Source organism: Seriola dumerili, unplaced genomic scaffold (genome assembly GCF_002260705.1).
Source record: "Seriola dumerili isolate Sdu_G_001 unplaced genomic scaffold, Sdu_1.0 BDQW01002273.1, whole genome shotgun sequence".
In the NCBI taxonomy this organism is placed as follows: domain Eukaryota; kingdom Metazoa; phylum Chordata; class Actinopteri; order Carangiformes; family Carangidae; genus Seriola; species Seriola dumerili.
In genome coordinates this window covers 10-72,098 of record NW_019176528.1, presented here as the reverse complement: position 1 = coordinate 72,098, position 72,089 = coordinate 10, and the positions used below count along the sequence as shown (strand labels likewise).

Below are 72,089 nucleotides of genomic sequence, written 5' to 3'. Positions count from 1 at the left end.
ACATGAGTTTTGTATGTTTTAGTGTTTTGTGAAGTTGCTCATCATACAGTTTGCTGCCCTGATCATGGTGAATATATACAGGGCTTAAAGACTGAGACAGGGCAGAGCCGTGTTGATTGCAGGTCTTTGTCCAGTTTACTGTACTCACCTTGCTCACGTGCTTCCCAGATGCGCCTCTTTACACACACACACACACACACACACACACACAACCAGGGAATCCTGCAGATTGTTACTCTATCCCACACATGAGAATCCAATAATCACACCACACCAGGGGGCAGACTCACACGCACAACTGTACTTCCCACGTAGTGAATTTGATGTTAAAAGCCTGGGCAATATGTGCTTCTCAACAGTGTTTGCAGAGGTACAATGAGCTAGTAAGGATGGGCGCTATATATAGCATTATTAGCTGGGTGTGTTTTCAGACAGATTATGCTTTGGACAAGATGACAGGCTTCGTCTCTTACAGCCCATCCAAAACAGAATGTATAGGATTACCTGTCAGAATCTTCCTTTGCAGCATCAGTTGCACGACATACAAGCAATTAAGTCTGCTTCAAAGCAAAAAAAAAGCAAAAAAAAAATCCAGGAGGTAAAACTCTCTCCATTGTGCCTTGTGGTGTAAAAAGCGTAGAGAGTAGCAAGTTAATTATATTGTTCCTTATCAGGTTACAAAGGAGGGCATGGACAGATTTGCTATGAGATTAGCCTATCACTTAATGGTCAGTGGCCCCTGGGGCTATATTTGGACGGTCTGTGGTACACAATGTTTATCAGATACGGGGCTGGTACGTTCAGACCTGATTTATAGTCCTGCGTCAGCGGTTGAGGAACGCTAGAAAAATTTGCATTTGTGATCAAGCAAAGTCATTTTCAGCACAGCCTCGAGACATGGCTCTCTATCACAAACTGATTGAGAATGTAAATTTTGGGTAGCCTGGATAATCAATTATGCACAACCTGCTCGTTTTACAGGTAGTGTTTCGATGGGCCAAGTATTTCACAGAATTCCTTTAAAACAAGTAAACAGGAGAGACATTGTGAAAAATAACAGGATAATAGTGAATGCTAAAACGTAGTTTGGAAGAGCCATCAAGTCAGCAGACCAACTCAGTAATGTCAGTTTCAAAGCAATTTCTATCTGAATGAACTCTCGCAAACATTAGCAACCATAAGCTACTGTTCGTACCAGACCAAGTATAACTGTAGCAGCAAAACTCCTTGGTGTATCGGCTTGAGCAAGTTGAATTCAACTGTTCATTGTTAAGAGGAAGATTTGTTATTATTATGTAACAACTCCATATTTGTACTGCGTTTCACCCTAGCATCTCTTTTCAACTGGAAATACATTAAAATAATGACACAAGACACCTTTTAAATGCCATTACCTTATTACTTAAGCCATCTTTTGCACTGAGTCATTGATTGCAAATCTGTGTAACTTTCATATCAGCAAAACCCAACTGGTGTTTTGAGCTCAGCTGCTCTGGATCATCTCTTGAAAGCCACTAGAAAAGGTGACGGCTTATCTCGATGCTTTTGTCGCTGTGTTCACTTGTGCGTCCCTGAAGTACTGCCCAAACAGACCAAATCCAAACTTTAAATAGGTTCATGCTAAGCTAAAGTTGTCACTCAAAAAAACTGCTGTATGTTACACATTTTACCATTCAAATCAAAGTATTGGTCACAAGCAAATACCCAAGAGACCATACTGGACAGGTTGAATTTCCAAATGCCCAATTATGAGCACAGTCCCTTAATAATCCACATTGTCCCAACAGCCAACACAGGTTTTTCCTGCAAGTTGCTGCACCAATGTGTGAGTGTTACCAAAAGCCTCAAGTATCTGTTTAGCAAAATGCAGATAACTAATTGAGAGAAACAAGCAGTAATGATGCGAAAAGCCCCAGAGGAGCTAACTTAGGAAACAAAAGGATCACCACAAGGATTTTTCTTTACATCCGTCTTTCCTGTCGTTGGTGATTGATCTTCCTCTGGCTGGAAAGCAGTGATTAGGACACTTTCATCAAGTTGTATCTGCCCTTGACGACTCGTTCTCTTCTCTTCTCCCATCATCCCTCCATCGCCCACTTTTTTTTTCACTCATCAATTACAGCGTTGTTTAATGAGCTTGCAAGTACAGCATGTACTCCATCCACCCCTCATCCTTACAGCAGCCTTGGTGCCACGCGCTTTCCCTTGGACACGTCATCTGTACTCTTTGTCCTCTTGTCCCCTGCTGTCTCTCACCCGGCTCAAGCGCTGGACCAATCATACTCATCATCTCTTCCCCTCTGACATTTGTCATCTATTCTCCTTCTGCTCCTCACTTGGTGTGTCTCACTGTGCCTCAGTCTCTTCAAATCTCTGACAGTAACACAATTCTAGTGTTATATCAGTCTACGAAATACACACAGACGAAGTGTTGGTGCATCACTGACCTCGAGTAACCATGAAAAATGGTACTTGCATTTGGTTTTGTTAGTTGGAGGTTGCTGATCAACATTACTATATAATCAACTAGTCTTCAGTACTAAGGCTGTTTCACCACTAACTTCCAGCTAAGTAGTTGTTAGTAAGATCTTAACACTAAGATCTTAGTAACAAATAGAAACATAAGCTCTGTGTAACATCTCTGTTAGAGGTGATTTATGTGTTAATCTCTCTGAGACGGTTTTAATTTTCTCTGGTTTTAAGCTCTCATTGTTGATTTCGTCTGCATCTTTGGCGCTAAGCTCCCACAGCTTTGTTTGTTTTGTGTCTCAAAAAAGGAAACAAACAAACTGAGTTAAGACTTTTCTATATATACATATATATATATATATATATATATATATATATATATAAAAAGTATTGACTCTTTAAGAAAAATACCCGTAGAAGAAGAAGAGGCTTTATGCTGCAGCCTCAGGCTAGAGGACAGAAAGAGTGACAGGTGTGTGGGTTTGAACTTTGAGCCACTGAGGGGGAGGAGGGCGTGACTAACCGTACACTTATTGCACAAAGGTGAAATGTTGCATCGTTTTTTGAGACTGAAAGTGCCGTTCAAAGTATTGAAAACTTTATTATAAGAAACAGAGAACATAGCATGAAAAATGGAAGCAGACAACAGGAATATGTTAGCTTTGGCTTAGTTATTAGTGTTAGCATGGTAACATTTGCTAATTAGCACAGGAATTTTAACAGCTGGTGAATAAGATTACGACTGCAAATACTGATTATAAATCATTAATCTGTCAGTTGACATCTTCAAATTGCTTGTTTTGTTTGACCAACAGTTGAAGATCCAAAGATGGTCAATTTACAAAGATATAAAGCCGAGAAACTCAGCAAATCCTCACATCTGAAAAGCTGCACTGAGCAAATGTTTGGCATCTTTGCTTGATAAATAATTTTTTTTCTTAAATAAATTGTTAATGTTGTCACAGTATATTTTAAAAGTGAATGCGTCAATAATTTTTTTTTTTTAAAAAGCTACTCGTCAAACGATGTTCCTTTTGTGCCCTCCAAATTTGTAAAAAAAAAAAGAAAAAAAAGAAAGCTGCATTTCTCTGCTGCTTTGTGTGGGTCTTATGTGGGAGTGAAGGATGTGACAAAGGTATGGAAACTTGTTTAAATTGAGTGCAGGCATTGAATGATGCAGCAGGTATGATGTTCAGTCTCTATCATCTGATAATAAAATGGATAGGAGATGGTTCTGTTCATTATTTTACCTTGGATGTTTGTTGTTTGTCTTCAGTGCACGTCGTATCATTTATTTGCTGTAAACCTACTTCAGATATGGACGTTAGAAATGTCTTTTTGAAAGCCTATAGCTTATGACAGTTAATAAAGAAGTAAAGCAAAGAATGATTAGTCATTCCTGTATACATCATTGCTGCATAATTAAAAGGAGAGAGAAACACTGGAAGGAATAAATAGAGACAAAACAGAGACAAGAGCACAGAGAGTGAGAAACAGAGTCCATTAGCTGCTATTAATTACCTCTGATTGGTATTCACAGACTAGCTGCTTCTGAGCCTCAGAGAGATCAATTCTGTAGTCTGGACCTCGGTCTAAAAAGACACACACACACACACACACACACACTTGCTCATTCCTTTGGCCTCTCTTGTTTAAACTCTTACTCACACTTCTGCACACACATTCTGCCTCTCTGGTCTATGAAGGACCTTATTTTTGTACAGGACTGTTTACATTCGCTCCAGCGGGTTTAGGCTGTGTCATATTTGAGACCAATGTGAGCTCACTGTAACGCTGAGATGACACATGCACAAGCAGAGTAACATTAGGACGTCATATCTTGTTGTCTGTCCAAACAAATCATCATCATTTACATGTCACGTTGTTGTTTGCTTTAGGTGAAGTGCCCACCAGGCGAGTGATCGCCAATTCGGCATCCAACATGAGGTTTCATACACTGCAAGCTGTCTTGTGTCATTTAAAACGCTTTGTTGCCCCTTTGATATAAGGCTGCTAGATCACCTAATTTAAATTGCCCTTCCTTGGTCTTGACCTTGCCCAGGATGTGCCTAGCTTGATCAAACATGGTTTATATTTTCATAATCGGAGTTCTCTCGTGTACACAAGGGTGAGCTGAAATGCCACTTGAAGATAATCACTGCAGTTAATTTGACAGAAGTGTTGACTTGTGCGCACCTTGACTTAGTTTCCGATGTTGTGTCTTGTCGTCGTTCATGATCCTGCTGCTCATTCAAGCTGAACCAAAAACCGTCTTGCTTGTTTGTCACATCAGTGGCGGTAAACTCCAATGTGAGCATCAGTATGTGTCCGTTGCGCAGCAGGTGAGATCTCTCGAGATGTGTGTTCTAAATTGGTATTGACAGAACAAGACATCAACATTTTTGCTCTTCAAATTGATCTGATCTCCGGGGATAGACTTAAAATTAGGCCACCTCCAATCTAGTGCCACTATAATGATGTCAGTTTTTAAATCTCTTTGACGCAAACGCGCCCACACACATGAGTTCAACATGGGCCAGGAAGTCCAAGGCAATATCTGTGTGACCTTTTACCAGTCCAGCTGCTGATGGGCAGGTGAGTAAAGGTCCAGGATCCTCCTGCTCTGGACCAGAGGATATAAAATGTATGGTGCAGATTAGCGGACTGAAGTTGAGGAAGTTTTGTGCTTAAATTCATAGAAGCAGCAGAGAATAGATGAAGAACATTTCTAAGTGGCCCCTGTAAATAAATTGATAAATGTGAGTTAAGTGTACTTCTTTTTTCCCTCTATTATTGTTCCTTGATGAATCCTATTACTTTTACTAAAGCAACGACCCAGTTGCCCCACAGAAATCAATTCTCATCTCATGAATTCTGCAAAGCACATTTGAACATTTTCAGCATTAGATGCTAATCAATCTCCTGAATGGAGTAAAGAAAACATTAGTCTTACTTAAATGACCTGAGCTGTCAACGCTTGGCCACACAGTTGGATTTAAAACTTGGGACTTGAGAACTGACTGCAGCAGAACTTGACTTCAGAGATTCTTCAGACTGGATTTTATTGTCATGGATGGATTATGAGACAGCGGGCCCTTGGGCACAAACTTGTTAAGGCCCCCTACCCTTTCTCCACTGAAGCAAGACACGCAGACTGAATGAGACACAAAACAAACATTGCCAAGTCATTTGCAGTTGTTTTATGTCGCTCTATAGTTTTGCATATCTTTGTAGATGTAATTGTTTTCTGTCTTGTGCCTGCAGTTGTTTTGTGTCTCTCTGTGGTTGTTTTGTATGTCTTTGCGGTTGTTTTGAGTGTCTTTGTGGTTATTTTCCATCTCTTTGCAGTTGTTTTGAGTCTCTTTATGGTTGTTTCGAGTCTTTTTGTTGTCCTTTTGCATCCCTTTGTGATATTTTGCATCTTTCTGTGGCGATTTTGCAGTCTTTGTACATTTTACTTCTTATTGTAGTATTTGCGTTTCTTTGTGATCATTTTGTGTCTCTGTGGTAATTTTGCTTTGCTTTCTGGACATTTTGTGTCTTTTTGTAGTTATTTTAATTGACTTTTGAACAGGAGACCCCTGACTGTTTGGGCCCCTGGTGGGCCTGTTCAGTAATCAGTAATCCACGGCAGTATGTCTCCCCTCGTGTGGTGTAAGTTTTCAGCTCCACCTCCAGTTTTATGTTAGATCTCTGTTGTCTCCAATCTGTCATGAAGGCAGAGTGTGGAGAACTTGAGAAGAGGCTGAGTGAAAAAAAATGCAGACTTAAACAACTCTGAGCAGGTTTTTTTTGTCAGGAATCTCCCCCTGTCATCTTGTCATAGTTAGCTTTTCATCCTCAAGAATGAGTTACAGACAGCAATAATAGGCTGTCACCGACAAAGAAGCTGTGGCAGCAAGGATATGCTGATACGAGAGGGACGGGGAAAAATGAATCCACTCAGAATAAAATGCCTTTCAGTCATTTTTGTACGGTATCCCTGTCGTCTTGTCATAACTGGAACTGTTACTAATCAGATTTCCTCCGCTGTCAGACAGGTTTTCATCCCCTGGAATCAATTAGGGCTTGTGTCCATCCCGTGCTACTTTTCGAGCTAGCAGTGCGCAACAGAAGCTCTGGGAAGCATTTCTCCCTATCCTGCATTTACTGTGTGACCAGTAAAAAGAAAAAAACATGGTATACACAAAAAATTGTGAGTGAGTGTTTCCATTAAATAAAAAAGTGTTCCTGCCATGCTTGGTGTTAAAGATGTGCTGCCAGCGAGCACTTCCCCTCTATTGTAAATAAAGAAAAAGGAAAAATTGTTGCTTTGAAGAGAGGTCTGTGGTGGGCAGGCAGCTTTAACATAGCAGGAAATTAGCCAGTGCGCTCTCACAAGGGCTCGTGGAAAATGATGAGAGATTTAAGAGAGCCAGGGAGGGTTTGGGGGTGCTGGGAGATGGAGAGAAAGTCGATGAATGAGGAGAGGGGGAAGAGAAAGAGCCGGGATCGGAGGGAACAAGGAAGAGAAAACGAAGTAAGTGGATAGATGTAGAAGGAGGAAACAAATACAGAGACCGAGAGGAGAGAGAGAGAGAGAGAGTGAGGAAGAAGAGATGAAGATGCTTTGTGACTTCGGTGATACAGCAACAGAGAAACGTGAATTGATGCGACATCAAGTGAGGGCAAAGAAACTGGAAGAGAGGGAAGCTCTGATCGGTGTGTATGTTAACAGCCTAATCATGAAGACAAAGAAGTGCTGTAGCTGCTGTGAAGGCTTCATCCTACTAAGGCAGCAGGAGCAAAGGCAATCTTGCACCTGTGTGCACCTTAGAGAGAGAGAGAGAGAGTGTAAGAGAGAGAGAGAGAGAGAGAGAGAGAAAGTGAATTCCCATGGCTGCAAGGCTAAGTGTGTAACTCTCCTCCCCTTATCAGTGACATGCTCATTGATTACCATGATGACTGCTGTTCGATTGGTCCCCAGTGATGAATGAGCCCGAGCCCTGTTTCCCCTCAGACTCGTGCACATGCACACACACGCACACACACTCTCTCTCTCTCTCTCTCTCTCTCTCTCTCCCTCTCCCTCTCCCTCTCTCTCTCTCTCTCTCTTTAGGATTGCTACATGATTCTGTTTTGCTGTCTTCCAATCTAAAAAACGACAAAATGACCTAGCAAGGAAAGCGAAACAAAGTGACTGTTTTTTTCTCTCTCTCTCTCTCTCTCGCCCTCTCTCTCCCTCCCTCCCTCCCTCCCTCCCTCCCTCGCTCTGTGTGTGTGTGTGTGAGTGAGATGCGCATTCAAGGTTTCCTCACCCCCATTTGGGCCATTTTCCTGCAGCTGAAATTGCCTAGTTTTCCACATGGCTGCACAGGCCCACAACACTGAGTGAGTTAGTGAAGGCCGAGTGTAGACAGAATTTAGCTAATAAACTTACCAAAAAAGAGAGAGAGAAAAAAAGGAAGAACTCACTAATCTGTTTCTCCTGGGTTTGTGAATCTTCTGGACTTCCATCCTCAAATGCTCTAAAAAGAAAAGAAAAGAAAAGAAATGTGCAATGTGTGCATAGCAAGTGAGTGGTGGTACTCCAAAATGCTAAAAATGTGAGTTTAGTGAATATCTTCTTTGAAATCAAACAGACTGTAGCCTGGCTTGCCTTGCAGGAATTGTTAAATCCTTTATACTTTCACAAGTGATTCTTTATTAATCCCTGAGGAAGACAAAATGACTAAATGAAGCTGCCTGTCCTCGGGAAATGACCGGTTTTACGCTCAAGAATTTTGAGATGAGTGATGCATTTAAAAAGGAGAAAGATCGCTATAATATTCAGTAGCACAAACACAGAGAGAGAATACGCCCTGTGAAAAGAATACTGAGTTACAGCGTATCTGTTGAACATTGCAGTAATATGTTTTCATTATCTGTCACGAGTCATTGTGTAAAGCAATCTGGACCAGCCTGTGTGCTTGGTGGACTGCTGAGGATCAGATGTAGGGAAATAAGCTGACTGCGGTCTGTTCTGTTACTCCTCTGGTGTTGCGTGACTCCTCTGTTTGTGTGCCCTACTCAGGACAAACGCGTCATGATCGAATCTTATCCATATTCATTTGTCTGCCGCTAACTTTGTTGTTTTTTGTCGTTCATAGTTTTGCTCCTGAGAGGAGGAGATGGGCGTCTGATGAACGAATAGTGCTCACACGTTGTGGCTTTTTAGGCATGCTAACTAGTTTCCTGATACCATCACAAATGTTTGTTTTGTTTTTTAATTGTTAGTTGTGTTCTAGCGATTAGAGAACGAGGCTCATGGAAAGAAAAGACAAAGAGCCCCCTGAGCGAGGTACTTAATGCACAACTTTTTTGGACATTAACTAAGAAGGGAACTGGAGTTGTACAATGATTTTGTCAGATAATCGACTTAAAAGCTTAAAGAAATTTTTTTTTGACAAAGCGCGATTCAAAATCCTCTGCTTTTTTCCATAGTTTCCTTTAAAGTTGCAATGCTTTGCAGCTTTAAAAACAACAACATAGTGAGTAAATAGAAGTGACAAGAGCAAACAGGCAAACCACAAACCACAATTTATGTGTTCAAAGTCAAAACATGCCTGGCCAACAACAAACCTCATTACATTAATAAGAATAAGGCCTGTAATGTGTGTGTGTGCTGAATTTTTTCAGTCATGAAAACCACTTACACATCTACTAACAGACCATTTATAGAACCAATACAATTCACGCAGAAGGGCAACGCCGTGTTTGTAGGTCTTTTGCTGTGTTCTTGGTGCCGTTGTTTTTGGGCAACTGAAGTAATTTCACTAGTAATGACACACAAACTTTGGTGGGTCGACATGCCAGGAGCAATTATATGTCAAAGCTACAGCACCCACTGTTGAGAAGAAACATTTCATCAGAAAAAGGAATGAAATCCCAACTGAATGCACCCCAGTTCACCTCTGGCTACACCCACAGTAAATGGTAAATGCCCCAAATGATCGCGGTGAAAAACACAGTTTAAACAAAGTGATTTGGCCGTGCCCACTCAAGGTCACAAACAGAAACACACTGATGTTGCACCATGATAAATTCAAACAATTCGTCCTCTGGTTTAGGGAAATATATGCTGACAAACACATCCAGATCCTTATATTTACCAAACGCAGCGTAGTGGGAGAGGGTGGAGTGGGTGGCCAAAAAAACACAATTAATCCAGAGCAGTTCCCTTTGGTGCACTGTGTGAAGCAATTAATCACAAAGTGTAAGTGGTGAGTGTGTGTGAAGCAAGCGGAGCCAGCAAGCAAAGGGCCCAAGCACCTTCTTTTATAATTTCCGTTCACCTCCCATTTCTCTTTTTTTCCCCCCTCTGATTGGTCTCACTGCGCACAGATCCACTTACAACCTCAGCAGTTGCGACCTTGCTGAGGTTATAAGTGGATCGCTCAACTCCTGACTCAAAGCCAGTTGTTGTGTAACAGCGGATAAACTGCTTCTACAATAAATGATATTTGATTTAAACACACACCAACACACACACACATATACAAGCGGACAGCTGGGCACTGAGGCGACTCATGGTCCAGTCAGCATCAGTCAGCATCATCTTTGCTTGTACAACCACTTAGTACACACACACACACACACACACATACATACACATATACACAGCATCCTGGGTCCTTGCTGCATGGTCAAGATATATATAGTATTGCGACTGTTTGACATTGACTCGTCCTCACCTGTGCACGACCCTGGAATCACACTAATGTATGTGCTTACACTTGCATGTACACACACCTGCATGCAAAGGAACACATGCTGCCAAGCATACAACAATTGGAATTCAAACAGTGATCGCTGGTGTCTACTGCACTCTGCCAAGGGAGTGACACACACACACACACACACACACACACACACACACACAGAAATACACACACACACATAATATCATCATTCAAGAGGCAGCTAGCCTGTCCCGAGCTTTAACCTGTCCTTGTCTCTTCTGTTTGGAGTCAGCAGGATTGTCAACACCACAGACACACACACAGACACGCACACACACACACACACACACACACACACACACACACACACACACACACACACACACAAACAGAGAGAGAGAGGGACACTGTCAGACTCAGATGTATTCATAAATACTTAAATACATACCTCCTCCTCTGTCTTATAACTGCCACTTTGAATGTATAGATGTATCTAAACACTGGTACCTGTTGCCACTGTTTAAATGAACATTTTCCTCTTAACATGTAATATACATTTGAATCAATCAATATCATTTTCTATGACTGAGCAGTCATGACTCAGTCTGACCTAAAAGAGCAATCTTTCTCTATTGCTACATAGCCAGCGTTGGAATTAACAGCTGTTTAGCTACCAGTCTAGAAGAAACGTTGCGCGTTCAGCATCAAACTTTCTTTTACTCACCATTGTTTTGTTTCTAACACTTCTTTCAATGCACTGAAGTTAGCATGCTAACCAGCAACCCCTTGTCTGACCGGACCATCTCATCACTTTCCAAAACAGAGTCACTGTAGTATCCAGTCTACTCTGACGAAGTAGCGTTGCTAAGAGGGCGTAATATAACCTCTTGTATTGTACTCTTGTACTTTTGGCAAGACTGGTACAAAGTTAATGGTCACGTTGGCTATGTAACAACAGCAAAACTTCCTCTTTTCAGAAAGAAACGTTAGAATAAAGACATTCAGCCTCTTTAATAAGCCAGCCACAGCCAGGAAGGGGCTTTGTTAGCACATTACTCTATCCTGGCAACAGCAACTTCAATTGTATGGACTTATAATGGACTTACTTATAGAGAAGTCATAAGGAAATAAGAAATTACTTATTTTTTTCTTCAATCGTTGTATGTTTCATTTATTAAAGAAACATTCTGTTCTACCTATAGGAAAATGTAAAACCTCCGGTATTGTGATTCATCGTGGTATTATCAAAAAGAAAAAAAAAACAGTTCTTTGTGTGAAAATTAAAGTTTTTTAAGCTAGGTATAATTTTGAAGCCAGGTATGGCTAAATGTGTTTTTCTTGATGGAAAATGAGGCGTAAGTGAAGTAACAAAATATTGTTATACATATCATCAAAACATTAAGCACAGTTGGGCTGTGGTTCCTTAGCAAAACATGTTTGTTGTGGGATTTTTCTCTGTTTTTCTAAATAGTTAGATAGAGTATTGATCAATTTCTTGTGTCCAGGTTGGTTGCTAGGGTGTCGCTAGGTGGATGCTAAGACTTTGTCCAATATCACTACCTCCATCGCTCATTCTCTACTTCCCCATAATAGACAAAAAATGGTTTTCAATGGTTAACTCAGTAGCGAGCAGTGAGACACATACGCCATTTGATCCCAACTGCTTGTCTGCTTGCCCTCACACATTTTCAACTATAGATTAACTTTCCGAAACTGACAATCAGATGAGCAGATTCACACCTGCATCAGGCTGAAACTGGCCCCACTGTAGGGACGTGAGAAAGGAGTCTAGGAAAAATTATAAGGCAACCTCTCGAACCTCTCTATCTAGCTCTCTTTTTTTAATTTGTAACACAACTATTTGTGGCGCTTTATTTGTGAACATGATTTGGAACGCAGCCTAAACGTCTGGCATGGCATAGCTTAGATGCTAGGTTGTTCTGCTTGGTTCTTAGGGTCTTTCCAAGTAGTGGAGAGTTTTGTAAAAGTCTCCTCATGTTTGTCAAAAAGTAGAAAGTGTGGTGACTCCTGAATGAAGCTTCCAGCTTAAAGTATGAAAGGATGTATGACTTCTAAGAGCGGGTGTGAGCTTTCCTCACCACCCTTTACTTTAATTCTCTAAAATTCTTTAAAAGTGGAATATCATCATCAATTGTATGAAAGTTGATCACTACCAGAAGGAATAGGTGTTGTCAATTTTACTTTGGTGAGTTGCCTGTAGTGTGGTGTAGTGGTGCAAAGTGGCAGCAGATTTACAGCTAACCTGTCCTCGTCCTTGCTTGATGTACGTTTGTGTGTATGTGTGTATGTGTATACGTGTATACGTGTATATGTGTATGTGTACGTGTATGTGTGGGAGACTAATTAAAACCACTGAGCCACAGTTGGTTTTAATCACTTTAGCTCTCAAAGCATGAATAATATTGGAAGCAAACTGTGGCCGAGCAAAAAGTACATCTCGCCTCGACTGTGCTTCATTTTGTACACCTTCATTTATACACTATGTATGACAGCATGCTCAGCTAAACATAATGATGCAGAATATGTGTTCATTCAGTTGTCAGTATATCTCGGATTTAATCAGGAGACTGAGTCACTGAGTCATTAGTCATAACTCAAAACATAAATCTTATTTTGAGACTTCAAGTGGAGGGAGGCATAGGTGAGCATTGTGATGTTAAATTCATGTCAGGGGAATGAAAATGATGTTTAGAAAAGCACTGCTGCACAGAGAGGCTAATATCGCTGATGACTTCACCCACTCTAGCTATAACAGATATCAAAAGACTTTGTGCAAAAAGCTTAAAAGCTTGATTTTAAACCAATAAAGTTGAAAGTGTGACAGATTTGTAAGACTTCAAGTAGGAGTGGGCTTGAGCTTTCCTCACAACTTTTTTTTTTTCCCATTTTCTAAAAACAATCTCACATTTGTATGAATTTTGTCAAAAAAATAGACAGTGAATGTCAATTGGGTGTATTTTATGTGTACGGTGGGAGATGTGGTCCCATAGAAAGTGGTGTGTGTGTATGATGCCCAGCAAGCATTTAAATGGTGATGATAATAATGGTTGTGATAATAATAATAATATAATCCAGCCAGCTGTAAGGACTGTGACTGTCAGGTGTGTAATGGAAAAATGATTCTGTCTCAGCACATAAATTGGTTCAAAACTACAGCATCTAATTTAGTTTCTTGATCTCTCTCAGTGCGATCCTCTCTTTTCCCTTTGTATTCATATTTTTCCATCTCTCTGCCTCACTCCGCCCCTCTCCGTCTCCCCCTTTCTTCTTCTTCTGACTGTTCCGCCTTAGCCTCCCTAACACCAATTATACTGTGTCAAATCCATGCATGTCAGTTTCCAGATCCCTAATCATCCCTTCTCTCTTTCATCTACAAATCCTTTGTTCCTCCCTCCTCCCCCTTTTCCCTTCTCTGTAACCTTTCTTCTTCATTCCTCACCCTACCCCACCCCTCCGTCTGCTCCGTGTACACACAGCTCATCCTCCTCACCCTCTTTCCATTTATGTATCACATTTACCTCTCCATCTTCCTTTGATTTTTTTGATTTTTTATTTCCTATTTCAATTTTATACGTCTGTATCTCTCTCCAGCCCCTTTCAGAGATGAACTTTGTTGCGTATGTGCTGGCACTTTTCCATATTGGTTTTCATTTCTGAATACGCCTTCAAGTCACTTTTCGTTAGAAGTCACAAAGGCAGTCTTCCTAGGTCGGACCTTGTCATGCCGTTTTCTGTAAAAGGTGTTGTTTACCTTGATGACATGTTGGAGGTGCGTTGGGTTGCACAAACCACAGTAAGTGTTGCCGGCAGTTCAACGTCTAACGTCTCGCTGTGGCTATTTTCTATTCTTTTCTAATGTATTTCTTACCTTGCAGATCTACTGACCAAATGTCACAGAATGTGTCCATATTATGTTTCCACCTTTTACTCACAAATAGCACTGCTTTCACTAACTCTACATAGCAACTATAGCTGCTTCAGAATAAAAGCCTTCCTGTGGTTTGCCAGTGAAAATTTTAATGTGAAGCAGCAGCTAAACAGTGTTTATTTACAGTAGATGTTTTATATCAATATAAGTATTGTTTATTTATATCAGACATTATTATAATTATCAATATAAAATGTTAACAATAGTTTTAAACCAGATTTTGAGCGTTTGAAAACATTTCTGTTTGTGAATGGATTAAACAAAAGGCTGCCAATCACATTGCAGGAATAGAGGTATGCATTGTGCAAGTTAGGTTTTAGATTGGTGAGGTTAGAGTTTATCATTATAATTGTTTTGAATGTTTGACTTTAAGATTTGAGAAGTGCTTTGCTGTTCAGCAAGTTTGTTTTAAACCACAATTAACCATCTGATTTCTCAACTTTCAATCAGGCGAAAAAAGCAGCCTTTAAACCTGAAAGAAATAACAATTTGACATTCCACCTGATATAATATTAATATCGACTGATGAAAATTTAATTGTGATAAAATTTTTTGGCCATATCACACAGCCTTAATACAATGTGTTAATTAGGAATGTTTCGAAGCAAAGCTAAGCAAACCTAATAATATTTAAAGAGAAACTCACAAATATTACTTTACTTGACTTGGCTATATGTGTTTCAAACTCGAGATGTGGAGTTTGAACTCGCTGGGCATTTAGGAGGCATTTTGACTATTCATTTAAAAACCTGGGTCCCACAACTTCATGAGAGTAAATAAAGCAGAGAAAGCCTATTTTCCAAAATGTTGAGCTCTTCCTTTAATGTACCGACACAAAAAATACAGTAGAGAGAGTGAAGCTTAGGTTGTTTTTAGTTATATTTCGGTTCTAAATATGAAAACATTTTTTAAAAATCACTTGTGTTTTACCACAACAGACTGATCAGGATTTCGATATGGCTCATAACACATTTTATTTTGAAATTGCCAACTGGCCATTCTCTTATCAGTCATAGATAGTCCATGTGATTAAAGCTAAAGGAAGACCTATGTTTGAATGGCAAACAGCCATCGCTTAAACAGACAGATAAATCCAGCAATATCACAGATTCCATGTATGAAAAGGTCTTGTGTCTCCCCCAACCCTGTCTTTTTCTCAGGCAGAGAAGACATATGGAAAGGTGTGTGTTGTGACTGTACTAGCAGGGGGGCAGGGCTAATAGAGGGAGAGAGCGCTGGAGAGATGGTGAGGGGAGGTAGGGGGAGGGGTTTGTTTATTTCTGTTGTGTTTCTTTTTTTCTTTTTTTTTTCTTATGGTAACTGCGCCCACAGGGGAAAAAGAAGCAGGGAGAGAGAGAGAGACAGAGAGACGGGGACAGAGATGATGGAGAATGAGGGAAGATGGTTAGCAATATGAGCGACCACCAAGAGACAGGAGACAAACGCGGCAAAGGAGAGAGGGATGCACAGACACACGGACGGATAGATGCAGAGCGCGTGTCAGTCCGCCGCTCGTAGCCCAAACAATGAACGTGCTGTGGTCGCTGCCGGCAACACATCGTCACGGCAACCGGAGCCAGAGGGGTGCGCACTGAGCAAGAATGGCAGAGAGGGGGAGGACTGATAGAAAGAGAGATGGTGTCTTCCCCCAATAGATAGATCCGTCCTCTCTTCTGTGTGTGTGTGTGTGTGTGTGTGTGTGTGTGTGTGTGTGTGTGGGTGTGTGGGGTTCTTCTCTCTGCTTGATCATGTGTGTTTGTGTGTGGTCGGTGTGTGTTAGCGGCCAGTTGTCTGACACTATGATCTTCTGTAACCATCTAGGTGAATACAAGAAGGATGAGCTGCTGGAGGCGGCGAGGTGAGTACCAGACTCTCCATGCTCTTTGTTTTCATTTCCTTTTTGCTTTTTTTTTTTTTTTTTTGCCTTATGCTTTTTCTGTCTTTGTGACATCCTTTTATGTTTTTTCCTCCTCCATGTGTACCTGTTCAGTTCTTGGTATCCCTCTCATCTCTTGTTTCCTTGCTTACTTTCTTCTCTTCTTTCTCTCCTGTTTCAGTTTCCTCACCCTCCACCCCCACCCCTCTCTTCTTGTTTCCTCTTTTCCCTTATCCCCTTGTCTCTTGTTTAATTTCGTTTTCTTTTATTTTCATATTGCCTCCCTTTCTTCTTTCCTCCCCTTGTTTCATCGTATATTCCCTGTTTCCCTGTTCCTCATTCTTCCCTCTTCGCACTTGTTTCCTACCTCCCCCTTCCACTCTTCTCTGATCCATTTATGTTTTCTGTTTCCGGTCCTTGTTTCCTATCCTCTTCGCTCCTTTCTTGTTTTCTTGGTTCCTCTCTTCCCTCTCATCTCTTCTAGTGTTTTTCATTTCCTGTCTTTTCCTCGCACATATTTTCCCTTTGCCTGTTCTTCTTGGTTCTTCTGCTTTTCTCTTGTTTCCTGTCTTTTTTCTTCATTTCTTGTTTCTGTTGTCATTTCCTCTCATATGTCCTCTCCTGCTTCCTTCTTTCCCTTACTTTCCTTTTCTGGTACCCCCCCCTTTCTTTCGTTTTCTTTCCTTTCGTTTCCCTCTCTTTGTTCCTCTCTTTATCTCTCTCTTTTGTTAATTTTCTCTCTACTTTTGTTTGAATTCCATCATTTGCTGGCGCCTTCAATTTTCCTCCCAGCTCCCTCCCTGTGGGTTTATCATTTGTTCTTTCTTTCCCTCCATCACACCCACCACACACACACATGTACACACACACATGTACACACACACACACACACACACACACACACACACACACACACACAAAAACACACGCTCTCAGCTCCTACACTAGACAGGTGTTTCACATCCAGAGAGCTCATTGCATGTGGGCCAGGGACACTTGTGCATTTTGGAGGTATTTTATGGTTGCAGGCAGTGCATGTGGGCATGTGTGTGTGTGTGTGTGTGTGTGTGTTTCCGTCTGTTGAATGTGGAAATGGCATAGCTTTCGTTTGGGATTGTGTGTGGGTGGCTGAGCGCTCTCTGCCTCAACAGCCTCCCTCCCTTCCACCGCAGCCCCCTTGCTCTTCCAAGCACACACACGCACGCACACGCATACACACGCACACACACGCACACGCACTCACATGCAAGGAAGCAGCTGGCCTAGCATCGCAGTACCCCAGTGTATTATGGGGTCAGCAGGCTGTTTAAGTGTGAGCTGTGAACCCAGTGTGCCTCTCTCACAGCTGAGCCACTGACTGGCTCATCACCAATGTCATTTTTCAGAAGCAAATCTTTTTTACTCTTTTAGTGTTGTGTTTGGTCAAATAACACCCACACATGGCTTATGAGATATTGTTGTCTCTCTGCTTGTGGCCCAGATCACATCCTTAAACATAGGTATAGAATTAAAGTAAGGCTGTTAAAGTGCTTCTAAATACTTTGAGAGTACTGCAGTGACTTTTTAAATGTACAGCCTCTCCTTAACTAGAGTTCCTACAGGTAAACGCAGACGTGAGGTTACATCTTTCCCCACAACCTATTTATTTAATGCTTTAACAGACCGATGAGACACTGATGAGAGCAGTGAGATAAACCAGAATGGTAATGTAGTGGGCTATAAAACCAAAACATTGGGCTGAAAGATGCTGAAATACTTTGTAGAGCTGAGAGGAGCTGAGGAGTGATAATTCACTGTGGGTTCTTCAGTATGAGTGGCCTCTTTCATATTACAGCAAGCAATTTATCCAATCCAGAAGTAAATGTTAAGTACTCAAAATACAGGTTGTGTATATCTTTGCTAACTTGACACCATTAATACGCAGCTGAAGTGAATTTGAAAAGCTTTGAGATAAGATGAAAGTCTAGATGTAAGAGGCAGCCGCACAGAAATGCAGTTTTCATTTTCTGTTCACATATTTAAATAGATAAATATTCAGACATGGTTGTGAGTACTGTCCTCTCTGGGCCACTGTAGATCATTTGTGTGAGGTCAGACCTGTCTTGAGCATTCACAACAAAATGATGGGAAACTTAGTGATTGAGCCATGCTAGCTGTTTCCCCCTGTTTCAAGTCATTACGCTACACTAAGCTAAGCTAAGTCTCTCTTAATGTTGTGATTCTGTCTGTTGACCTGATTCATGTCGTCAGTTGATTAGATGTCCATTTATCCGTTAAACAGACACTTAAGCCGACCTTTAAACACACATACAATACCATGTCCCTGTTAAATCCTCAAGATGTCGTTTGCATCGAAATGCAGCGCTGGGACGTGACCAGTTGAGCAAAAGAAAGGGAGAAAACTTAAAGGAAGATGGAGAGCAGGGGATGTAAAGGTGGAGAGGGTGAAGCTGTGGCTGGACAGGGTGGTAGAGGTGGACAGTTTGAAGAAAGCGAGTGAGGAAGGGGGGGGGGCAAAGACAGCAGATAATGGTGGCCGGAGAGTTGGGAGAAACACCCGGAAGCACGAGAAGAGAGACGGAGAGTTCAAATCGAGAGAAGGAGAGGATGTGAACATCCTTTTTGGACAGAGGGTGAAAGATATAGTGACAAAGAGAAGGAAGGAGAGGCCCAACACAGAAAAACAAAAGTAAAAAGGGAGAGGGAGAGGAGGGGAACATAGAAGAATAGAAGAATAATCCTTTTCTTTCCATCTGACAGCTTCTTCCTTTACGGCTGTCACGGGGATGATGGTTGGATTGGCCGCTGCCTTGGCGACACTTGTGGTCATCCAGTGCCAGGGCAGCGTGCCTAAGAACCAGGAAACGTACATCAACAACATAAATAAAATCTTAACTCCTCTGTAGCAAGGCCACACGGTCTTCTGCATCAGATTCTTTTTAGATTGTTGCATTCAAGTTTAAAAGAAAACACACACACAAACGCACACACACACAAACACACACACACACCCACACACGCACGCACACACATCCTTCGATCCATCCCCCAAACATTTCTTTATGTCAGTCTGTTTCTGCAGATGAAATTTCTCAGTCTTTTCCCTTCAGTCTCAAGCTTCTTATCTCATTCTCCCTCATTTTCTCCCCCACACTCTCCTGCTGAGGAACAGCTCTAATCCTCTGTGGTGGTGGATGTTTTCTGTCTAATGTGTGTGTTTGTGTGTGTACATTTACAGGAGTGGGAACGAGGAGAAGCTAATGGCTTTGCTCACTCCGCTCAACGTCAACTGCCACGCAAGCGACGGCCGTAAGGTAAGCACTAAGGCACACACCCCACACACACACACACACACACACACACACACACACACACACACACACACACACATACACACACAAAGAGTAATGCAGTAACAAGCTCATCACCGGCATTTTCTCTACGACTGCACCTCAGGAACGACATTAGGGTTAGAAAACCGCTCAATTGGTGCTTTAAGGTTTTATTTTTTTTAATTTCGACCAGGAAAGTGAAATAAATGTTGTTATTGGCAGCTGTGGTCCTCGGTTGTATCAAATAATCTGAGCACTTCTCCAGCAGGCATTAGCTGCCTTTCTTGGCTGTCAGTCATTAAAATGAATAGATGGAGACACAAACCCTTCGGTGAATAAATAAGCCCTCATGCAGAACAATAACAGTGCATAGCAACACGCAAAACAATGTGAGATTCACGGACAGCTTTTTTGTTGTCCCTGAGACAAGAAAATAATAATAATAATAATGTGACAGCAAATAAGGATTTTTAAGTGTTGGTTTTCTGTGTTTTCATCTGGTTAAGGAATATACAAAACGTGCAGATGCTCTTACTGAGTGGACTTGTTGGCACATAATAATTTCTTCAGATGAATCCGTTTTGAATTGTGAGAAGAGCAGTTGTCAGAAAACATAATGTAACATAATGCTCATGATGTAAACGACACAATTCTTGCAGCTGTTTCATAAACAGTTGACAATACAGAGAATTGAGGAAGGCTTTTACTTTGAAAGTACAGCATAGCGCTATCCTCCTCTTTGGCTAGCCCCTGAAATCTTGGTTGCATATTTTAATAATATTTGTACAACCTTAAATATTCTTGACTAAATGACTGTTAATGAAAGTACAAGAAAACAAAACAAAAACAAACTTGGTTATTTCTTAAGCGTGTAACAGTTCAAAACTCTTCATGAGGAGTGTGTAGGTGTGGTGCTAGGTAGCATAATGTAATTTCATCTTTTTCCAGTGAAGTGATGCCCAAAGAGCACAGATGTAAACACAAGCACAGAAAAATATTTCATGTAAAATAACCAAAACTGTGGGCAGCAATGTTCATGTGGGAACCCATCACTCAGAATAGCTGCTGTTATTAGGGCCTGTAACTGAGATTTGAAGTTGGTTAAATCTACACAAAGAAATTAGATTTTTCTTTTTGTGTTTTTTTTTTTTTGTTTTGCTTGTTTGTTTGTTTTTTGTCAGTGGATTGGATTGGATTATTTTGCCTAACAGCTCATTGAAGTGATAACCTTAAAGTTCCAGGACACATAATGAAGATAAGCTACAACCTGCATAGTGTCATGTGGAACCACACCCTCCAGGAGCAGCACAGGGCATGTGAGGCATCATAAGTGTAGTGGCTGCAGTCTGAATTGCAGGTCATGTCATGCACATAAAGACTTTTTCATGACAAAGCCGCCTTTAAAGTGATGAATACATATTTCTGAGCTTTATTACTCACTATCACAATTTGAGGCATTAGGTCAAACAGAAATTGAATTAACTTTTATTAGAATAAATGACCATCTTGGAACAGTTCTCCTAATATGATCTGTGGGTGAGCCAGGGAAAGCCTGGTTGATTAAGAGCCACTCAAGTGTGGTTTCATTTCCGGTGGTGTGATGCGGTTTAGTGAACTAGAATGAGCACAATTCACAGCTTCTCTGAGTTTCTTGTGCTGGTCACGTCTATATTATATGGAGTGTGTAACCTAATTGTAATTACCTATATGCCATATACCAACGTTGCTTGAATAATAGCAAAGGTAGAGTTTAAAAGTCAGCTAATGTTGCAGTTGCAAGTTAATTCTGGTCTCATTGGATTGCAGAGTGTAGTGTGAGACTTAACGGCTTCAGAAAAATGCTGGGCATGCTAAATGAAATGCCAGGTAATGCCAAAAGAGCCAACAGAGAAACATGCTGTATTACATCCTGTTCACTTAATAGAAATGATTTTGTGACCACAGCGTCGCATCGTGCTGTGTTGCAGCAGCACATTTGGCTTGTGACTGATTGGTCCTTTGAATGAATGACTGGAAGGAAAAACAGACCACTTTCTAGATTTGTATTTTCTATGTTTAGGCAAAGTAGTCCCCGAAGTCCTCTATACTGTTTTCCAACCTGACGGAAATAAAGATTTCCGCTGACCCTGTTTTTCTTTGAGAGCCAAGCGAAAGTGAAGCTCCACTCTGCAGTGGCAATTTTCCAAACAGGTTTGAGGTGCCTCTTGAGTTCATGTGGGTGTATGTAGGTGCTTTACTCTAAACTGTTATTCTTGTCAGAGTAGAAAATGCTTCTGAAGCGGCATTTGAGATTATCACGTGAAACTAAAACTTGTTATTAAAAACCCAAACTTGTCACATTCTTGCAGGGTGACTTGCCCCTCCTCTTGAATGGCGGAGGGCACTTGTAGAAGCAAGCTATCATAAACAGGTAGTTTAAGATGATGTGATTGGTCATAGAAATTGTTTTAGAAAACACTGATTGGTATAATGTGATGGTCACTAAAGCAGAATCCGCTGTATTTTGTTAGCTGCTATGACAACTGCTGGGACAACCAGGGCGCCTTTTACTCTGTACTCTTGGTAACCGTCATATAAATGCTATAACAGCCTTGAGGAGGCTCTTTGCTATAATTACGGGCACTTCACTGTTGTTGATGATGCTCAGCTGCAGCTTGTATCCATCATATCACCGTCATACCCATAATTGTGAAGGAACATCCTCTGGCTATTATCTGTGCAGGTGGCCTGCCGGGGATGTGATACCCCAAGGGAAAACCGTGTAATTTGAAGTTCTTTGGAGATGCAGGGCACAAACAAAAGAGATCAGTGAGAAGTGCTGACATTTATTGGTTCATAATTAGATGAATACAATGGTGTCCAGTATATAAGAATTGTGCTCAGACATTTTCTGAAACGACCTCTCCTGCACACATCTGTATTTGTAATGCTCTTTAATTGCTCAGATTGAAAGCAGTCATGCACAGTAGATGGAATATATTTTCACGCCAGTGCAGTTTTATCCTCATTATGGTCTGAGAGTAATTTAATGGGGTGATGGGGATTTACTTTCCCATTGCTAACAGAAATTATTGAGTGACTTCTGCTTAATAACTGTAGATACTGGGTAAAATTGAGGGACAACAAAAACTTTCCCACTTATCATCATTGTTATTTCTCTAAAGCAACTAAAGCAAATCAGTCGAGTGGAAAGTGTGAGATCACGAATAACAAGTCCCCAGTGCAGAAAATTGATAAATGTTAGTGCTTATTACACACACACACACATACAAAGACAGACACTAACGTGCACATCTATAAAATGCTAACAATAAGAGATGTGTACATAATAAAAGCTTCAAATAAATGAATGTAGACCAATTAAAGCCAGATACAGACCCACAAAGGGATTGTTCTATATTAATGGTCATTATACTAGAGACAATATTAATACTAATATTAATACTAATAGATAAATTGCATTAAAAGAGGATACAGTTACAGTTACAATATTAAAAATTTCAGATTGCAACAAACTGAGCCTCACCCCTCCCTTTCCAAGCGTGTAGGAGAATCTGCGGTGGCCTTCAGGTAACGTAAAGAACGGGAGAAGGCCCTCTCTTGAGCTGGTGCTTTGTTTGTCCATTCTGGGCTACTGTAGAAACATGGCGGTGCAAAATGGGGGGCTCCGTGGAAGAGAACCCACTCCCTGTGTAGATATGAATGGCTCATTCTAAGCTAAGGAAAAGATGACGATTGTGAGTATCAGGTGATTATACTTTAATGAAAACATAAGTATGAATATTAGATTCCAATTTCTGCCAATAGATCCCTTCAAATCAGACTAACTGCTCCTTTAAATTCATTCAAAAGTACACGTAATCAAATTTAGACACACACCCCCATAAATGATTAGTTGACTGTTGGCCGGCACACCGAGCGTCTATCAGACAACGCGCAGACAAATCATTACAAGGACACTAATAATCATCACGCACAAAACAAGAGTGTGGTAGAATCCTAATGATTAATAATAATGATGCTTCCCTTACAATGACACAAGAGTCGCTTTCTTCTCTTGAAGTATCTCCTCCTTTTTCTTCTCTATTTCATTTTAATTAGAAGTGGCACACATACACACACACACACACACACACACACACACACACAAACACAAACACAAACAGACACAGATCCGGAGCATAAATGTTCTTTGCAGCCAATCAACATTTATGAATTAAAACTGTCTGCTACAAGAGCCGATATCCTGCGGTCAGATTTCCTTCTTTAAGTTATTTTTTGGGCTTTTCTGTGCCTTTAATAGAGTAGCAGTGAGAGAGAGACAGGAAAGTTTGGGGTGAGAGAGAGAGGGGATGACATGCAGCAAGGGGCCGTGGGTCAGATTCGAACCCAGGCCTGAGTTCTAATGGTACGCGCTCTACCGGGTGAGCCACCGAGGCGCCCCCTGTGCTCCCATTCCAAAATCTGGAGGAAAGCCTTTCCAGAAGAGGAGGCTGTTTTAAAGCAGCATATTAATGTCATTTAATACAAGTGTAATGTTCAAGTGTTCACATACATTTGGCAATGTAGTGTATCTAGACTTTTCCTAGTCTTCTAGTCATTCTAATATGAGCTTCTTGTTCTAATAATACTTCTCTATAGTACAGGCACCAGCAGTATAACAGCATCCTGTGTGTGTGTGTGTGTGTGTGTGTGTGTGTGTGTGTGTGTGTGTGTCTGTGTGTGTGTGTGTGTGTGTGTGTGTGTGTGTGTATGTACTCAAATGATTGAGGGCCCGTCAGAGTGGGATATTATTAACACAGCTGAGTGGAGAGCATTATCAAGCTGCCTCTGTTGAAACCTACCGCTTACTCCTACGCACACACACACACACACACACACACACACACACTGCATGTGGACCGACATGCACATACACGCTTACTCCTGCAGACATTTCTTCCTCAGGAAAATGGCCTGTGCTTTTCTACTACCCACTGCACACACACATGCATGCACCACACACATTCATTTTCCCCCTTCTTTTTTCATTTTCATTTTTCCCTTGCCATGTGCCTCAGCTCGACTAACTGCCAGTAGTTGTGCTGGAAATTCAGTTTTCTGTTCGTTTTTCACAGAGTACATTTCATGTTTTGGACTCTGTTGAGCTCCGTCTGTTGTGAATGTGTGTTTGCATTGGTTTGTGTGTCTGTGTGTTTCTGAATATTCTGAATTTTGGATCTATATCTTACCAGTGAGAATCATTGCACCCACTCACGTCCTAGCTGGCACAAACATCAAAGAAACAGACAACTGGAGAGCAAGACCATGATTCAGATTCACAGGGAGAGAGGAAAGGAAAAGACTTTTCATTGAAGCCTTGTTTAAATGTTGATTATGGGATTGTATCCTGCTGAGAGATTCAACCCTGACTGACAGCGTTCATCATTTCTCTCTGCTGAAAACATGCATTTCCAAAAGTGAACTTCTCAGGAGTAGGATCTGGTGGATATTTGACATTAACAAAACTGGTTTTGAAACGTTTCTTTTCCTACAATATTTTCTGCCATTTGAGGACTGTGTTATTTTTCATCTTATCATGTCAATTGCGAAAATAAGACGCATTTTTTACTGTGGAACCCTGAAACTGACAAAACATAGTAAAACTTCATGATACAAGTCAAAAATATAAGTATATACTTCAAATGATAATTTTGCTTGTTAAATAATTTATGTGAATAAATGAAATATAAAGAAATAAAGAAGAAAGAGATATAAACGTCTCATCTCACTGCGCTGCAGAACAGAGAGGTTCAGGAGATCCTTTGTTCCCACTGCCATCAGGCTATACAACAACTCAGCCAAAGGAAGTGGACTAATTTAATTATTATTGTTTATTTATTATTAACTGTAATTATTGTTATTATCAACAATGAGCTAATGGACACATGAATTTCCCTTAGGGGATAAATAAAGTATCTATCTATCTATCTATCTATCTATCTAAAACTATTTATTTAACCTCCAACCAGTTGATTAAAAACATTTTATTTTCTCTTTGCTACCATTCAGCTAATGAAATTAATTAAAACTTTACTTCACTATTTTTTTAGGTTTATATAATGTTAAACCAAATAAACCAAAGGCTTCTTAGTAACATTCACTAGCTTCCTTTCTTAGTGTTTGCTTGCCAGCTAAAATACTTTAGCTACAGTTACAGCAGTTTATACAGGCTAATGTAGCTGTTGCTAACATTATCTGAAGAGGCGCTCTGTGTGTTTATTTAGCTACCTTCTAGCTGACTACACAGTGCTCTGAATTGCTCCACTGATGTCACAAGGTGCGTTTCCAGCCACCTGTTCTTACATGTATTCAATTTGTGCATAAATACAGAAACACATAAAAAAATAAAAATCTTGAAATATCCCAAATGTTTTTACACTTGGCTGAGGTGTATTGAGAAAAGCAAAATATGACAAAATGCAATGGTCACAGACTAAGAGAAGTAGTTATGAGACACATTAAGTGTGTGACCAGGAGATGAAAACAGATCTGTATGTGCAATGAGGAGACTAATGCTCCTCAAATTAATGAATGAAACAAACAGAATTGCCATATTTCTATCATGTTTTCTACCTTTTTGTTGGCACTATCAAAACATAAAAACTGGAGAATCAGCACCACCAGCGGTTCATCTGGATGAACCAACTCCTCCTACAACAGCATTTGCATTTTCTTTTGCCAATCTTCCTAAAATTTGTTTAAAATTTGCACTACATTCAGATGGAAGCCCACCTACGCAGACACAAACCTGGACCAATCGCTTCTCTGGTCATGCTCATCAAAAAGATTAATTATGAATTGTATGCCATAAAGTAAGAAAATGGTTTTTAAATAAATATTAAGATTTGCTAGGGATAGATAATGGAGAAACATAAAACTTCATATTTCTTTTTACAATCCATAGTATTTATTTAACTAATAGAATTATGTAGTTATGTATACAGTCATATTTCTGACTTACTGTCTTACTACATTTTGTCAGTTTCAGGGCTGCGTAATAAAATTACAGCATTATTATATGGGACAGTTGCAAAGCACTCAGTGCTGAAATGTAAGGTCGGCTATTTCCTGAGCTTTTACTGTACAATCAAATGAGGTTCTTTTCATTCCAGTGCTGTCGTCTCTGTATTGAAAAATGTCCAGCTTGCCTGGAAACTCTCCACCGATATTAAGCTCTCATTTGTACGTCTCCTCTGGGATCCCGATGAGTCTGCAGATCAGAATTGAGGCCATCGTGGCTCTTGTCTTGGCAGAAGTTTGCTCGTTTACAAATCCAGGCGAACGTGAACAAGGTCGTAAGACTGACTGAATGCTGCTTGACAGGAGGTTATTCACAGCCGAGTCGGTGTGTTTGTAAACGTAACCTGATGCCCTGTCTGAGAGAGATTACACTTCTGCTCCTTTGAAACACACAGTGAAACTGTCCAGAGGTGTTTGCTAAATGTTCAGATGGCAGATGACAAATAGGGTATGGAAAAGTTTTAATGAACTTATATCAGTGACAAATTTAACCTCTTGCTTCCAAGTAAACCTGTGGCATGTTGTTGAGGAAAATGTGTGTAGTTGCAGCTTGCTGGTCCACTGGTAGTTTATCATGAAGGATCAGATGCCTCAATCTTTGGTTCCCAAAAGAAAAAACATTGATTTAAGTGCTGAAATTGCAATTAATTAAAAGTCTTCTGCCTTGGAAGAAAGAATGTAGTTTGGTTGTGATTAATAATTGTGATTTATTAAATCAATCTAGGCAGTTTGTACACCACATAGAAGCATGTACAGTATATATCATAAAGGTGTAGCTTCTTGTATTGGCTGATTCACATCAGCTGATTCCTGTACGCCTTACAATCACTGGCTCAGTCATATTCATGCAGGTGTATAGGACATATAGACACTCCTCAGTATCACTCTGCTGCTGTAGCTCTCTCCACCACCCCATCCTCCCTTCGTGATATTTCTGTTATTGTTGAATTAATGTTTACATATGCGTTTATAAGTGAGGGGATTACTAATAAGGTTGGACATTTAGGTTTTTAGGATATCAGTTTTTTTTTTTTTTTTGACTGAGCAGCAGCTGACAGTGGATACCTAGAAATGAATATAAAACTGACATGCTCGCCTGAGATTGAAAGTAACTTCCTGTTGTTGAAGGAGTGTTTTCCTGAAGTTCTACTTTTTGAGCCGCTGGGCTTTAAACTGTCCATGTACCTCTCAGCTCCTTGGAAAAGTCAGTGTTTATAGTTGGGAGGCAGAACAGATAGACAGTTGATGGCTGAGATATCTGTGTGTGTGCGTGTCTGTGTCTGACTGAGTGTGTATGGAGAGCATAAGATGAGAAGACTAGCTGTAGGTTATTTATCTTCCACGCTGTTGGCTCGGCTGAGCTGTCAGCAGCTTATACCGTGTGTGTATGTGTATGTATGTGTGTGTGTATGTGTGTGTCTGTGTGTCTGCATGTGTCAGTCAGGGCAGTAGCACATAGATTTGCTGATATGTTTATTGATCCAGCCATTTGACACTGCTCATCTTGTTAGTGCGTCCCCCTTCTAATGTGAAGCCCCGACTTGAGTACTAGATAAAAGACTTGATGTTACACTATTAATGTCGACATTTTCTCTACTTTAATTAATTAATTAATTAATCACTAGGACCACATGGAGTGATGGTGTACAGGTGTACAGAGTCCTTCATTTTGTCAGTTTTGTCCTACTTGAAACTAACCCAAATAAAACTGGACTTATTATTATTACTTATTGGACTGATTTAAGTTCAATTATATATAGACTTTTTGTTTGTTTGTTTCAAGACAGTCTGAGGTTAAATGATTTGGTATTGCTGTTTGTTTTATTTGCAGTGGCATTTTTTGTTGCTGCTGGTGAATTCACTGATTTATGTGGATAAGTGGGAGTGTAGAAGGTCTGGACCCTGCTGGGCAAAGTTAAAGAATAACATCAGAGCTTCATGTACACACACACACACACACACACACACACACACACACACACACACACACACACACACACACACACACACACATATTCATGCAAATGACACCAAACAAAATGGTCCAAATGTTGCCGTTCACCCTCCCAAATAGATCATGTCTCATTGCTATGGCAACTGCTGACAGCTAGCAGTCACCGTTGTCATGGGAACAACTTGACAGGCTCGTAAAAAGAAGAGGAAGTCTGAGAGAGAGAGAGAGAGAGAGAGAGAGAGAGAGAGAGAGAGAGAGAGAGAGAGAGAAGGATGTAAGAGAGGTTAAAGAAAAATGGAAACAAAGAAGGGACTAACACAGCAGCAGATAACACCCCCCATTTGTCTTTAAATGGTGTGTGATTTATATTTTTGATAGTACAACTTGTGATGATTATCTGTACTGTTAGATGACCAAATAAGCGAAATAAGCACAATCTAGTACATTTTGAATTTGCAGCTAACATTCAGATGCATACTGTTTCTATTGAGGGAGAAGGGATAAATAAAAAAAAGATAAATGCTACCAAGGGAGGAAAGATAAGTATTTTCCATAGAAGCTTGAACATGTCCTCTGCATCTCTCCTCGCTTCCTGCTTCATTCATTTTCCTCCCATATTTCCCTCTTTCATCTTCTTCCCCTCCTCCACTCCCAGCTCCCCTCCATCTCACAAAAAGGCTTTTAGATGATTAAAACACAACAGAATTTTTTTTTTTTTATTGCTATTGTTCACTTTCAGTCTGCCTCTGTAAGTGCCAATTGCATCTGTTTGAAATACAGTCTACTAGGTTTCAATTTAAGGCAGCATTTCATCAAGTCTGAGCAGACTTTATGAAGAGAAAAACAAAAAGACAGTTGAAGGACACAGACACTACATCTAGCTAATAATTTGGTTTAACTAATCAACAGTCACTCATAAAAACAAACAAACAAACAACAAAAAAACATTAAATGGCATTACAAAACCTTACAAGCAGGAAAACCAAACCAGAGAAAGAAAAACCTTGGACAGATGTTAGAAATGGAAAACCCAGTAATATAATTATGACAGGGGCTTTAAAAACAAACACACAATCCTACACTCAAAGGAAGTAATTCATGATTTTGTGAAATACTCTCATTTGGTTTCTTGCCAAGAGTTGGACGAGAAGATCTATACCACATATTAAGTTTGTGCACTTAATATAAAGCTATAGCCTGGAGACGGTTAGCTTATCTTAGCATAAAGACTTGAAACTGTTAGCGAAAACTCTGTCCAAAGTAAACTGTTTAACTCATTATTTGTACGGATTAAAGATGTAAAGTGTTAATTATAACCTTTGAAAAGAGACAGGCTAGGTGTTTCCCTCTGTTTCCAGTCTTTGTGCTAAGCTAACCAACTCTTGACTCCAGCTTCATATTTAATGCACAGAAATGAAAGTGGTACCAATCTTCTCCTGTAACTCTTGGGATAAAGTGAATAAAAGTATTTTCCAACGCTCACAATGAATATGCTAACATGATGACAGTATAATGTTTACCATGTTTGCCATTTTAGCTTAGCGTGTTTGCGTGCTAACATTTGCTAATTAGCAGTAAACACAAATTACAGCAGTGGCTGATGGGAAGGTCATTACTTTTGACAGACGACAGAAAAACGTGGTCATCCGCACAGCCATGCCGCTAGCTTGGCACACTCACAAACTGTTTGAATATATGTAGTTTGACAAAAGTCCTTATAGGACTGTGAGTCTTGCCTTATGACGTCTCTGGTATGACTCACATGCAACATGATGTTAGGCTATTTCTAAGTAGCTGAACTTATCCTGGGAATAACAATATATGGGATGCATAGCTAAAACATGTACTGACAGTGCCATAAGCAAATAAATAGACAGTGAAACTCAGCCCAAGATTTAAAGTGTTGTAGAGTGTTTTACACTAAATACTCTCATCCCCACATCTCTCTGTATCTTAAGTACACACTTCACTTGTGTAAGCCAGAATACACTGGGGAATTGTCATTTCAGGCAATTGTGTAAACAACCTAATATGACCTTCACTTCACTCACAGTTTTGGAACCGGCAGAAATATTGTGCTTATATAAAGACAGGGGCAAAACATTTTAGTTCACTGCACTGTTGTCTTTATTTAAAGATCATTCATTAAAAAAACTTATTATAAGGCCTGTAGCATGTAGTAAAAAAATACTAAAATAAATCTTTCTTTCATAAAATGGCAGTTCAGAGCACTAGAAAAAGAACAGGCTGCAGTGGAAAATAGTTGATGTTGACAGAGGATGTAGGATGGGTCAGATAGATGATAAATGGTTGATGCTTTTGATACTTAGCACTACTGGCTCGTGGCTACAGAGGTCAGCGGACCATCATAAAAAGTTTCAGCTGGAGCTGCTTTTTTATAACTTGACTCTAAATAAGCTTCTGAGTGGAGAATCCAATACAAGACCTTCTGAGGCAGTGATGATGTTTATGTGTGACAGTGGTGTTTCTTTCTCTCTCACACTCTCTATCTCACACACACACACACACACACACACATATCACAATTATGCATATACCCGTTCCTCACACAGTGTTGACAGATTGAAGGGGTGGAGCTTAAACTACCCAGTCTGACCCTGGCAACAACATCTTGATGATGCAACAGCACATGCACGTGTGTGTCTGTGTGTCTGTGTGTCTGTGTGTGTGTGTGTCTGTGTGTGTGTGTGTGTGTGTGTGTGTGTGTGTGTGTGTGTGTGTGTGTGTGTGTGTGAGAGAGTGAGAGAGTGAATGAGTGAGTGAGTGAGGCATAAGTGATGACTCAGTGGTAGCTAGGGGGTTTAAGATGTACTGATTAATGCTTTACACATTTGTGTCTTTTTGTTTGTTTATATTTGCAACAATTTGCAATAACAAGTACACAGGCACAGACAGACAGACACACACACACACACACACACACACACACACACACACACACAGAACAACACTGCATAATACAAAATGAGGATGATGACTAATAACCATGTACTGCTACTTGCAAATGCTGCTGTCACATCCTGTAAATACGAGTGAACCATCTGTCCACCCAGCTCTGCCTCTCTGTCTCGCCGCCGCCTCTCAGCTGAGCTTCTGAGTGAGCAGCAGAGATCACCAAAGATGATTTGTGTTTCAAGTTCTCCTCTGAAGTCTGAGTGAAGTAATGCTGTAGTCTGACTTTTTAAAGACAAAATTTTCCCCTGTAAGTGACCTGTGAATGACCTCATTACTGGCTTTATAACAGAAGAACATCAATAACACCAGTACCAGTGTTCCCTAAACTGCAGCCAGTGGCTGTGGTCGAACCGCAGGTTGTAGTCTGTTATCTGTATTATACAGTTTCTGAATGCTGAAACCATTGTAGCACCACCACTGATTTCTGTTTTTTGTAGTTGTCACTATTTCAGTTTATACTTATGGCAACATTGTTAGCGGTTGACATCCCAAAAATGCTGGTAAATTGTTTGTTGGCAGTTTTGCTTGCCCAGCTCAGATTGAATCAGTGTTTTAGGGTTTGACTTGGTTTGATGGATCATGCTGATATAAAAACTGTGCTACTCTGCACCACCTAAACATCTGAATCCTGCTGACAGGAGTCAGAACACCTTCCCTTCACTGTCCCATCAACATTATCACCCCGCTGCTGTCCCACGGTCAATATTTGCCATTCTTCTTTCAGTGCATAATGTGGCTGTCAGCAGAATCACCTCCGTTACTACAAAACCATATGGCCGTGTGCTCAATGGGGAGGAATCTTTGCACTTTGTGACAACACCAGATCACCAGGGTGTGATGGCCCTGAAGAACAGGTTGTACTGAAGCACCTTCTTCAGAAAAAAGCTGATCAATCAGGCTCCACCATGCCATCACCTAATGGGACCTTGTGGCTCAGAAATCAGGTGTTATCTGCAGTAAATAGATTTGCAACTTGCTTAAGTTATCAATCCATTAGTGAGACATCAAAGGTAGCTGGTTTGCCAAAGTCAACAGCTGTATGATCTAAAAAGCAGGTGCTCAAAGGAAAACTAGAAAATGGCAAATGAGCTGGTAGACTGGAGAACAAGCTTTACGGAGGACTGGAAAATCATTTGCATGGTGAGGAAAACACCCTTTATGCACGGCAAGTCAAGAACGCTCTCCAGGAGGTAGGCGTACATGTTTCCTTCATGACCGTAACTTCAGTGTATTCAACACAAAACACAAACCACTGGTAAGTCTCAAAAATAGAAAGGCTAGGTGTCAGTTTGCAAAAACATACGAGAAGAAAGCGAGTGAGTTCTGGAACAAAGTTGCATCGTCTGATGAAACAAAAAACGACCTCTGTGAAAATAACGGAAAGAGGAACATGTGGAGGAAAAAAAGGAACATCTCAGTATGGGTGGCAATGGAACTGGCACACTGGCATTTATTGATGATTTCACTGTTGATGGAAGGAACAGGATGAATGCAGATGAATACAGGAGTATTCATTCATTCATTCAGCCAAATGCATCAAAACTCATTGGACATTACTTAAATAACATTTCATCATTCAGCAGATCAGTGACCCTAAACATACGACCACAGCGACCAAAGAACTCTTCAGGGTAAATCACTTGATCTCCCAGTCTGATTGACTTGCATTCCACTTTCTGAAGACCAGACTTACAGCAGAGAGACCCCACTATGAGCAAGAGCTGAAAGTAGCTGCAGTGAAGGTCCTCAAAAACATCACCAGGAAAGATACAAAGCGTCTGCTGATGTCATTGATAGAAGACGTCTGGCAGTCATTGATCAATATGATGATTTCTTTTTTTTTTGACTTGCTGTGTATCTGTCCATTTACTCTTGAACCCCTAAGCTTTGGGCACCATGTGTTAAAAGGGCTGTATCTCTCTCACAGTTCTTTCTATATTGAAGTAAACCACTCAAATCAAAGCTGAGACTTGGGACTTTAATGTTGTATCCATTATTCTGTTTCAAACAGAATGTGTCCAAATATTTATGGTCTGCACTGTACATGACCCTAATGGAATCTGTGAAAGGGACTCATATATTTCAGGCATTTAATTAATGCAACTCCCCAGAATGAGTTTCTCGGTAGCTCAGTCACATTCTTTCATATCTACCTGCTGCATGTAGCAGCTTTAATCCCAGTTCTTTTCTCTATTTGATCTCTCTCTATTGATCAAGTTCAATATGACTGAACAATGGGAACATTCTTGCCGCCGTAACACTTCTGCCCCAGTCGGGGTGTCACTCCAGCTTGGAGGAAGAATGGCCTTTGCTGAGAGCATATAGAGGCAACACTGCATGGAGAGCTGAAGCCATCTCATCTCAGTCACATCTTACAGCATTCAGAGCTGCAGCTATTCATCAGTTTTATGGAGGAAATATAGTCAGGCTGTGTCACCGGAGACTGATTCAGGAGTGGAAAAGCTCATTTCTCCCTGGAAATTCTTACCTTTTAGAAATGTTCGTATAGCTGTTGCTCGGCAAAAACCCGAAGGTGTATTTCTTCAACACACTCTTTGTATACAGGACAGATGATAATGAAATCATGATGATGGGCTGTCATACTGTAGAGGGAACACGTGGGCTAACATTTACTTTATTTTTGTCTTTTCTTTCGTTCCCACTCTGAGCCTCATTTTTCTTGCTCTTATTATGTCTCTGTGTCTCTTCTGCAGTCCACCCCACTCCACCTGGCAGCAGGATACAACAGGGTGAGGATAGTTCAGCTGTTACTACAGCATGGAGCAGATGTCCACGCCAAGGACAAAGGGTACGTACAAGTTAATAAAAGTAAAATAAAAAGGAGATTTTAAATGAAGAATGGGAAAAAAGAGAGAACAGATTTTTGAATTTTGATCTTGGAAAAATTATAATATGTAACATTTCAGTGCAGTTGGTCCGTTACCACCACTTTTTTCCAGACAGATAGATCACCACATACACTGAACATACACTCATGGACATTTCATCTAGTGTCACCATGTGATTGACATTTGTGGGTTTAAGTGAAATGTTTTAACAATCATTGGATGGTTTGCTATGAAATTTTCTAAACACAATCTGGTAGCATTGTACAGCCATGCTGCTCTTTAGTCTTGTTCCAAAACTCAGATATAGCGGAGAGGTAAAGAACTTCATCGGTTAAAATTGATATTTATTGTTAATTGAAAATGTCTTTTGTGTTTGGTCCTTCCAGTGGTCTGGTGCCTCTACATAATGCCTGCTCCTATGGACACTATGAAGTTACTGAGCTTCTGCTAAAGGTACACACACACACACACACACACACACGTTAGCTCAGTATTTACTTAAGCAATGGAACTAATCCTTAATTAGTATGATTATACTTTTTCCTAATAACAAAAATGGAAATCCCAAGAGAAACAAGTTCCACTGTTTTGTTGTTTTTGTTATTTCATTAAAAACAAGGCAGATATATATCAAACAGTCTTTAACAGTGTTTTTTAGTGTGCGGCTGCCTAATTCCCCTCACAGTTATCCAAAATAGGTTTAAGAGAAATTGCTTTGTTTCCTCCCTGTTACTTTCTTTCCTTTTGTCTTTCAGCACGGAGCGTGTGTTAATGCCATGGATCTGTGGCAGTTCACCCCGCTCCACGAAGCGGCGTCTAAAAACCGAGTGGAGGTCTGCTCTCTGCTGCTGAGCCACGGGGCCGACCCGACCCTGCTCAACTGCCACAGCAAGAGCTCCGTGGACATGGCGCCCACTCCTGAGCTGAAGGAGAGACTTACATGTGAGTGTGGCACATATATAAACTGCAGCTGCAGTGTACGCCGCTTCTGAATGTGTCATGGCGCTGAATTCCTGAATAGGTTGTTTTAAGAGGGGTGTGTTTACACCAGTCATGTTTGGAGCAGTTGATTTGTATTCATTGAGCATCGAGACAGTTAAAAAAAAAAAAACGGATATCTCATTCTGAAAAGACTGAAAAGAGAGCAGTTGTTTTCTGGAGCAGAAAACAGGGAATTATCGGTGTGAAGCGAGACAGATACCAGCGTCTGATAACCAGCAGATCTATATGCTTGAATAGCTGAGCAGAACAAAATGAAGTCTTGACTGATGCTCACATTTATATTCATTTAGCTCTAAAAGACACTCCACAAAACAAACTCTCTAGCCTAGCAACATTAAAGGAGTCCTACCGCATATGTGAAAAAAAGTAGTATGAAGCCTTTCGTGCCTGCGTGAAGTCTGATGAACTGTTGAAGTGATCGATTTTAATCTTTTTTTTTTCTTTTCTTTTTTTAAACTGTCTATCATGAGTGTGACTGTGTTATATTGTCTGATGTTGAGAATACATAAATGCCTAGTCGTCAAATAAAACCCCTACTTCTTCAAATGTCATTTTTAGAACCAAATATAGTCTTATAATCTGACCAGTATGGTGCAACAGTCATTATCCAGAGTTACTGGTAAAAGAAAACCAGCCGGTACACTTAAACGATGTGAGAAGTTCATTCACATGTTGGGAGATGAGCTGTATATACACACTTGAAACTGCTCAAGGGACAGGGGAGTAGAACACAATTGACTACAAAGAATACTACAAAATTATCAACCGTTTATGTATAAATATGCACCTACATGTATATATTTTGTGGTGTATTTTTTAAGGGGGTCTGGATTCAGTCAATCAGGAATTCCAAATCCATTATTTTCACACCCAACTACATGTTCGTCACATTGATAGCTCCTGCCTTTGGGTTCCATTCCTACAGTAGCTCATTCATAGAGGCACTGCACCTTCACTTCAGGGTGCGAGGATCAAGCTGTTTTTCAGAGCTTTTAACCTGAAATATTTTTGAGCAACTGCGCTCCCTCCTCTGTCTTATTTCAAGTTGATTCCGAGTTGCATAAGATGGATGTTCATCTCACAATGTATCTGCAGTATTGATATGCTCTTCTCCACTGTTGCTTTTTATTAAGATTGGTCACACATATACAAAAGCATACATACATACATACATACTTACATCCACATGCATGTATTATTTGAATTGAGCATTTGGGGATGTATGATATGTTAATTAAAGAGAATAAATGTTAATTAGCCAGTATAATTAAATTCACTTTCTCAGAACAGCAGCATTTTCTTTATGTGTGCAGCCACCACAGTGTCAAAGCAGACAAGTTAAGTCTTTGTCTCTGCCAGGAAGCTCTCTGCAACTCTTTGGAAGTTAATTAGTGAGTCAGCTCTCTCTCCACTGCACTTTATCTTTTCCTGGAAGAAACTGTTAACCGACTATAACAGACTGAAAAATACTTACCTTACATCAAGCCTCCTATTGGCTTGAATACAGGGGTGGACAACAAGATTTTTTTTTTGTTGACACTAGAAAATGGATTCACAAAATCATCAGTCTTGTCTAGTTTGCCCAGAAGATTAAGACAAAGGTGAAAGAAGGTTAAGGTAACGGGCTTGAAATTAGAGTGAGCCAAATATAGTGGCTTTTTAAAGGGATCGTGTGACATTTTAGAAAATACAATTATTTGCTTTCCTGCTGTGAGGTTGCCAGGCAACCAGCTCCAAGGCCAGGAAGTGCTTGCTTAGAAATATCCCAGCATATAATTCTCTGTAAAACCACAAGTCTTTGTTCTTACCCTTGGGTTTTTGTAAGGATTAAACAAACGAGCTTCAGAGGTGCTGGTAGGCTTTTACCTCTGGACACAGCCAGGCTAGCTGTCTTCAGTCTTTATGCAAAGCTAAGCTAAGCTAACTGTGTGTGGCTCTAGCTGACAGATATGAGAGTGGTATCAATTTTCAGTTCTCCACAAGAAAGTAAATAAGTGTGTTTCCCAAATATTCCTTTAAAAGGTCCATTTTGTTTGTGTATGTTTTTACGCAACAAAGAAACATTTCAAAATGACTGAATTAACAGTCGCAAAATAAAAACACGGGCATCTTGATATATATTAAACAGGTAGTTTTTCAGACGTCATTTAATGCAAAGACAGGGAGACTTTTCAGAGAAGTCCTATTGGACAGCGCATTGTGAGGATGATCCTTGTTCACTGAACCTCAAGCATTTTTTAAGTTGCTGAAATTCAGCTCTTATGTTATTTTTCCATTTCTTCTCACATTTTCCTTGAATTGTTTTTTTTAATTTTTTTTTAATGAAAAATTCAATACTCACTTCTTCTGGCCTCTGAAAGTCCTTCAAATGAAACGAACCTTGGAAGGAAAAATAACTCTTAGGTTGAACAGCAAATGTGTCTATACTAAGGCTTTAACCTCGAATAAGAAATCACAAGTAAACATTTTTTCATTTAAAGGGGTCACAACCCAAACATTTTTTAACCACTGTGGTGCATTAACAAAGATGAAAAATGACTTCAACTTCCTTATATAGGACAAACTGCAGAGGCTGCTTCTGTTTCTCATTTATCAGCTTTTTTTTTTTATGTCATCGATTTTGACTCTTCTCTCTCTCTCGACCACGTTTTCCCAGACGATATGACATCTGTGGTGCTCTTACCATTTGTCTAAATGTCTGATTATAAATGCATGAATGCTGTTGCTCTGTCAGTAGATAGACTTGAACAGACTCCTTTTATGTTGCTGAAAATGCTTCTGAAGCAAAATAGTTTGTTGTTTGTAATTTTCAGCCCTTGGAGGATAATCACTTGTTTCCGCTCCAACTCCAGCACACAGACTGTTGCATCATGTGTTATTAGCTCGCTGGTAAAAACTTTGAAGTAATCTCGATGAAGCGCTGGTTTGCCGCAGGGTCATTGCAAGTGAAAGAGTACATTGTTTTAGTAGAGTGAGAACCTTGTAACTCCTGTTTTGGTCCAGTTTTTCATTCATTTGAAGAACCAGATGCTCCGCTGTGGGTTTAAATGTTTTTGCAGCTTTTGGGTTTGTAGGATTTGTCAAGAAAAACCCAAAGAGTTTATATATGTGTGTGTGTGTGCGTGTGTGTGTGTGTGTGTGTGCGTGTGTGTGCATGTGTGTGTGCAGATGAGTTTAAGGGCCACTCGCTGCTTCAAGCTGCTCGAGAAGCTGACATGGCCAAGGCTAAGAAGACCCTGGCACTGGAGATCATCAACTTCAAACACCCTCACACACATGAGACCGCACTGGTAAGATAAACATACAAACATTGTACTGTGTACACACACACACACACACACACACACACACAGATGTCTGCACTTGCGCAGAGATACTAAGATGATGTTTCTGTTTGTGTGTGTATGTGTGTGTGTGTGTGTGTGTGTTAGCACTGTGCAGTAGCATCACCTCACCCCAAAAGGAAACAGGTGACGGAGCTGCTGTTGAGGAAAGGCGCCAATGTCAATGAGAAGAATAAAGAGTGAGTACTGTTGTTTCACAAAGTGAGATCGTTATTTATTATATACAAGTGAAGACTGATTTATTATTCATAAAATAAAGAAAAAACAAAGGCATATAAAAGAAACATGTTTTTGTATTGGTTTACTGCATGTAAATCGAAAACAACACAAATAAACCAGCACTCGCTCTTCTCTCCTCTCTCTCCCTCTGTGTAGTTTCATGACTCCTCTCCATGTGGCAGCAGAGCGGGCTCATAATGACATTATGGAGGTGCTACAGAAACATGGTGCCAAGGTAAACCACAGTCACTTTTACACGCCGTTAGCCATTTGTCATCTGTCATTACCTTCATTTTTGTCTTGTCCCTCTATTTATCTATCTCTTTCTCTTTACTTCCACCTTAATCCTTAAACCTGCTTTTTATATCCATTCACAAACCTTTCTGTTTATACATTCATCTGGGTCCCTACACTTACATATATCAATATTGCAGATGTTTGTATTTTGTCATTGCATCTCTCTCATACCTATGTAATGTAACTGCTGTAGGTTTTTTGTGAGACCCTCAGCGTTAAGGAGTCAGGGTTTATTTTTATAGCGGCCATGTTGGCCTGATATTCAACAGCAACTCACAGTAGAAGGAGCACTGATTGTTACACATTAACAGGAAGTAGACCAGAATTAAGCGAAGCAACACAACTATGAGTTTTCAGCGAAAGAAGTGTCAAATATGATTAATAACCTGGATTTATAAAGTAACAGACATTCCTCTCTGGTTATTTTACTCATAACCAGTTTCTCAATTTATTTTCCCTAAGATTTATTGCATCATGATATACAGTACAGTGATATTACAGTATAAAATTTCATATACTGTGATAGAATAATTTCAAACATAATACCTAACAGAATGATGAAACTTAACCATGTGTAATGTAATCACCACATATAACAATTTACAGTATTTAAGAATAAACAACATCTACCAGGATCATTGTGAAGCTTTTTGTTATACATTTGTACTGAGGCTGTCACACAGCATTCTGGGAATTAAATGTTTTTTGTTTAGTTTTTTTGGTTAGAAACAAGGTTTACACACATATTTTAATCCCCAGACATGTTTATTCATATATTTAAATATATTGAAAGACTTGAAAGTATAAGGAAGACCACAGTGGTTTCTTTAATGATCAGTGTCTCAGATCAAAACTTCATCCAGATGGAAACTTATAATTACATGATGACAAAATGAATGTCTCACCTGAAGCAGACGTACTGTAGATGAGGCTATTTGCGGGAAAGTGGGCTCACCAGAAAAGAAAATTACAACATTTCATCAATAATAATTCATCACAGACTGCTAAGATAATAACTGATTTTAAAGTTTCCGATGTTTTTTTTTTTTTTTTAAGAGGTGAAGAAGTTTAGGGAACAAATGTAGTAACTGAAGGTCCTTCAAGAATCATGAAACAAAGGTATTTGTGTTTGCAGGTGAACGCACTGGACACTCTGGGTCAGACGGCATTGCACCGCGCTGCGCTGGCAGGCCATCTGCAGACTTGCAGGTTGTTGCTAGGATACGGGGCAGACGCCTCGCTGGTGTCACTGCAGGGCTTTACTGCTGCTCAAATGGGAAATGAAGCTGTTCAGCAAATACTCAACGGTATACCACCCTTTGTGTGTGTGACTGAGTGGGTGGGTGGGTGACTGAGTGGGTGGGTGGCTGGGTGTGCAGATGTGTAGGTGCTGTGTTTTAGTTGCTATGCACTAGCTGGCAACAGTGAGATTAACTGGGATTGTTTTGTAAAGGTCAATATTGATATTTTCAGACTGAAGGTGCAGATAGGTAAATAGTTTTATGAGACAGAGTGTGCTGTTCAGTGGTAGAGGAAACTCCACAGTACATTGCTGCAGTAGGACCAGATTAAATGTGGCCAGTGAACAAAGAAAAATTGTGTTTACATTCAGTGTTTCTCACCAAAACACATTCATTGTGTAACCTTCAGGTCCAACAAATGTGTTGGAAAAAATTTACTTCCTCATGAAACGTTTTCTAAACAAGATTTTTCTAACATTTCAGAAACCTAGATCGTTTACATCTACTTCCCCGCCTTTTCCCTTTCCTTTTTGCTGGGTTTCTCTGTGAGTTATTGCCACCTGAAGGTGCATGTGCACCAGTGTGCATGTGCGCTCTCATGTGCATACAGACACCAAACAAACCCGGGACCCTCTCATAGTAAAAACATTGCTCTGTAGCTGTATTAGTCAAGAACTTCACAAGGGTACCTTTAAAACTGGACCAGCAGACCAGAATTATCAAATTACCTTCTTAAATGATCAGTATTTACTGACATGAACGTGCTTATTTCAGCTTTCAATAAATGCCTATAAACAGACCATAGTGTCACAACCTGCAGTTCAACCAACTAACCAACAAACATGCCAGTATCTTTGACTGGTCATACTCTAATTAAACATGGCAGACATATCGAAAAATAATTAATAAGGAAATACATGCAGTAACATATAAAAATAATTATTGTGATACTTATTGCAAGTGAGGCCAATGAGATAATTTATCTTGATATAGATTTTAAGACATGTTCTCCAGCTCTGTGATACTGGATGAAATTAATGCAAAGCATTCATAACTGAAGGGCCAATTAAAAAAAAAAAGAAAGAAAAAAAAAGAAAAAAAAGAAGAAGCATGTGTGAAAACATAGATGACATTTAATATACAATTATCTGCAAAATGGCCGATGTAACTGCACGTGACTCATGTTTTCCCTTCAATTCTGTGTCTTTGTGGAGGATAGATTCACTTTCTCGATCATGTGTAACTTTTACCAGTGTGTGTGCTTAGTATTTCTAATCCATGTTTCTCCGTGCTGTGTTCTGCAGAGAACGTCCCGGTGAGAAACTCCGATGTGGACTACAGACTTCTTGAAGCTGCTAAAGCCGGAGACCTGGACACCGTCAAGGTAATTTGCTTGTATTTGACATCTTGTAACTGGGAGTTGACATTCCCTGGCTTGAGTAGTTTTTAGTTACATGGATATGAACAAGTAATATGTATTGATTAGATTAGATTAAATCATTGTGGTAAAGATAATCCAGATAAACTGTATTGTATCTCTCTACAGGTCTGTCAGTCCAGCAATTTAATAATTCCTTATGTCCAAATAAATTCATGCATTGGTTTAGATGGGTTTGTGTTACAGGGTTAAATGGGAGAAAACAGAGTCTTCATTCTCCTAACAATCGATATGTCCTTAATTTGAAAACTGGAAATGGACATGGAAAAAAGAACATGACCTCAGTAGCCTTGATGTGTGTATTGACACCAATCGTGGGATGTAATTTGCTCAGAGGGAGCAGAAATCTTTTTAATTGCCTCATTACGGTTTGGAAAATAATGTGGATTCTTGTCCAGAAAAATTAGTATGAAACTTGACCAGCTGAATAATTCAAAATTGGTCTGAATTAAAAAAGTAAAACATTTTAATATGTTGTCCCTAAATCTGTAAAAACCTAACTGTTTAGTTAGCACTTATGGAGGTTTGTTAATGAATAAGTGAAGCAGTGATAAACAACAGAAAATGATGAACTAAAGATGGGCTAATGTCAAACTGACAGTGGCTCATTGAAATAATGTCTCAGATCATTTCACTCTGGGAGAATTAGATGTCCTGTAACACAGACGCTTTATTTTGAAATTAAAATGGAGCAAAACGTCCTGACCTTTCTTCCGACTGTTCTGCTCCTGGTCATAGTGATTTTTATTAAATGCCAGATAGATATTGTTTGCTGTGAATCCAATGTTTTCTGTTTGTGTATTGGAATTGTTGTCCACATTGATTTTTGTAAAAATTGCAAATCTTTGTTATTGTTAAAGGCCACATTTTACCATCTGACAAGATTTCCTACCATAACTCTGTAATCACTGTCGTCTCCTGCAGCTCTCTGCCACAGTTAGTTTGATTTAGTCGCAGTTTGATTTTCACTGGGCCCACTCATGTTAAAAATGCAGGCACTCATGATGTAATAGCATCTGTAATATGCTACAGACAAAGCCACCCACTAAATGGCAGGACCTGGTAACATTCAGTAAAGTGTTTGATAGAAGTATTTGCTGTCGAGGTAAACTCTGTGTGTCTTTACCCTCTGAGACAGGCAGTTATGGGGTTATCCAGATGAAGAGGATCTGTCAGAGTCTGACGTGTGATGCTTTGGCAGGTTGGCAGGGGATCTTGGCAGAACAATGATCTCTGGTCTGGCTTTCTGTCAGTCTTTTTTTTTTTTTTTTCCTTTCACCTGAGGCACATACACGTACATGCGCTGATTGACGTTTTTTTTTTACAATTGCTGGGTTGTTCCCTATCATCAGTTCAAATGTTGAGGAGGTTCAAACTGTGGCTTTTACAAAGATGGTAACTCTACACGACGGGTCAATGATAGAGACCAGTTCTGTCATTCAGAAACATTATGTACTCTGTAAGTAAGTGCTCCAAAATAGCCACTGTACAGTAGCTTCAGAAAGTATTCAGAGCCCCTCACTTTTTGCGCACTCGATTATTTTGTAGATTTAATTGTAAATAGATAAACTCTGTCTACACTCAATAATACAAAAACTGAAATCTCTGATTTACAAAAATATTCAGACCCTTAATTCAGTACTTTGTAGAAGCCTCTTTGGCAGCAATTAGTGTTGAGTCTCTACAAGTTTTGCACACCTGGATTTGGGCAGTTTATCCCATTCTTCCTGCCAGTTCCTGTCAAGCTCGGTCAGGTTGGATGTGAAGCGTCTGTGAACTGCCACCCTCAGGTCTCTCCACAGACGTTCTGTGGGGTTTAAATCTGGGCTTTGGCTGGGCCACTCAAGGACATTCAGAGATTTTCACTAAGTCACTCCAGCGTTATCTTGGCTGTTTGCTTCGGGTCATTGATGAAATGCCGAAAGGTGAACAGTCGCCCCAGTTTCAGGGCTGCGACTAACCACTGGTACTATCGATTCATCTGCCAATTACGTCCTTGTTTATTAGGTTTGTCCATAAAATGTCAGAAAAGAAGAATACATGTGATAATCTCCCACAGCCCAAGCTGATGTCTTCAAATGTCTTGTTTTGTGTAACCGACACTCGAGAACCCAAAGATATTCTGTTTATTAGCATGTATGACAAGGAAAACCATTAAATCCTCACTTCTGAGAAGCTGGAACCAGCAAGTGTTTCCATATCCACCAACTCACCTTGGCGCAGACAACAGTTTTAAAGGCTTTCATAAATATCAGCTGAAGTGAGAGATAATGGCTTTAGATTGACGAATGAGTCTGCCAGGAGGATGTTTCATTTTACTTCCAGTAGAATAGAATCCTAGAGAGTGGTAGAAGGGAACTTTAAAATAAATTTCCCTCTGTTTCCTTGCAGTACTGAGCTAAAGTGTAATTGGGTCTGAAATGACAGAAGAGTAACGCTGTTATTTTGTGTGAATAGCAGGGCAGCAGGTGTCAGCCTCAGTTCAGCAGACGTACATTTTTTTTTTTTACAGCTTCAGTTAATAGCTTCAATATTGTTGCTGTTGTTCCCTAAAACCCTTACTTCCACATATTTCATATCACAGCCACATTTTTCATCATAAATCATGACGGATGGGCAGAGGAATAGGTGTGTCTCTGTTCCTGTCTCTTGCCGTCTCTGAAGTGCTGTCTGTCTTGTTTAATGTTGTTAACGACGTAAATAAATGTGTGCATCAGCTAAAGCAGATTTAAAGAACCCATTAGACTACTCTACAAAATGACTGTAATATCTCCCGCCTGATATTATTGGTATTAATGAGAACACATTTAAGCTATGAAGCCTAAAAAGCTTCATTCTCAAACACTTTGCCAAAAAAGGGTATTTACATTTCGTCACTTGCAGGGCACCATATGAGGTTGTGTTCCTTATAGTTGTGCTCTGACTGTCAATTATTCACATTTCATATGTCACAACACAAAACATAATACAGTAGGGCTGTTATTACACACAGCAGTGCTTTAATTTAAATGCTAATGTCAACATGCTCATAATGGCAATACCAATGGCTGCTGTTTATATAATGTATAATGTTTATCATGTTCACTATCTTAGCTTAGCATGTTAGCATGCTAACATTTGCCAGTCAACACAAAGTACAGCTGAGGCATTATTTTAAGTATTTTATCATAAACAAAAAAGGGTTGACCTTATAAATGCACAAAATGAAAAGGCAGAATCACCATAGTTATTACAATTCACCCTGAGGGGGGGCACGAATGTCTGAAACAATTTTCATGCCAATCCATCCAGTAGTTGTGGAGGCACTAAAAACTAAAAAATGATGTTGAGATATTTCCATCTGGACCAAAGTGTTGGAACAACCAACAAACTGACAGAGCAGCGTTATCATCCAGAGAGCTAGACTGCTCTAGCTGGAGAGTGGCTAAAAAAACAGAATGGAATCAGCTGTAACGTAAATTCTCTCAAGGTAAATGTCAAGTAATTAACATGATGAGAAAATGACACAAAATGTTGTAATAAGTGTGATAAGAGTGACACCGGCAAAGAACGAAAACAGAAAAACAAGACTGAAGCTTCAAAACTGAAGGCAGAACAGAGGAATGTGCACGGTTCATACTTGTAAATTTTGAATTACAAACAACTTTCCCCCAATTATCAGAGAAAAGGCTGTTTTTCTGTCACTTTTTCACATCTTTCCATTTTGAGATCTTGATTATTCATCACAACTGATCATCTTTAGAAGGAAAAAGATGTTGTTGCACCATTTTAAATCAAAACTTTCCTCAGGTGCAATTTGGCTTCGCACAGCTAAATAATATAAAGAATAATCAACATATATCTTGACTGCAACTGCTACATGACATGTTATACTGCTGTAGACCATAGATTTATTTCTTCACGCCTCTTTGATCAGTCAGTTTAAGTTGAAAACATATTTTCATTTTTCTCTCTCTCTCTCTCTCTCTCTCTTCAGTCACTGTGTACGGCTCAGAATGTGAATTGCAGAGATCTGGAGGGACGACACTCCACGCCTCTTCACTTTGCTGCTGGCTACAACAGAGTGTCAGTGGTGGAGTACCTCCTGCACCACGGGGCCGACGTGCACGCCAAGGACAAAGGGTGCGACACATAAAGTTGTGGTTACATTTGGGGCAACATAAAAATTAATAGTAGAAAAATGAGTACAGACTGCTTTTGAACCATTTTTTGGTTTGAGAAAGCCACAGAAACGTTACGGAAGATAAATTTAATTTCTGAAAACATTCAGTGTGTTTGTGTGTGTGTGTATAACTGTACTATTCTCTTTGCAGCGGTCTGGTTCCCCTCCATAACGCCTGTTCGTACGGTCACTACGAGGTGGCCGAGCTGCTGGTCAGACACGGAGCCTCAGTCAATGTGGCCGACTTGTGGAAGTTCACGCCGCTCCATGAAGCTGCTGCCAAGGGCAAATATGAGATCTGCAAACTGCTGCTCAAGGTTAGACCTGCATTGTCCCTTCTTAAAAATAACTTACTTGAAACAGTTCAGTAATCAACTAGTCATTTAATCACTGATTACTTTTGATAAACGTTTAATCATCTTGAATCCCTTTTCAAGAGAAATGCCAAATATTTGCATTTTCCTCGTCTTGTGCTGGTAAAATGAATAACTTTGAGTTTAGGGCTGTTAGTTGGATAAGTTTTCTGAAGACTTTTTTTTTTCCACTGTTTTTTAGAATAAACGATTAATCAAGAAAATAATTGGCAGATTTATTGACAATGAGAATGATCTGAAATTGCAGCCCTAATTGCATTTGTGTTTAAGCATGGAGTGGGAATCAACTCTCGCTCAAATACAGTTTCTACAATACACTTGCAAACACGAGCAAGCTGTTTGCAGCCATCTTGAAGTGACTTCTTGGTATATTGGATACAAACATTTAAATTTCACTACTTAGTGCAGCTTTAAAGCTTTCTGTAAACGTACCCTTTATCCTCTTCCACACACTGTTTCAGAGAACAATATTTACAAGACACCACACAGTCTCAGAGAAACTTAAATCTTTCCTGCCTTTTAATGCAAAAGCTGCTATCACAGTGTTGTTGTTACTAATGCAATAAATGACATCTGGCTCCCTGTTTGTTCTGCGAATAACGAGTGTTACTCGGTGTGAACAAGTCAACAGTATGGGCTGGAGTTGTCAACTGGAGTTAGATAATTAAATGTGAAACACTGAAGCATTTTCTCTGAAGTAACTTCCATCAGAATAATTTCATTAGCCAATCAGAAGAGAGTAACCAGTCAAAGGTATGACTTGTCGTGCTCTCTGCGAGTTTTCAGCACAGTCTGGGATAAACTCCGACCAATCAGATTACAGGGCCGAAAATATCTGTTGTGTAATACCTGTTCGTCACATCTCTTTGAGTCTAAATGAGTCCTGTGAAATGTTGCAGTTTCACAGCTGAATGTGTTTTTGTTTTTCCAATCATAAACACCTCCAGACAAGGTTACATCACCACTGTGTTGTTGCCATATGGGGCTGCATAAATTAATATTAGATCGACACTGCTGAATTCACACAGGACACAAACACAGAAACGCACACAGCAAGCCAAACAAACATAACTACATAATAATGAAACTTTAAATACTTACAAAATCAAAATATAATAAAAGATGAGATAAAAAAAACACTGCAAAAAGTGGTTTGCGCCAGGAAACAGAGAGGGGTAAAGGTTATGGCTCGCTGTCAGTTAAATTTTGCAATAAACAGAGCTGAGTGAACTGTCATGCGAGTGTAGAGCAGCATATGAAACAATGAAGAAAACAGCAGTGAGGTAGTGCAACCAGAGAACTTACTGTGAGACTGACAAGGTCAGACTGGCAAGGTAGTGAAAAAACAGCACTGCACGCAACAGTTCACAGCAGTTATCACTTTGATACTAACTGTAATAGCGCAGAGCCGGCGATAAACAAAGTAAACAGTGATGATGCAGTGTGTGTGTGTGTGTGTGTGTGTGTGTGTGTGTGTGTGTGTGTGTGTGTGTGTGTGTGTGGTGGTGGGTGTTGGATGGTGTGTTGTTGTCATGTGTTATGTGTATGTATGGTGCAGTGGAGTGGCTTGGATGACAGGGAGTGGGCAGCAGGGGGGTGGGCAGTGTTGAGGAAGGTGACAGCTCTGGGGAAAAGGCTGTTTCTCTGTCTGACTGGGTTCTGTATCACTCTACAGAGAGCTGGGGAACAAACATGCACTGGCTGGTGTGGCATGAGTGATTTCCCAGAGGCAGCGAGTGCTGTAAATAATGTTGTAATGCTGGAAGTACCAGTGATTTAGTGCTGAATAAACTGACAACTCTGATAACAGTTAATTGTTCCAGTCATTTATTGTGCATAAAATGCCAAACATTTGCTGGTTCCCGCATCGCATATGTGAGAATGTCCTGCTTCTCTCTGTTTTGTTGCTGTTAATTAAATATCTGGGGGGTTTGGTGCTATTGGTCAGACAAAATAAGCAATTAAAGAATGTCATTTCCGGCTAAGGGAAATTGGAATGGACTATTTTATTACATCTTTTTGGACAAAACAACTAGTTCATGGAAAAACAATTGAGCCCTGTGGTTCTCTGCTGTTACTAGTTGTAGAGGAGAAGGAGTGGACTGTCTCTCTGTGGTCTGCCTGTTTTTAAAAGTCCAAAAATCCATGTACACACCAGTGCTGTGTGAAGCCCAGAATATGGAGACTGTCTTGCTAAGAATATGAGGTCAAATCTATTATTCAACACTCTATTACACAGTATGTGAGAAAGGCAGGTGAAATGCTGCATTCCATGGACCTGACCTCCCCATAGGCAAACTGATATTGATTCAAAGCCAAGGAAAGAGGGTGGATTCTTGAAACGCTTTGTGACCGTAAGGGGGTGAGTGCCACATCACAACAGTTGTCCAGAGTATTGATAGTTGACAGTTTTTGGCAGTGGATGTGAGTTACACATGAAGGAAACACCGGAATGAACGAGTGGAGCAACAGAGGGTTTGGGATCACTGAATGGTTTGACGAATGTAAATATCTCGTGAATGATCATCTGTAGGAGGTTTTGGACCACTGTCATGGGGGAAAATCATTTGGAAGAATCATCCCTGCAGTAGAGTTCTCCCTTTCATTTGTCACCCATCTGTAGTTCCTAACACCTTTGTTTGTGTACATCCGACATAAGGCTAGAACAACTTAGTGGGTGTTTATAATAAGAGAGGTTACGTAGGTTCCATATGCAACAAACGTGTGTGAGCCGTGTGTGGCCGTGTGCAGATAAATCCCAGTCAGTGCTCTCAGAAACAGTCCTTGAGTTCAGTGAAACAGTGGCTCCCTGAGGCCACACTCACTGATCTGACGGTTGGTTCGGCTCTTGCAATAAGAGGACTGGAGGCAGAGGTTAGAAACACAGACAGATGATCAATTGTCCAGGGTGGATTTTTTTTTTTTTTTTACTCTGCTTGTTTGAAAAATGTCGTACTGGCAGATTTCGGTTGGATTTTAGGCTTGTGTTTGCGATTCTTCTGTAACACACGGCAGCGCCTTCATTTCACCCTTTAACACATAAGTACACAGGCACACACAAGTAACAGAGTGTTCCCACACTTTGGTGTTAATCTGCCATGGCCTCTGGAAGTAACTGTTCCCTCTTTTTGAATAATCTACTCCAGAGTTCAGCAGTAGGTTTTCCTTTGTCTCCTCTGTTTGTTATCAACTTCCCATTGTCCCTTTTTTGTGTTGGGTTTGTCCTCAGAATAAAACTCTGCTGCTTTTTCTCGCAGTACTCTGATATTCTGTAAGGATGTAGTGAGAAATACAAAATGCATATTAGCATGTTCTTTGTCAGGGAAGAAGTGCGAGAACATAATGACTTTCTCCTCAATTAAAGAAGAATCTGCCTCATTAGCACTTGCCATGAAATGTGTGAACTCAGAATGACTTACGATGTTGGCTGGAGGTCTGGGGAGTGATCGTGTCATCGTCTTGCAAGAAACCGACTGTCAGTCAAGCAGCATCTTCTTGTTCGGAGTTTCTCTGAGGGGCTTTTTTTTTTTTCTTTTTTTTTCTTCCTCCGTCATGGTGTCACTGTTCAGGATGAATACCCAGCTCCTCTTATCCTTGACTACTACAAATCTTTCAGGAACTGAATATAGGCTGAATTCAATGAAGGAGTAACAAAACTGACATTTATTTATATGTAAATGTCCCCAATTATTTCTATTCTAATTTTCCTGGATAGTGAATAAATTACAGCGAGAATGTGATTACAACAGCGGCAAGGGGATAACAGATACGGAGAAGTAGGACAGAAAAATGTAACACAGATAGGTTAGAAAAAATTTTTAAAAAACTATCCATACTGCCATAAGAGACGGACATTTCCAGGCCAGCAGTGGATACCCAGGGGAGTGGTCCCACAACATCCAATTTTAATGAGCGGATTTCAAAACTTACAATGAAATGACAAGTTAAACCGTAACCTAGGAGACCATTGAGTGATGAAAATGTCTACTTGCCACTCTCCAGTCTCCTGAGTGTGTGGTGTTTTCTACTTCACTGGATGTCCTGTCCTCACCTCTCTACTTCCCTTCGTCTCTCCCTCTCTTCTTCTCTCTGGTGAATTACCTTCATCCTGTTCTCACTCGTCACTTGAAACTCCGCCAACGGGGTTGGAACGATGAGGGATTTCGAGGACTGATATTTTTTAGATTTATGTTAATCACAGCTAATGTTTTGCTCTGACAGTCAGTGTCCTCAAATCGTTGTCTTTTGGCTCGGCATTTCACTAAAAAGAACTTTTAAGATGGATAAACCTTAGATGTTAGCGTGCACATCTGCTTGTCTCTCCGTCGGTCCGTCCTTTACACCAACCTCCTCCATGCTTGCGTCCTCTCTGCAGCACGGAGCGGACCCCACCAAGAAGAACCGAGACGGGAACACGCCTCTGGACCTGGTGAAGGATGGCGACACCGATATCCAGGACCTGCTGAGAGGAGATGCTGCACTGCTGGACGCTGCTAAGAAAGGCTGCCTGGCCAGGGTGCAGAAGTTATGCAGCCCCGACAACATCAACTGTCGGGATACGCAGGGACGCAACTCCACCCCGCTGCACCTGGCAGGTAAATATGCATGGAGAAACACAAAACACAAAGCTGCGCACACCAACACACAGTCACAGCTCATCTTAATAAATGCAAGCCCTGAATATGTAAAGCTCACTTTGCAGACACATTAAAGCCAGAGGTTTTTACTTGCTGTTTGGCTGAAGTTTGTAGGATTTAAGTGACTTTGCACATGGTATATTTGCTGGTGCCAATCACTCCGGCTCCAGTATCTCACTAAAAGCCAACCTCTTGGGATTTTAGCTCAGAGCGGTGCCAAGAGCGAGGCAATTAACACCAGACAGCTAGTAAAGTCTTGAGGGCAAAAACACTGTTCGTAGACAGGCAGGTTGGGGCGACAGCAATTTATCAATAATTTTTGATGACACCATTTTTCATAATCACATGCAGAAGGATTAGCACTCAGATCACTTATCTGATCACTTGGGTGGCTGGGCTGATACAACACTTTCAGTTCACAGGTGCACCACCGCACTCCAGTTTTGATATCATTGTGGAATATGAACTTCTTCATGTCACCACCAGGCCAGGTTATGATTAATTGTTGACATAGTAACAGTGCCATAGAGTCGCGCTTTTTGATTTACAGTAAAAACAACAAAGTGAATCAGAGAAGATAATGAGGTAACAAGGCAGAAGAATAGTAACAAAATAAAAAAACATTTTTTGTGGTTTTTGTCAAGTATGTTTTATTGAGTGAAAAAATTTGCATGATATAGGACAGGAAAACGCAGTCTACATCTTCATTCAGAGAATACAACAAATAATGTCCAACATAAACACTAACAAAAGAAAATACACTCTTAATAAACCCTCCCTCCCTCCCTCCCCTCAGCTCAGGACATTGTATATTATGGTGAAGGTTGCGATGGAACACAAGGTGAAAAATAATAATGGACAAGGAATATATGTTTTTAAAAAGGGAGTCAATTAAAATAAAAAATAAAAACACACAATAGAGCTCAACAGCTGAAGGGGCCCAGAGTGAAAGGCCCTTGGTAATATAGCACGTACTGGGAACAGGACCCCCTGGGAGACCCTTACCTGAGCATCTCGGTGTTTGTTGTGCCTCATAGGGGATCAACCAGTTGAAAATATAACTGGGGTCTCACATTGCAGTGCCATAAAAGTTTATCAGCACCATCTAAAAATCAATTCTTAAAAGCATAGGGAGGCTGTGAAGGAAGGCAAGCACAAGGGTGATAAGTGCTGTGCATCCGTCCCACTCTCAATGCACTGACCTTTATTTTGAATGATAGATGACTCAGTTGTGACTGGACTGTAATGCTGAAAGATGTTTGGTGGAGTGGTGTAAAATTCATGTAAATAATCACATATATCCGCCTCTTTGCTGAGATTTAGATGAGAACATTTATCATCTATAACTATGTCATAATTTACCAAATTAAAAGACTGTATTGTCACAATTATTATATTATGATCACACTACATTACCACTAAAATCACCTTGGATCTCTCAAAAACTTCATGCAGTTTTTAAATCCTGATAGCATAGAAAATATGTCATCAAAGTACACACACACAGACACACAGACACACACACACACACACACACACACACACACACACACACACACACACACGAGCTCATGTATTTATTCCATATCTGTAATCAGGATAACATCAGCCTCAGAGATAACAAGAGACACATCATTCTGCTGTAGCAGCTCACAGCACACACAAATCCATATTGAGATTCACAAATACTGTGCTGATACAATTGCGGATAAAAAATACACAAAACACGAAGGGGAACAAATACGAAAATGGAAAGTGTGGCAGCGTTTATACGTGTTCACATTAACATAATTCAACCACTTAGACCTTCAAATCATACAGAAAGAATTTTATATTTACATATAACTAGCTTTTGTTGTAATTTCTGTCAAGATTTTTGATGACATAAATAATGTGAAGATTACATTTGTGCACCACAGAAAGATTCTGTGACAACTTGTTACTTTTTTTGTATTTTTACCTGTTTTCCTGCAGCATCTTCTCCATCCTTTTCTGATGGGAAAAACTGATTTGCCTTCATCCACTTGTGTGCGTTTTTAGACTCTGTATTTATAGATAATTTCTTGAGCAGACTGGGCTTTTGTATGATAATTGTGTACAGTATATCTCAATTAAAAAATGTTTTGAAGACTGGCACTTTTAAAGTTATGAAATTGCTGGAAAACACTTTGACACTTTGAAGGTCTGTGTGATATATATATATATTCATAGATCTGACCACTTAGACACACACCCACACACCCTCTGCCTGGATGTACTTGCTTGTAAAAGGAAAAGATGATAATATGCTGTCACGCTGCAGCTGACATGTCTCTTGTTTCTTTCTCTTTCGTCCCTTCTCTTTCATTACTGGACTACATTTTTGTTTCTCCTCTTTTCCTCTATGTATCGGACTCTCTCTCTCCTCCATTCTTTCTTTCTGTCCTGCTGTGTTTTCCATACAACCCAACCCCCACCCCTCTCTCCAGCTGGCTATAACAATTTGGAGGTAGCAGAGTATCTGTTGGAACATGGAGCCGATGTGAATGCGCAGGACAAAGGAGGGCTTATACCTTTACACAATGCTGCTTCATACGGGGTAAGACGTACACACACACACACACACACACACACAAACACACACACACACTGCAGACTTGAGTTCAGTTCAGAGGTGTTCTTGCAACTCCTAAAAAGTATGAACTCAGTATCTCTTTAACTTAATGTAACATTGATATAATTAGTCATTAATTGGCTTAATTCTCAATTCATCATTAATCAGTTAATGCCCTGCTTCCAGCTTTTCAGTGAGCATTTGTTGCTTTTCTCTGAATTATAAATGAATGAATGAGTGAATACCTTTTGGTAAGATACAACTGACTATTTGACTACCTTTCAGTTGTTTTATCTTATTGTTGTTCGTGCTAAAGTGAATATCATGAAGGTCATTAGTTGTAAAGGCATTCTTAATAAATTCTTATTTGAGCCTTTAAGTCCATATCACATGTGGTATGTATTTTGTAGCTTAGATCCATTTTATTTTGTAGCTTAGATCCACATATTCACGATGGGATTTCAAAAACTGCGACGCTATGCAGCTTTTTGCTTTTCACAGCCCACTAAACGGCTGCAGATATCTGATAAGGGACTGTAAGGACCTTTTTTTATTTCTACTCTATTTCCCCTGTGAAATGATCACTGTTATCAATACTATTTCACATCTCTGAAGCAGTGCATGCATGGGATTCTTCCTTCATCTGGAGTCCCTCGTTGTGGTAGAGTCACGCTACTTATAGCTAGACAGCATTCTGCTACTGTCAGAGTCAAACACATGTTTGAATGAAAACTTGAAGTGCTCTGTATTTTGGGGACACACAAACATATTGTGACACACACACACACACACACACAGTAGCATCTCCCACTGTTACCCAGGAACAAGCTACATTGTGTTTGATGCTAAGACGGGAGCTGGAGACAATGAGAGAAAAGGAGAGGAAAGAGAGGAAAGAAAGGAAGGACCGGCGGGAAAAGTTAATAATTCACAATTTCTGTTCCAGAGAATCTAACATATTAAATTTTTTCTGATCACGATTTTTACAGCACCAATTCACCACCCTTCACACATTTGCTCTCGTTAAATGCTTTTATAACTGTTGTCTTTTTTCCGTCCTCTCACTACTTTCTCTTCTGTCTGCTCTCGTTTTCTTCAACTCTTATCTGTCTTCTGCTTTTCTCTCCCATCTCTCCTCTTTCTCCCTCTCCTCTCTGTGTGGGTCATCACCACCTCCACACTCTTCCTCTTGTTCATGGCTACCTCCTCTCCTGTGCCCAGCACGTGGACATAGCCGCCCTGCTGATCAAGTACAACACATGCGTCAACGCCACAGACAAGTGGGCGTTTACCCCCCTTCACGAAGCGGCCCAGAAGGGGCGGACTCAGCTCTGCGCCCTGCTACTGGCCCATGGAGCCGATCCAACTATGAAGAACCAGGAGGGACAGACGCCGCTGGACTTGGCAACGGTATGCAAGGCTTTCTCAGAAATCATTCACAGTATTGGGCCTCATTCACATGGGATATCATTCGCTTCTTGTCAAGTATGTTTTATTGAATGAAAAAAAGATTTCATGATGTAGGACAGGAAAACACAGTCTACAAAGAAAATATACTCTTAATAAACCCTCCCTCCCTTCCTTCTGCTCAGTACATTTGTATATGACAGTAAAGGTTGCAATGGAAAATAAGAAGAAGAGGTGAGAAATAATGATGGACAAGGAATATCCACCATGGGTTGTTTTTTAGGTAACAGACGAGGGGCCGCCAGGTCCTGTTAAAATGTGACACTCCGCTCCAAAACGTCAGAATCAATTTTTTCTGGCCGTAATCTAACCATTGGAAAGAAGCTGCCTTTGTGCTCTTCTCAATACAGATGTGGAATCTGAAGCTCCCAGCACGATTAACACAGGATCAGGTTCAATGTGGATCGTAAGAACGTTAGAGATCTTGTCCGGAATCTTCTTTAACCTGGGACAGAGAGCGAGGCTATGGAGGAGATTTGCCTCTGTCATGTTGCTTTTGTCACACTGTGAGGGTATATCTGGAAACATCTTAATGGAGCTTTGATTTTAAATAGTGGAGTCTTTGGATAACATGAAACTGAATGAGACAGTGCCTCGAGTTTATAGAGCAAGCATTAACCTCTTCAAGGCTCTCTTCCCTGATGCAGATGTAAAAGTTCTCAAAGCAGGAACCTGTACCCGCCACTCATTTAGGATGAGATTTCTTCCTCACGTTGGCTGTTATTTACGCTGTCCTGCTTGGCCTGAGGAGCCACTGAATGGTTAACTTCTAAACCAGCAAAAAGCAAGCCTCTTGCATCCTGGTTTGATTACTTAGAAATGGCAACACATATGAGGCGATGCTTTGTTTCTACTGAGAGCATGGTAGTATTTAAAATGGAAAAAAAGAGCGAAGACAGAAGACAGAAGTACTTCTGTAACCCATTCATTTGCTTTTGTCTAAATAAGCTATTATCAAACGTGGCAGCTGACTTTCTGCGTGATCTACTGTAAAAATCTACTAGTCACTTCAGACGCTGACTTTATGTGTGGAATAATACTGTATGAAAAAGTACAAGCAAATAGTGAGTTGGTAGTTTTAGGTGGAATCTCTGAATTTCTGTCTGTCTCTTTGTCTGTTGCAGGCTGATGATATCAGAGCACTGCTGATTGACGCCATGCCACCAGATGCCCTGCCAAGCTGTTTAAAACCACAGGCCACTGTGGTAAGTAATCCTCACTCTTTAATACAAGTACTGCAGTGACAGAGCGTGTTCAGCTGAAACATGTCCTGTGGTGGACATATTCTGTGATTGCAGCTAGAAAAAAACCAACAATACATTTAGTGTGAGAGTATTCAGTGAACTGAAACTGAAAGCATTTGACGTTTCTGCTGAAGTGTAAGAGATGAAAGCAACTGAAGTACCAGCTGACTTGAATCCTCAAAGTGCAAAAGATGCGGCAGTTGAACCTCTGATATTTGGACAGTTAGAAATAAAAGTTGAAATGTCGGCTAAACTGTAAAACAGTGAAGAGCAGATGAAATCATCAGTTGAAGGTGTTGAGATAGTTGAAGTGTGCACACTGTAAAAAAGCAAAGTAAAAAGTAGTTAACAATAAAATTTGACTTATTGGCTCTTTAAACAAAATCTTCTCTCTCCCACCTTCAGGTGAGTGCGACTGTGGTTGGTGCAGGTGCAGCAGGGGGCGTGGTCATCTCTCCCTCTCCATCCCCCTCCTGCCTGTCTGCAGCCAGCAGCATAGACAACCTGACCACACCCCTCAGTGACATCACAGTGGGCGGGGCCACTGGAACCGCTGACGGAGCATCCGGGTCCGACAGAAAGGAAGGGGAAAGTATGTTTACACACACACACACACACACACACACACACTGAGTCCTAAATCAGGAGCTGATTCTTTTGAAATGAGGAAAGTCCTACTAAGATGTCACGGATGTTGTGAATGTGAACATGTGTAACAGCTGGGCATCCTCTGATAACTGCTGGCATTACTGTGTCTCTGCAGCTCTCCTTGACATGACTATCAACCAGTTCTTAAAGAGCCTGGGGCTCGAACACCTCCGAGACATCTTCCAGCGGGAACAGGTACACACAAACACACACCTTTTCATGTGTCTGGGAATGGTGTTGGTAGAGAGAGAGACACAAATCTTCAAAAGAGCTTCAAATTGCAACTAAATTAAATACATTTTTGATTTTTTTTTTTTCAAAATGTAACTATCCAACTAATAATTCTTTAACCTGAAGTTACCTCTTAACACAGCCTTGTTTTAAACTCATTTGTTTTATCACTTTCCCTCCCCTTGTTTTTGCTCCATTTTGCAATTGTTAATTTTAAAAAAGCAGAACAAAAAGGAAAGATATACTGGATTAGTTAGAGTGCGATGCACTGTAGACAGAGAAAGGTCAGAGAGAGAACAAAGAGGAAAATTTAAGACAAACAGAGAAAGGCTTAAGGAGAAAGATGGAGAAAATAGAAAGAGAGTCACTGAGACAGATGGGGTGACAGAAAGAGGAGAAAACAGACAGAGAGAGAGACAGAAATAGAAATAGAAACTGAAAGGTGACAGCTGGCAAAAGGCTAAGCTTAGAAGGCTGTGTGTGTGTGTGCATGTGTTATATTATTATTGGTGTCCCTAAAGGGGATCAAGCCTTCATTAATATTCAGATGAAGAGATGGGGGTGAGAGTAAGCTGGGTGTTAACAGAAAAGTTCTTTAATTTCAGAATAACATTAACAAGGACTCCATTTAATATATTTGATGATCACAAAACCTGAATTTTACTTATTATGTGTCTACAACCAAAGTAAAAATTTAAATTGGAATCACAATACTGTGTTAAAACTAAATACAAGAAACACTTAATTTTTTAACTGTAGTAATTAATAACTTCTATCAACTTCCTGCTGTGTGAATCTAAGAGGCAACCTCTGGAGCTGAAAAATGAAGCCAACATGGAAGTACCAAAAACTGCAGTTCTTGGAATGGCCGCTTGAGTCTGGCTCCAAAAGCGAGTCAATCCCCAAAGACTCCCATGTCAAAATGGCCAACTTTACAGCAGAAATCAACAAGTTTACAGCCTGGTACAATAAAAACTGTTTTGGTCTCTACGGCTAATTTCCTCCTTCATGACAACTGTACAGGGGGTGAATTTTAATATAACTCACCCGTTAAGACTTAAAGTTATACATAATTGGGGTTTTGAAATTACTCAGTCATGAGGCTAAACTCTTGCAGGAATCACAAGAAGTTATTTAGATGGATGTGATGGACTATTTACAGAGGCAGATTGCTCTGATGCAACTTTTTACGGCTTTTTAAAAATTTAACTGAGGTGTCAGCTTGAAGTGTCAGCCGGGCTGATCTGTGACTTTTATTAGGTGTTTGAGGGGATTGCATCACATTGGCTGTGACACAAACTGTTAGAGAGACAAAACAGGCTTCTGCAGATGTGAAAAGACGAACTTCTCATCTCTTGGCTGCTGCGATTTACGAAATACACCGGAGTTTTTGATATGAACTTTTGGTGTCAGAGAAAATTTAAGTTGCTGCTGTTTTCCCAGCAGAGTTATTTATGCTGCAATGATTTACACCTGTAACAGTAATCACAGCAGCACAGAGGGAAGTAGGTAAAGGTTACCGTTTGAAAAGTGGAGTAATCTCAGCCTCCAGCATGAATCTCATCTTTGTTCTCCCTGAACAAACTCACCATCATCAATTTACATATCAATAGCTTGATTATTGTCATCTATTCCATTGACCTTTTCTTCAGGCTGTTTCTGTCTTTCTCTCATGAATATTTGTTTGACTCTGTTGTCTCTGCAGTACTGCTTAGATCACTGAACTCATTATTGATTATTGTCAATTTTGACGACCAGTTACAGCGAGACCTGCTGTTGTTTCCGTTGAAGTTTGTGCAGTTCTACAGTTAAATACAGTACAACAACATTTGATTTAGTTAACAGATGTATGGATAGAGTCGTTGTTGCACAATAGAATTATAATGGGTTAGTTTATTAGCAATTTACATTCTTTTGGCAGCAGACAGAAACATACACGAGATTGACATGGCTTGTTTGTCGCTGTTTTTGCGGCAGATTTCGCTGGATGTGTTGGCAGACATGGGTCACGAGGAGCTGAAAGAGATCGGCATCAACGCTTATGGTCACAGACACAAACTCATCAAGGGCATCGAGAGGCTGCTGGGAGGTCAGCAAGGTCAGGATGCGCAGACACACTCACACATAACACAGTACACAATGAAAACTACAACTAGTTAACAGAATGTCAGCACATTAGTGTTGAGATTTACCTTTGGAGCTTTAATTAGCTTTTACAAGCTGAGAACTTGGAAGTTAAGACAGACCTTATAATCCGATTTATTGTGTTGTAACGAAATGAATATGTAATATTAATGTGATATTGAGTAAATCTGTTTTGTAACAATTTAACATCCAAAATGTTATTTTACATATATACGTCAAACCCTTTGGTTATATGTGTGAATATGCGTGTAGGCCATAAACTTAAAATGTTAACATGATTCGAAATTCGAGTACATGATCTGTGGACGAGATACCTGAAAGCTCAGTGGCGTCATTTATTCTTCGCTTGATTCACTTTTGAAATGTGCGTTTGTAGGTGCAAACCCATACCTGACGTTCCACTGCTCCAGCCAGGGCACCGTGCTGATCGACCTTGCACCGGATGACAAGGAATTCCAGTCTGTGGAGGAGGAGGTATGCAAACACTTTTACACACACATGCAACTTAATTTACACAAAAACAGATGTATATAGAGACACCCAATTAGATGATAGAATTTTAAGTTAGGTCATAATTTTAAATTTGTATATGTCCATCATTAGTAGTTTCAGACATCTGGCTAAAGGACACACCACACAGTGTCTCTACGGCACAGCAACCCTCTGTACAAAGCAGCTCCATATTAGTGTAACTGCTCGGCTGACTGTGTTGCTCTCGTAAATGAAAGCAGTAACTCAAGGAGACAGCAGATATCATCGTGAATGAGTCTGAAATTAATGGGGACCGTCACATGTTAACAGAAATTTAACAGGTAATTTAAACTGTAATTTTTTACTTAAGATGTTGAAAAACGATTGACGTGAGCTCTCTCTGGACTGTGCCGGTAATTTCAGAAAATGTTGGTGAACTGCTTTTGCATATGCAACACCAGAATTTTATTTTATAGACATCAATAATTTCAGTCATTAGGAAGATAAGTCATTTTGTGAAGGACGGTAATCACTGCATCCGTGTCAGACCAAAGTTTGTTCAAATGGCTCCATCATGTTGTAAATCCAAATGTAAGCAGTTCTTTCTTTATCACTGCTGATGCCGCACTTTTGCAGCTGCATTGTTCTAAATTTCCCACAGGCATCGTCGAGGTATCTGCTCTGATTGAATGAGTTGCTGCTTCACTTTATCACTGACAAAATGGCTCTCGTGATCCATATTTTTTGTGCACCAGTCAGTAACAGCTGAAGCACCAGATAATTAATCTTTACAGAATTGAGAAAAGAAATTCAAAAACTAGTTTGGATTTTTTTCATTGAGGTGGCGACTGGATATTACTTGTAGGGTTTTCACTGAGATGTGAGTCATCATTAACTCTGCTAATGCAGGCCAGAGAGCTGTTGAATCGCCTTCTGATCAACATACATGGGAACTGCCTTGCATTAGGGTTTTTATCCCACACATTTACCCTTTTAATTAAAAAAAAATGAAAATAAATGTCCTCTGACTCTTGATTTCCTCCTCAGCTACAGAGCACTATCAGAGAACACCGCGATGGAGGCAACGCAGGCGGAGTCTTCAGCCGGTACAACATCATTAAGGTATGGACTCAAAACACAGGCACAGGGACCAGTTTTCTCTCTTTATGACCACAAAAAAGGACTTGGATCTAATTAACTTGTAAAGGGTTTGCCAGTTTTAAATACGGTGTCTTATCTGAATAAATGTAATTCTTAATCCACAGCAGAACTGACACATATTTTTCCTTCTTCATTCCTCCCTCTAACTGCAGATTCAGAAGGTGGTGAATAAGAAGCTTCGGGAGAGATATGCACACAGACAAAAGGAAATTGCAGACGAGAACCACAACCACCACAACGAGCGCATGCTGTTTCATGGTAAATAAAGGGCAGCATGGTGGGGGTTCCTCATCATGTACAGTTCACATTTAATGCTACTACCATTTAGGCTTTATTGATAATTTTTCATAGTGGAACATTTTTGTATTTTGTCACTTCTTTTTTTCTTTACAAGAATTCAAGTCTGTGTATTTGTAAAAGCTGTTGAACTGCTGTGGTATATGTGGGACAAACAGTATAGACCCCCCTCAGAGAACATAAAGACAGCTGTGGTACAGCTTCGGTTTATTATGGAGCTGTGGACACATTTACGTGATTTACGGGTCAGTAAAGAAAGAAAGAACACTTCTCTGCAGAGCCTCGTGCGTCAAGGATGTCTCTTAGCGTTGTGCAACAGACAATATGCCACAAAGAAACTCCGGCCTTCTGAGACTGAATTCTGATAGTCCACCTGACTTATCCAACTATCTAAAGTTCATTCTCAGCTCACTCTGCCACAAGAGTGAATGTGCGTCGTGCGCTCGCCTATGTAGCCGCATATTATTCCCTTGATAATGCTCTGTAAAATAACAGTAAAATACTGCGCCACTCACTTCAGACCAGAGCACAAGTGTATTTGCTATTTAAACAATGTGGGCGCTGGATGAGAAATTGTAAAAATACAGCAAAATCCAAGTTGGAGATGCACGTCACAAGACAAACTAGTTTGTCCGACCTAGTGACAGTTTTCCTCTTCAGTAAGTCTTGATCACATCTCCCCTGCAGCTTGAGTCACTTCCTCTTAGTTGACACAAGTAAAACACAGATTCAACCATTAGTATGCTCTGAAATGAACTCTGCTTTGTACTGCAATGTTTTCCTTCTTGCGGCCTGACCTCAAGCTTGAACGAATCGCATTAATCTTCCATGTCCCTTTTCAACCACAAGGCTCATTCAGGACAAAACCCTCAGGACTGCAGCCGAGTGCTGTTTCTTTACTTTAAACACTGTAGATTAGAAAATCTCAGGAAGTTTGTCAGGTTTCCGTGATGCCTCAAACTGTATCTGGCACCAATGATCATACTAGGTATGCTAAATCTTTTGGATCATGGGTCTCCCAGGATAACACTTAGTCAAACAGTATCTACCTCAGCTGTACTCTTTATTCTTGTGTTTCATTTGTGCTTCACAGTCTGGAGAACTGAGCTGTTTGGAACGTTTTCTAAAAGGGGAGGTTTAGCAATTGCAGGTGATGGTGAATGCAGACATCACGTCATTGGAGACACTATGCTTTTATGCTAATTTTCTCAACAGGACAGTCAGAAAGTGAAATTTCTTTAGAAGCCAGAACAAAAACAGATTCAGAGCTCTGCAGGCAGACTCTTTGGAAATTTTCCCTTCTCACTTTTTAAAAATTGCTCCCGTCAGGTTCCCCCTTCATCAATGCCATCATCCATAAGGGCTTTGACGAGCGTCACGCCTACATTGGCGGCATGTTTGGCGCCGGCATCTATTTTGCTGAGAACTCCTCCAAAAGCAATCAGTATGTGTATGGGATTGGTGGAGGCACGGGATGTCCCACGCACAAAGACCGCTCCTGCTACGTGTGCCACAGGTGAGATTTTTTATTCGTTTAGGTAAAATGTATTTTCTCTGCCAGTGTGGCCAGTTTTTTCCAAACAACTTTCACTTTTCTGTGCAGAGGGGAAGAACTACTGGTCACTACCTGTGTCCCAATTTAATACTAAGTCTAACACACCTTTTCCACAGCAGATATTTTTGACTTGTCATAGCAGGAAAAGCAAAGGTGAAACTTTTTTTTTTTTTTTACACAATGGCTCAGTTCTATCAAGGTCCCCAGTAAGCCATGACAATGATCCAGCATGCAAAGGACCAGGACCATGGAACCAGCTCTCTTAAATGGAATGCAATCTTTACTTACTTGGCAGAGGGATTCCAAAGTCACTGTTTCATCGACATCCATCATTCTCCTGTTCATACAAAACAGTAAAGCACATAGATTATTATGTAGTATGTATTGAATTGGGGAACAAGTGGAGAGAACAGGAATTTGATAATTATCATCTGTAATTAGTAAGTAACAGAGTGAAGCACAATGAAGCATATAAAAATATGACATATTACTAGTTACTACTAGTTAGTTAGGATTTTATGAATAATAAATATGAACTAGAATGGCACTCAGTAGAGCGCATTCCTCCACTAACAATCCAACACATTCTGTCAGGTCCAGATTATCTGGATCAGCACCAAATTGTACAAAGTTATAGATTTCAACACCATAAATACGTCTGATTTTTTTTTTTTTACATCATCATTTCCTGAGAAATTGACAAAAGTGTTGAAAAATGTCCTATCTCGGAGGAAAGTCATAAAAATTCCTGGCTCTACCTCTTTAACCGGATCAGCACCAAAGTTGAATGTGTTCTTCCCTGGCCTGTGCCCCATCCCTCCAACCAGGTTTGGTGCAAATCGGTATTTCTGCATAATCCTGCTCGCCAACAAACCAACAGACACATGTGAAAATATAATCTCTTTGGCAGCGGTAATAAAACAAATATATTTATGCACGTGATGTCTGGTATTGTCCATTTTTGTGACCTTACCATTAACAGTTTCAATTTGCGTGTGTGTCCTTGTGTTTACAGGCAGATGCTGTTCTGCAGAGTGACGCTGGGTAAGTCGTTTCTTCAGTTCAGTGCGATGAAAATGGCCCACGCCCCCCCTGGACACCACTCTGTTATAGGTCGACCCAGTGTCAACGGCCTAGCGTATGCAGAGTACGTCATCTACAGAGGAGAGCAGGTCAGTGTATATATATATATATATATATACACACACACACAATTTTTGCTGACCAGTATTGTCCGTTCATGCCTGTAAAACACCTCTGTTGTATGAAATAAGTTGTGTTACAACCTATTAATTCTTGGATTGTTTTTTTCAATATGTCTGGGCAACAGTCTTTAAAATAATTGGTCTTAAACCATTAATCAATCATCAAAATTCTTCATTTTCTATTGTTCTATTAATCAAGTTGTGGTTTCAACACTAGAAATAACTCTTTTGTTTTCCAGGCTTACCCAGAGTACTTAATCACCTACCAGATCGTGAAGCCAGAGAGTCTGGCCACGCCTGCTGCCCCAGCCGAGCAGAAGTCCTAAAATGCATTCACAGCTGGATCTGGAGAAGGCCAGACTACAGTGGACTAGACCCACACTCTAAGAGGACTAGGACTGAACTAGGAGGCGTTTCAATCCTCAGACCCAAAATTAGAGTCTCCAGAGCTGACCTTGAGGTGGGAGAGTTTGGAGTGTCGACTAGGCAGGAGGCAGACGATCCTCGGGAGCAGACATGGACATGTCTAAAAAGAAGAAGAAAAAGAGGATGAGGAGGCAGTGTCTTTGAGTTTTGGGGTATGATACATGCACAGTCCAAAGCAGCAGACAGCAAAAATCCATCAGGCTCTGTAATTAATTGGATCTAATTTTGCAGGGAGAAAATACAAATTGTTTGATCAATGGATCTGGAAGGATACCACTAAGCCAATTTTTTAATTTGCAGGCCTGTGGCTTGATCCTAAAAACAATTAAGAGAGCAATTAGAACAGGATGCAGTCCAAAGCAAGACAAACATCATTGATTTTGCACCTTTGCACCGCTCGTATATTCCACCCCGAGTTTTAATGTGTTGTTTTGATATTGTGTCCTCTTTTGCCTTTGTGCATTATCCACAGCAACAAAACAACACCCTGAGGCCACCTCCAGAAACGGCAATTGTCATGCTGAGGGAACAGAAATCGCAGCACATTTTACATTACAGCTTGTCACATTTTCACCAATGGGGACACAGTTCTCCGTCTTGGCTCACATCCTTCCTGCTGTAAACAAAGACGAAACGATGAAATGTGCGTGAGCACGGAGAAGTAAAAGAGATTAACTGTGGACAAATACCCAGAAGTCAATAAGCTGAAAACAAACAGGAGACCACAATCCACTGCTGCTACCAGTGCTGGCTGCACACTTTCCATTACAAGTCATACCAGAACCAATCCAGTTCATATCCATAGTGAAGAGAAATGTGGACATTACTTATATAGTTTTAGAGGTTTTGGGGTTAAGGTTAACTTGGCCTGAAAATCCAAATTTTGGCAGCACTGAGTTGGGCCAAGCGAGCAGCAACCACAATAGCTGAGTGTGATAGGCTGAGACACCTGTCAATCAAGCCTAAACACATCATTCTCTGAGCCTTAATTTCTTCTAAATGAAACAGAATTTTTAATTTACTAACAGCACACATGAAAAGAAGTAAAATGTGTTACCACCACTGAGAATTTGAAGGTTTTTCAGATGAGGGTTAGTATTGACATGGTGATTGCAGCTCAGATTAGACCAGTCCAAACTCTGTTACCAGAACCAGGAGGATGGACCACATGGGACCAGATTGTGACACTGTTATATGTACATGCATAAACATACACACAATGAATGCAAATGTGTGTCCAACCCAGATCTCTTATATTAAAAGGACCCAAAAAGAAAACAACAACACTGACTCCTTCATCCTTCTCAGGACGGAGTGCTTGGTTATAGTTATTGCAAGAAATGATTTGGGGGACAAAGGTTGGCTTTTTCATCCTGATCTTGTCTAGTGCAGCTTGACATTCACACCTCTCTGCTGCTGCATCTGTGTGTCGCTCATGCGCACTAACACCTGAAGCATCTTTTCATCTTGTGTTTTAATGTCTCTCAACACATTTTCCCTGTGTTGTTTACATGAACCTGCTGCCTTCTGGCCCCTTTCCTCTCTACCTGTAACTGTGGATGCCCCCTAGTGGTGCAACAGAGGAAATGCTGGCTTGTAGTATTGAGTTGAAGAGTACATATAGTATATAACAGGAAGGCATTTATGTAGGGGTTCATTTCTACACATTTCTATTTATTTGTATTTTTTCTCAGACATATTCAATTTTCTTTTTCTTTGTATTTCCACCTTTTTTTTGGAGTTGTTTTTTATTCTCCCGAGTTTACACTCCTCAAACATTAAGAAAATGTGAAGTGAGCCTTGTCACTGTATCTTAGCGAGCCATTCAGAGGTCTGGTTACAGGCTGTAAAGGCATATTTACATAACCAGAAATCTGCAGGTTGACTGAAGTTGAGGATAATGGATCTGTTGTATATAAAGATGAGCTATCACATATCTGTTTGGAATAAACATGTATCGTGACGCACTTCCATCTACAACAGACAACCGCAAGATCAGCACACTCCTCACACTACGTACTGTAAGCTTGAACTGATTTTTTTTTTTTTTTAACTACACTGACCATGTTTTTCTGTTGATAGTTTATTATTTATGACTATTGTTTTTAAATGATGACACTGTACACTACACGGGCCCATGCATGAGTTTAGTTTCTTTCATGTTGATCATGTCAAATCAAGTCAATCGAGTGCTGAGGGTCTTGGGAATTTCCTTGAAACTACATGGAATAGGAAGGAAAATGGCCTTAAACATTGCCTTGAAATAATTTTGAAACTAGAGTTTACCGAAATAACGCAGTAGCAAAAGAGAGAGAGGGTTTATATCTGCTTGTCAAATGATTTTTTGACATCAGCTCGGGAAGATCTGTTTTAGTTTGGACTGACAAAGCTGCTCTGCCATTTGATTTTTTTTTGTTTATCCTGACTTGTTAGCATTACAGTATCTGCCACTCAAGCTCATATTTCAGCTGATTTGCACTTTGAAGGGAAGATGAAGATCTGAGTCAAGTCCAAACAAACATTAAATCCTTGTTCGAGTGTGAAGTGAGCTTAAAATCTTTGTTTCCATGAAGGCTGGCTGATGTATAGCTGCCCCTCAAACAAATAAACTAAACCTTTTAGTAAGACTATTTTCACGCTGTGACGTTTTCATGTCAGCATTTTTTTCCCCTGAAATTTGCAGCCCATCTGATAGCAATGAATGATAACATAAATTATTTGTGCAGCTTCACATTTCAACAAATTATAGTGATTCATTGTCTGAGAAATTAAAAGAAAATTAATTGAAACTGAAAAATTAAATGAATAAGTAGACAGAATAACAACTGATGATTAAAGCCGAATTGAGAAGAACTAATAAGCTTGAAATTATATTGTAATGCCAACAAGTTTTCAAAGGGAAAATTAAAGAGTTGCAGCACTGGCACAAAACACAGTATATACCACCCCTATGTAAAGTATGTTTTCCTGGCATTTCACAAAATGCTCAGATCTCTTTTTTGTCAAGTCAGTTTTGTCAGAGACCAACTAGAATTTAACATTTTCCTGTTTTAACACCTTTTGTGTCATCTGATCAGTCTCTGTATTAGGACAGAGGTTTCAGATGAAGTGGCAGCATCACTATCAGCACTGACAGAGCAGGTGGGGTTTATGTGGTTGACCTCAATAAGGTCAGCAACACTGTGTGATTTAATAGCAGAGAGCCTTTGTTTTAAACCAGACTGTAAATAAACTAACTCCAGATGGGCCTTTTAATGGGTCTTTTATGGATGATTTTGAGTTTATTTTTCTTGTTTTCCCCCTTTGAAAGACTTTTCAAAGACTTTTTTTATGTGATAACTATTTGAATTGTGTTTTAGCTGGTCTCGCTCTACTTATCTGTATCAAGAGCCAGTCGGTCATCTTTTTGTAAATAGTTTAAAGAGTGTGTGCGTGCGCAGATGTGTGTTCAATCAATCCATGTTTCACCTTGTGACCTGCCTTCTACCAAAAGCCACAAGTTTTCATTAACACATTTTCTCATCAGTTACGTTTTACATCCTGTTGTACAGACAGTTGTACAGAGCTGCTGACTAGCTAACTTGGAACAGAGAAACTCCTCACTCTTGTACAGAAGAAAATCCTTAATAAAAGAAGTTAACAAAGATTGTGTTTGTTTTTCTTTAGCTGTAAGTCTTAGTTCTGGTTATTGGCACCATGTGGTTACTAAACAGGATGTAATTCTTAATTAACCTTGCTTCTGTGTTCATTACTTTTGTTAATTTACCTCCACTGAAGCAGGCAAGTCAATTTTGTCAATCCACAATTTTCAGGTTAAGTAGCTATTCTTACACAAAGCCTATGAATATGGATTTGTAGGCTGGAGTTTAGTATTACTGCCCTCTGCCCGCATTGCAGAAATATTAGAAACATCTGCCAGTTTAACACAATGCAACTGCACCATAAACAACAGCCTCCAGAATGATCATAAAGTTGAATCAACACCTCAAAAACAGTTTCAACCAAAACTGAATATTACAACCTTCAAGAAGGGAGCATTTATTGCAGGGTTTTTGTCTGATATTCCACTCCACTGTTTTACTGTCAAACTACCGCCAGTTTTGATAATTGTACTTGACTGACCAACTTTATCAACAAACATAAGTAATTCTAGGTTTTAGTGTTGACTGTAATCCAGATATCTCCTAATGTCAGCAGGACCAAGAGGTTTCATCTCAACATAAAAAAAAAAACTAGGGAAATTTATTTTCTTGTCTGAGATTAGGTAGGCAGTTAACTGTCTTAAATCTTCAATGCACTATGTTTCCTGTAGCGATCAATTGATTTCCTGTTTGTGCTTAGAGATAAATGACCATGAGGGAAAAATCATTTGGCAGTTGAGCCAATTTAAGAACAGCAAAGCACTGCAATTCATCAACCCAAACACTCATCTGGCAAATTAAGAGGGTGAGAAAAAGCAGAATCATCAATGTCGCCACAGGTCAGGAGAGCTCATCAAAGTTTTTTGTAATCCATTTAACTATCACCGGTTCAGGCATGATGAAAAAGTAGGGATCAGCCTAGAGCCAGTTGTTCGGCCAGAGGAGCCACTTAATTTTGCCCTGACGACACAAATTTTAGCAGTGATGGTGAGGAAAGCTTACATAAATGAATGAATGTCATAGTATACTATGTCATAAAAAATGTCGTAGTGTAGTAACTCCTAAAAATGTCATAATATAGTGAGTCATAAAAATGTCAGAGTATAGTAAGTCATTATATTATGTTTTTATAATGAGTCATACTATACTCGGGCATAAAAATGTCATAAAATGTAATAGTATATTAAGGCATAAAAAGATCATAGTATAGTAAGGCATAAAAATTTCAAAAAATCATGATAGTATAGTCAGGCATACAAATGTAAAATAAAGCATCACAGTATAGTAAGACATAAAAATGTGATTAAACGTCATAGTAAAATACGTCAAATATGTCAAAAAAAGTCATGGTATAGTAAGGCATACAAACTTCATAGTATAATAAGGCCTAAAATGTCAAAAAGAAAAACGTCATAGTATACTAACGTATAAAAAGTCATACTACAGTAATATTTAAAAAGTAAAAAAAGTGATAGTACAATAAGGCATGAAAAGTAAGAAAAATATCATAGTATAGTAAGGCATAAAAAGTCATAAAAATGTCATAGTATAGTAAGACATAAAAACGTCATAAAACGTCATAGTATAGTAAGGCATGAAAGGTAAGAAAAACATAATATAGTCAGGCTTAAAATGTCATAAAAACGTTATAGTATAGTAAGGCATAAAGAGTCATCAAAACGTCATTGTATAGTAAGGCATAAAAAGTCATAAAAATGACATAGTATAGTAAGGCATAAAAAATCATAAAAATGTCATAGCATAGTAAGGCATGAAAAAGTCATAGTATAATAAGAGATAAATAGTCATAAAAACGTCACAGTATAGTAAGGCATAAAAAGTCATCAAAACGTCATAGTATAGTAAGGCATGAAAGCTAAGAAAAACATAATATAGTCAGGCTTAAAATGTCATAAAAACGTTATAGTATAGTAAGGCATAAAGAGTCATCAAAACGTCATTGTATAGTAAGGCATAAAAAGTCATAAAAATGACATAGTATAGTAAGGCATAAAAAATCATAAAAATGTCATAGCATAGTAAGGCATGAAAAAGTCATAGTATAATAAGAGATAAATAGTCATAAAAACGTCACAGTATAGTAAGGCATAAAAAGTCATCAAAACGTCATAGTATAGTAAGGCATGAAAGCTAAGAAAAACATAATATAGTCAGGCTTAAAATGTCATAAAAACGTTATAGTATAGTAAGGCATAAAGAGTCATCAAAACGTCATTGTATAGTAAGGCATAAAAAGTCATAAAAATGACATAGTATAGTAAGGCATAAAAAATCATAAAAATGTCATAGCATAGTAAGGCATGAAAAAGTCATAGTATAATAAGAGATAAATAGTCATAAAAACGTCACAGTATAGTAAGGCATAAAAAGTCATCAAAACGTCATAGTATAGTAAGGCATGAAAGCTAAGAAAAACATAATATAGTCAGGCTTAAAATGTCATAAAAACGTTATAGTATAGTAAGGCATAAAGAGTCATCAAAACGTCATTGTATAGTAAGGCATAAAAAGTCATAAAAATGACATAGTATAGTAAGGCATAAAAAATCATAAAAATGTCATAGCATAGTAAGGCATGAAAAAGTCATAGTATAATAAGAGATAAATAGTCATAAAAACGTCACAGTATAGTAAGGCATAAAAAGTCATCAAAACGTCATAGTATAGTAAGGCATGAAAGCTAAGAAAAACATAATATAGTCAGGCTTAAAATGTCATAAAAACGTTATAGTATAGTAAGGCATAAAGAGTCATCAAAACGTCATTGTATAGTAAGGCATAAAAAGTCATAAAAATGACATAGTATAGTAAGGCATAAAAAATCATAAAAATGTCATAGCATAGTAAGGCATGAAAAAGTCATAGTATAATAAGAGATAAATAGTCATAAAAACGTCACAGTATAGTAAGGCATAAAAAGTCATCAAAACGTCATAGTATAGTAAGGCATGAAAGCTAAGAAAAACATAATATAGTCAGGCTTAAAATGTCATAAAAACGTTATAGTATAGTAAGGCATAAAGAGTCATCAAAACGTCATTGTATAGTAAGGCATAAAAAGTCATAAAAATGACATAGTATAGTAAGGCATAAAAAATCATAAAAATGTCATAGCATAGTAAGGCATGAAAAAGTCATAGTATAATAAGAGATAAATAGTCATAAAAACGTCACAGTATAGTAAGGCATAAAAAGTCATCAAAACGTCATAGTATAGTAAGGCATGAAAGCTAAGAAAAACATAATATAGTCAGGCTTAAAATGTCATAAAAACGTTATAGTATAGTAAGGCATAAAGAGTCATCAAAACGTCATTGTATAGTAAGGCATAAAAAGTCATAAAAATGACATAGTATAGTAAGGCATAAAAAATCATAAAAATGTCATAGCATAGTAAGGCATGAAAAAGTCATAGTATAATAAGAGATAAATAGTCATAAAAACGTCACAGTATAGTAAGGCATAAAAAGTCATCAAAACGTCATAGTATAGTAAGGCATGAAAGCTAAGAAAAACATAATATAGTCAGGCTTAAAATGTCATAAAAACGTTATAGTATAGTAAGGCATAAAGAGTCATCAAAACGTCATTGTATAGTAAGGCATAAAAAGTCATAAAAATGACATAGTATAGTAAGGCATAAAAAATCATAAAAATGTCATAGCATAGTAAGGCATGAAAAAGTCATAGTATAATAAGAGATAAATAGTCATAAAAACGTCACAGTATAGTAAGGCATAAAAAGTCATCAAAACGTCATAGTATAGTAAGGCATGAAAGCTAAGAAAAACATAATATAGTCAGGCTTAAAATGTCATAAAAACGTTATAGTATAGTAAGGCATAAAGAGTCATCAAAACGTCATTGTATAGTAAGGCATAAAAAGTCATAAAAATGACATAGTATAGTAAGGCATAAAAAATCATAAAAATGTCATAGCATAGTAAGGCATGAAAAAGTCATAGTATAATAAGAGATAAATAGTCATAAAAACGTCACAGTATAGTAAGGCATAAAAAGTCATAAAAATGTCATAGCATAGTAAGGCATGAAAAAGTCATAGTATAATAAGAGATAAAAAGTCATAAAAACGTCAAAGTATA

At 39.6% G+C, this 72,089-nt stretch overlaps 2 protein-coding genes across 2 annotated transcripts; both read left to right on the top strand.

Annotated features, from left to right (window-relative positions):
• The first annotated feature begins 18,783 nt into the window (after positions 1-18,783).
• Positions 18,784-56,090, top strand: LOC111239306 (tankyrase-1-like). The gene is made up of 17 exons (XM_022769152.1): positions 18,784-18,860; positions 19,233-19,308; positions 34,033-34,127; positions 34,554-34,620; positions 34,923-35,109; positions 38,338-38,459; positions 38,601-38,692; positions 38,889-38,967; positions 40,165-40,336; positions 41,575-41,654; positions 45,685-45,830; positions 46,022-46,187; positions 50,620-50,839; positions 53,350-53,459; positions 54,696-54,884; positions 55,292-55,347; positions 56,066-56,090. The coding sequence occupies exons 1-17, from the start codon at positions 18,784-18,786 to the stop codon at positions 56,088-56,090; spliced, it is 1,959 nt and encodes a 652-aa protein (XP_022624873.1).
• Positions 56,080-67,968, top strand: LOC111239304 (tankyrase-1-like). The gene is made up of 10 exons (XM_022769151.1): positions 56,080-56,146; positions 56,591-56,777; positions 56,949-57,028; positions 59,042-59,162; positions 59,586-59,683; positions 60,728-60,802; positions 60,994-61,099; positions 62,468-62,654; positions 63,709-63,865; positions 64,138-67,968. The coding sequence occupies exons 1-10, from the start codon at positions 56,099-56,101 to the stop codon at positions 64,222-64,224; spliced, it is 1,146 nt and encodes a 381-aa protein (XP_022624872.1). The 5' UTR covers positions 56,080-56,098; the 3' UTR covers positions 64,225-67,968.
• Positions 67,969-72,089: the final 4,121 nt, after the last annotated feature.

Coding starts and splice junctions, on each gene's coding strand:
- LOC111239306 (XM_022769152.1), top strand. CDS start 18,784: ATGGTTGGATTGGCCGCTGCCTTGGCGACACTTGTGGTCATCCAGTGC. Junction 38,693..38,888: donor GTCAATGAGAAGAATAAAGA/GTGAGTACTGTT, acceptor CCCTCTGTGTAG/TTTCATGACTCCTCTCCATG. Junction 45,831..46,021: donor GTGCACGCCAAGGACAAAGG/GTGCGACACATA, acceptor TTCTCTTTGCAG/CGGTCTGGTTCCCCTCCATA.
- LOC111239304 (XM_022769151.1), top strand. CDS start 56,099: ATGCCACCAGATGCCCTGCCAAGCTGTTTAAAACCACAGGCCACTGTG. Junction 56,147..56,590: donor TAAAACCACAGGCCACTGTG/GTAAGTAATCCT, acceptor TCCCACCTTCAG/GTGAGTGCGACTGTGGTTGG. Junction 60,803..60,993: donor GCCGGTACAACATCATTAAG/GTATGGACTCAA, acceptor CTCTAACTGCAG/ATTCAGAAGGTGGTGAATAA.